Source organism: Cottoperca gobio, unplaced genomic scaffold (genome assembly GCF_900634415.1).
Source record: "Cottoperca gobio unplaced genomic scaffold, fCotGob3.1 fCotGob3_293arrow_ctg1, whole genome shotgun sequence".
Classification (NCBI taxonomy): domain Eukaryota; kingdom Metazoa; phylum Chordata; class Actinopteri; order Perciformes; family Bovichtidae; genus Cottoperca; species Cottoperca gobio.
This window is the reverse complement of record NW_021166902.1, coordinates 186,195-258,283: the sequence shown is the minus strand read 5'-3', so window position 1 is coordinate 258,283 and position 72,089 is coordinate 186,195. Positions and strand designations below refer to the sequence as shown.

The 72,089-nt window shown below is 40.7% G+C and overlaps 2 protein-coding genes across 4 annotated transcripts; both read right to left on the bottom strand.

Annotated features, from left to right (window-relative positions):
* Positions 1–943: 943 nt before the first annotated feature.
* Positions 944–9,979, bottom strand: ftcd (formimidoyltransferase cyclodeaminase). The gene is made up of 14 exons (XM_029427089.1): positions 9,926–9,979; positions 8,893–9,076; positions 8,344–8,472; positions 8,159–8,247; positions 6,786–6,965; positions 6,325–6,462; positions 6,053–6,184; positions 4,734–4,795; positions 4,491–4,617; positions 4,243–4,404; positions 3,952–3,995; positions 1,566–1,704; positions 1,278–1,373; positions 944–1,201 (listed from the first exon to the last, which is right to left on the bottom strand). Exons 1-14 carry the CDS (start codon positions 9,977–9,979, stop codon positions 1,118–1,120), a joined length of 1,620 nt encoding a protein of 539 aa, XP_029282949.1. The 3' UTR covers positions 944–1,117.
* Positions 9,980–18,727: 8,748 nt separating this feature from the next.
* On the bottom strand, positions 18,728–50,234 carry LOC115005363 (target of Nesh-SH3-like). 3 transcript variants are annotated; one of them, XM_029427143.1, is made up of 20 exons: positions 49,917–50,234; positions 39,672–39,851; positions 36,939–37,007; positions 36,629–36,761; positions 35,308–35,489; positions 35,005–35,057; positions 34,621–34,651; positions 34,368–34,430; positions 33,837–33,911; positions 31,575–31,652; positions 27,724–27,780; positions 27,521–27,646; positions 27,341–27,430; positions 26,708–26,917; positions 26,526–26,631; positions 23,927–24,006; positions 23,747–23,776; positions 23,491–23,649; positions 22,310–22,432; positions 18,728–20,550 (listed from the first exon to the last, which is right to left on the bottom strand). In XM_029427143.1, the coding sequence occupies exons 1-20, from the start codon at positions 49,993–49,995 to the stop codon at positions 20,435–20,437; spliced, it is 2,040 nt and encodes a 679-aa protein (XP_029283003.1). In that variant the 5' UTR covers positions 49,996–50,234; the 3' UTR covers positions 18,728–20,434. The 3 variants fall into 3 exon arrangements, with proteins under 3 accessions (XP_029283003.1, XP_029283005.1, XP_029283004.1); XM_029427145.1 differs by lacking the exon at positions 49,917–50,234 and adding an exon at positions 47,972–48,090; XM_029427144.1 differs by lacking the exon at positions 33,837–33,911.
* Between the last annotated feature and the right edge of the window lie 21,855 nt (positions 50,235–72,089).

Here is a 72,089-nt window from a genome sequence, read left to right as displayed (position 1 = left end):
AAAGGCTCATTCCCTACCCGGAGTAGGCAATCCACCGGTTTCCTGCTGAGAGCCATGGCCTCAGATTTTGAGGTGCTGATCCTCATCCCAACCGCTTCACACTCGGCTGCAAACCGATCCAGTGACTGTTGAAGGTCACAGACCGATGATGCCATAAGGACCACATCATCTGCAAAGAGCAGCGATGAGATCCTCACCGAACTGCAACCCCTCTCCTCCACGACTACGCCTCGATATCCTATCCATGAAAATCACGAACAGGATTGGTGATAAAGCGCAGCCCTGGCGGAGGCCAACATTCACTGAGAACGAGTCCGACTTACTGCCGAGTATCCGGACACAACTCTCGCTTTGGCCGTACAGGGATTGGATGGTCCTCAGAAGTGACCCCCTCACCCCATACTCCCGCAGCACCTCCCACAGTATCACCCAGGGGACGCGGTCATACGCCTTCTCCAGATGCACAAAACACATGTAGACCGGATGGGCGTACTCCCAAGCCCCCTCCAGGATCCTTGCGATAGTGAAGAGTTGGTCCGTTGGTCACGACCAGGACGGAATCCGCATTGTTCCTCTTCAATCAGAGGTTCGACTACTGGCCGAACCCTCCTTTCCAGTACCTTGGAGTAGACTTTACCAAGGTGATACCCCTGTAGTTGGCACACACTCTCTGGTCCTCCTTTTTAAATAGTGGAACCACCACCCCGGTCTGCCAACCCCTAGGCACTGTCCCAGACTTCCATGCAATGTTGACGAGGCGTGTCAACCAAGACAGCCCCTCAACACCCAAAGCCTTCAGCATTTCTGGACTTCTAGTCTTTCGGTACCCTGCAACTGTTTCCTCCCAGATAACAAAAAGACAATAAAATGAAATTGATTTATTATTGTTATAATGAACATTTTATTTCTTCAGTTATCAATCTATTAGTGTTGTTTGTATTGATTCATTAAATTCTTAAAGTAAATTAAAGTTTTCAATAAAGCTAAATAATTATACAAATATAAAGATATGTTTTATGTTTTAATCCAGTAAATAACATTTTGTGTCAAAACCGAAAGTTGATGATCACTCAGTCCCAGATTCTGAGGTTAAAAGTTGTAGAAGAAGAAGATAAATTCACTTCCTGTCGTCAGCAGCGAGCAGCACGGCGGCGGCGCTCTCTTTTGCTTCCTGCAGCAACACCGCCGCTCTCTTCTGAGTCTGTAGCACAACAAAATAAAAGATTACCAAACTTTATTTAAACAAGCGTCGCTTAAAGACCATGGGGGGCACTTACGGCCATCTTGAAGGCGTCATCGGTGATGTCTTTGAGGTTGATGGTGATGTTGTAATACGCACCAAAAACAGCTGTCTCCAAAGCTTTAGCTGCCACCTGAAGACACAAACTTCAAATTAAAGCTTTTATTTTGAAAACACAAACGTCATATTAAAGGTTTTATTTTCAGAACACAAACATTAAATAAAGGTTTAAGTTTGAAAATTTGGTAAATTCACTTATTTCATCTCATTTAATGAAGTAAAATTATTCTGATTTGTGATCAGGTGTTTCAGGTGGTTTTCTCACCTGAGCGTCTGATTTGCAGGCGATGTTTCCGTAGATGACCATTTCTTTAAGAGGCGCCCAGAGGACGCTGATCCTGTCAGCCAGAGCCAAGGGCACGCTCACCGCCCTCTGCAGACCCTCCTGCATCGCAGTCTCCCTCCTGATCAGATTATGACATATTACAGATTAAAGAATATATATTATAGATGACAGATTATAGAGTATATAGTATAGATTATAGAGAATAGATTATAGAAAATAGAGTATAGATTACAGATTATATATAATATAATATAGAGTATGGATTATAGAGTATAGATTATAGAGTATAGAGTATAGATAATAGAGTATAGAGTATGGATAATAGAGTATAGATTATAGAGTATATAGTATTTAGTATAGATAATAGAGTATAGATTATAGAATGTAGAGTGTAGAGTATAGATTATAGAGTATATATAATAGAGTATAGAGTATAGAGTATAGATAATAGAGTATAGAGTATAGATTATATAGTATAGATTATAAATAATAGAGTATAGAGTGTAGAGTATAGATTATAGATGATAGAGTATAGATTATGGATTATAGAGTATAGACTCTATTCTCTATAATCCATAATCTATACTGGATCATCTATAATCTATACTTCACCTTCTTCAGTAAACCCTGTGCTACCGGGAGAGGGGGTGATCTTGCTGTGCTCTATCGTGAGATCATTAAAGTCAATGCTATCACTGTACCCCATCATTCTTCTTTTGAATGCCTAGCTGTGAAACTCACTGGCTCTGCATCCATCATTATTGTTACCATCTACAGACCTCCTAAAACCTCTGCTGTTTTTCTCACTGAACTATCTTCTTCTAACTTTTAACATCTGTCTGTGTGATGTCCCCCACTGTCATCCTTTCACATCCATATCGACGACCCTTCCAGTGCTCATGCCAATGACTTCACTTCACTTCTTGAATGTCTTGGTATCACACAGCATGTCAACTTCCCAACGCATAACAAAGGTCACATACTGGATTTAATCTGCTGCACTGGTCTTACTCCCTCTAACCTCACTGTTGCAGAGTTCCCCATCTCTAACCCTAACCCTAACCCTTTCCTGGTTTTCATCTTATCTCTACAACAGACAACAATATGTGCAACTGAGCAACCACAGGTCCAGGTGTTGTTTCACGGGGTGTCCCCCAGGGGTCAGTACTGGGTCCACTATTGTTCATTATCTACCTCCTTCCCCTTGGCACAATCCTCCGCCACCACAATGTCCACTTTCACTGTTATGCCGATGACACTCAGGTCTACATTTCTACAAAACCCACCACTGCCCTCCCGCCCACATCCCTCACCACTGAAACTCAATGGCGACAAAACCGAGGCCCTTCTCATCGGCTCCAAAAGCACTTTATCCAAAACACAAACTTCCACTGCCCCAAACTTCATCATCGATGGCTTCTCCGTACCGTTCTTCAGTCAAGTCAAGAGCCTTGTTGTCACTCTGGACAGCACCCTCTCCTTTGTACCCCACATAAAGAACATCACCCACACTGCTTTTTTCCACCTGCGCAACATCTCCAGACTCCGCCCGTCCCTGTCCCAATCCAGTACAGAAGTCTTGGTCCACGCTTTTGTGACATCACGGATCGACTACTGTAATGCTGTTCTCTCTGGCCTTCCAACCAAACTGCTCAACCGACTTCAAATCATCCAAAACGTCGCTGCTCGGATCACGACCCGCACCAAATTCTCTGAACACATCACCCCCATACTCCTGAAACTTCACTGGCTCCCTGTTCAATCCCGGATCAACTACAAAAACATCCTGCTCACCTACAAAGCCCTTCACAAACTAGCCCCCACCTACCTAAGTGACCTCCTTCAGGAGTAGACCTCCTCCCGCTCCCTCCACTCATCCTCAGCTGGTACACTGACGATCCCCACATCACACCTCATCACCATGGGTGCCAGGGTCCCTCCCCACATCCGACAGTCCGAAACTGTTACAACATTCAAGTCCCAACTCAAAACTCACCTGTTCAAACTGGCCTACTCTCTATAGTATCAATCATCCTGTATCCTCCTCCCCTCCCCCCTTTTCTCTTTATTGCTTTCTTCCTGTGTCTCAACCATATCTCTGGTGTTGTTTGTTTGCTCTCCAATGTCCTGCTGTTTTTATCTCTTGTATTTTGTACGGTGTCCTTGGGTGTCTTGAAAGGCGCCTCCAAATAAAATATATTATTTTTATTATTAAAGATTATAGAGTATAGAGTATAGAGTATAGACTCTATACTCTATAATCTATACTCTATCATCTATAATCTATACTATAGAGTATAGAGTATAAAGTATAAACATTAAACTCTGTACTGATTATAAATGTTTTGCATATTAGTAGTTTCACTTTTTTATTTCCTCTGTGGTTTTCTTTGGCAACTTCAGCGCCGTCTGCAACAAAAGGAGATTTCAAAATAAAGTTGTGAATTTACCACAATAAATTGTGATATTTCAACAATAAGTCGTAAAGTTCAACAATAAATCTTAACATTTAAAACATTTTTTGTAACATTTCAACAGGAAATCGTGCTGTTTAATAATAAATTGTGGAGTTCAACAATAAGTCGTACAGTTCAACAATAAGTCGTACAGTTCACCAATAAATCGTACAGTTCACTGACGTACAAAGTGTTCTCACCATGTAGCTGTTGAAGGCAGACGAGTCGGCGTCCACCATGAGCAGCAGCTCGCTGACGGCCTGATGAAATGGAGGTATCAGCTGCCTCATCACGCCGTCCAGGTTCTCAAACTGTCTCTTCCCGTACGTCATCTGACCCACCATGGCACCCAACGCCGCCCCCTACAGCACACAGAGGCGGTGTTTATTTATATTTATAGAGATTAAACTTTGTATTTGTAGATATTAGACTTTATGTTTGTTGGTACCAGAGCAGCGATGGCGGCAGAAACTGATCCTCCTCCAGGCGCCGGCGTGCGGGCGGCGACACTGTAAACAAACTGTTGCAGAGACAGAGACACCAGACGGCTGTCCTCTGGTGACCTCACCATGTACCTGCACAGGTAACAACTTACACAATTACCTTCAATGTACCTGCACAGGTAACACACAGAGTTAACTATAAATACTCCTACTGTGTATTAATACTCTTACTGTGTATTAATACTCACTCTATGATTCTATCCTTTGGGTTGAACGGGCCGAGAGAGTCGAGGCCGAGTTTACTGATCACCTGAAGACATTGATATAATATAAAAGATAAATACATTTAATATTTAATATAATATATAAGAACATTTAATATATAATATAATATATAAGATAATTTAATGTAATATAATATATTATATATTATATAAGATTAATATACACTGATCAGCCATAACATTATGACCACCTGCCTAATATTGTGTAGGTCCACTTTTGTGGCCAAAACATCCCTGACCCGTCGAGGCATGGCCTCCACTAGCCCTCTGAAGGTGTGCTTTGGTATCTGGCACCAAGACATTAGCAGCAGAACCTTTAAGTCCTGTAAATTGCGAGGTGGGGCCTCCATGGATTGGACTTGTTCATCCAGCACATTTGAAGGCTAAGTAAACACCTTGAACTCGTTCCTCAAACCATTCCTGAAGCATTGTTGCAGTGTGTCAGGGTGAATTATCCTGCTGAAAGATGCCATTAGGGAATACCGTTTCCATGAAGGGGTGTACTTGGTCTGCAACAATGTTTAGGTAGGTGGTACGTGTCAAAGTAACATCCACATGAATGGCAGGACTCAAGGTTTCCCAGCAGATGCCCAAAGCATCACACCGCCTCCAACAGCTTGCCTTCTTCCCAGAGTGCATCCTAGTGCCATGTCTTCCCCAGGTAAGCGACGCACACGCACCGGGCCATCCACATGATGTAGAAGAAAACGTGATTCATCAGACCAGGCTTCCAGTTCTGATGCTCACGTGCCCATTGTAGGTGGGCAGCATGGGCAGCATGGGCACCCTGAGCGGTCTGCGGCTACGCAGCAAACGATGCGATGCACTGTGTGTTCTGACACCGTTCTAACAGAACCAGCTACAGTAGCTCTTCTATTGGATCGGACCACACGGGCCAGTCTTCGCTCCCCACGTGCGTCAATGAGCCTTGGCCTCATGACCCTGTCGCCGGTTCACCGGTTTTCCTTTTGGTGGGTACTGACCACTGCAGACTGGGAACACCCCACAAGAGCTGCAATTTTGGAGATGCTCTGACCTTCGTCTCGCCATCACAATCTGGCCCTTGTCAAAGTCGCTTACATCCTGGCACATTCCAACATTCCTTGCATGTGCTTCCAACACATCAACTGTGAGGACAAAGTGTTCACTTGCTGCCAAACATTTCCCCCCCGGGTGCCATTGTAACGAGATAATCAATGTTATTCACTTCACCTGTCAGTGGTCATAATGTTATGGCTCATCAGTGTATAATACAGTATAAGATAATTAAACATGTCCCTGACCAGCCGGACTTTGTGCTCCTCCTCCACGATGAACAGTCGCTCTTTGTGGATGAAGAAGTCGGCGGCGTCCAGAACAGCCTTCAGAGGAACCAGCCCGACCAGCTGGGATCCCACCACTGGCAGCTGCAGCGCCTGTACCCCCCCATTATAAGTCATTATTAACACACACACACCATTAAAACTATCATTATTAAACCTAACCCCTCATCACGAGGTGTCATACATTACATAATGTCTCATATGCATATTTAAACATAACATTTCAGAATGACCTCAGCGACACCGCAGACCTCCTGGTGCACGGCGTGGAGGGGTGTCAGCTCGTAGTCCAGGATGTTGGTGGACACCTGAGCAATATTGTCCTCCTCCAGGAACCAGCCCATCCCCTGCACCTTCTGCAGCCGGCCGGGCTGAGGAACACACAACGTCAGTGAAGGCGTTCATAAAGGTCTAAATGGCATGCACATGTTCATGAAGTTCATAACATCATGTACACGTTCATAAAGTTCGTAACGCTCGTAACACTTGTAACATTCATAATGTTTGTAACATTCAACTAAAATAGGTACGTTTCTTTGACTATAAAAATGTAAGAGTTGAACAAGACTAAAATGCTGCAACTTTAAGTCAACACTAGTACTAAATAAAACAAATATCCGACAGCATTATGATGTAGTAACGGTCCTAACCCTAACCCCCATTAAAATACAAGTTGAGAACTCCCAGCATGCACCTGGTCTTTTCCGCGGCCCTGCTCCCGGATGTCCAGCGCGATACGGTGCGCCTGCTCCTTGGTGGCGATCAGGTTCACGTTATAGGCGATGAGGAACTTGCGAGCACCGGTTACCGTGGCGCCCCACGATGGCACAAACACGGAGGGGCCGAAGTCAGGCAACCAATCAGGATGCTTCAACTGGAGGACAGAAAATATAAAAAAAGATATGACATCAAACTATTACGTTCCACGTGCGCTAGCGCAAGCATGAGACGTGCAGGACGCTCTCTAGTTGGCGTAGGAATTATGACGGGATTAAAGGAGGAAGTCAAGAGATGTAGTTTAAACTCACATACTTAACAAACATATTTTTAACAAAAACCACAGAACCTTCACCCAGGAGACTGAAACTCAACGTTGACTTATTTTAACTTACTTAGTTGGCTCATGTAAGTAACATAGTTAACGTTATCACTCGGGCTGTCGAATTAGTGCATTAATTTCGATTAATTAATTACAGAAAGAATAACGCGACAAAAACATTAACACAGATTAATCACGCTCTTAGATGCCCCCCCCCCCCTTGACTCTTTACTTCACCTCAACGTAAAGCACTTAGCAGCTAGCTCGGAGCTAGCTAGCGCCGCCGCTGATGCTAAAGTGAGCGACCCGTCTCGTCATCTCTCGATCAGGCGTTCAGACGCAGAATGAGTTGGTCTACACATTAACAACTCCATCAGAGATGTATTGCAACGGACTGCAGGTGGTGGAGGACAGGGGGCTAACGGAGGCTTCATACATAGTGTCAAAGACACAACTTTAAACATATTGTTTATTGTGCAATGAAAGATGTTATGACATATTTTAAATTACACTTTATGTCAAACTGTTGGTCTGTGTTGTCTAAGATAATTGTGACAAACAAGATATTGGAGAAATTAAATAAATGAAATAAAAGACATGTTAACAGTTTATAATGGTGCTCATTGATTCATCTTCTAAATGCATTTGAATATTTTGAAATGCTTCTCACAGCAAATATTGATATATGCAATTAATTTCGATTAATTTTGATTAATTTCGATTAATTAATCACAAAACTTGTAATTAATTAGATACAATTTTGTAATCTCTTGACAGCCCTAGTTATTACCTAACTTAAATTACGTAAATAAGTTTGTATTTTAAAAAAGACAGGAGTAGTTAACATTCTTACTTACTTAATTTAAGATACGTCGTTAATCATATATTGCCCTGCGTTTTCTAGTACTTTTACCGATTTTAACTCAACCTGCTTTACTTCTAGAGCAGTTCCTCGTCTCCTACACTTCCCACAATGCCTCGTTTTAGATCACTAATCGATAGAAAAAGGAACAGGAAGTAGGTCTCACCTTGTCAGGTAAAGCTTCGTACTCTCCGGCTCGGACAGACGGAAGACTTCTCCTCGTTTCTCTTTGTGCAGCTTCTCCATAAAGATACACTGTGATGACATAAAGTACTAATTAGCCCCCGTGCTAATGTAGCTGTATGGATATTATTATTATTATTATTATTGTTCTTAATAATAACTATTAACCGGGGATGTTCAGCATCTCTGCCAGCTTCTCTCCGAAGACCTCGGCGCAGTGTACGCAGTCATCCATGGAGACGTTCTGGACGGGGATGAAGGGACACACGTCTAGCGCTCCAGTGCGAGGATGCTCACCTGCACAGGTAACACACGTCAGCTGCTTGTAATCCTTCCTGTTGTCAAACACTTCCCGTTGTCTAAGACTTCCCATTGTGCAGTACTTCCCGCTGTGCAGTACTTCCCGCTGTGCAGTACTTTCTGTTGTCTAACACTTCCTGCTGTGCAGCACTTCCTGTTGTGTAGTACTTCCTACTGTGCAGTACTTCCTGCTGTGTAGTACTTCCTCTTGTCTAACACTTCCTGTTGTGCAGTACTTCCTGCTGTCTAACACTTCCTGCTGTGCAGTACTTCCTGTTGTCTAACACTTCCTGCTGTGCAGCACTTCCTGTTGTGTATTACTTCCTACTGTGCAGTACTTCCTGCTGTGTAGTACTTCCTCTTGTCTAACACTTCCTGTTGTGCAGTACTTCCTGCTGTGCAGTATTTCCTGCTCACCTGAGTGTTTGCTCATGTCAATGAGGCTGAAGGCCTGCCGCGCGGCGTTCAGCGCCCCCTGCACCACGGCCTCCGGCGACCCCACAAATGTGTACACGGTGCGGTGGGTGGAAACGCCGGCGTCGACGTCCAGCATGCTGCAGCCCGTCGTGCCGGAGATCGCTGCAGAGATCGCATCGATCACCTAATATAATGCAAAAGAAGAGAGCAGCCTTGACATCTTAGAATGTAAACAAGCTAGTTTGTCTCAGCTGGCTGAGGGAGAAGTGAGAGGTGTTGAGAGGCCGATGGGTCCGTTAAGTTTCACTACATGTTGATAAATGAAACTGTTATGTTGCCATAGGAGACTTTTGCTTGGTTTTGTTCTACAAGAGATTGTTTATTGTACAATGAAAGACGTTAGGCTATTTTGTGGCAAACAAGATATTGGATATTGGTATTGAAATAAAAGACATGTTGACCAGTATATAATGCCTACTCATTGATTCACTCATCTTACAACTAACCCCTCCCCCCCCCGCCCCGTCGCACGGAGCTCCGAGAGCAAATATTGATATATGCAATTAATCGCGATGAATTAAATCACAAAGCTTGTAATTAATTAGATAAATCTTTTCTTGACAGCCCTAATAATAATAATAATAATAATAATAATAATAGTTGGTTTTGGTGCACAACATCAACACAATAGGAGAAAATGTAATTAAAACTAAAAGCAAGTTTTGCAAAAATATATCTATAATATAATATCTACAATATATCCAAATTAAATGAAAGCTCTGCTGCTTGTAGAGGGGGTTTGTGCAGCTTTGTGCAAAACTGAATGTTATGCAATGTTAAGAGGACAAAATCCACTCATGGGAAGGTTTCCTGAAGTACAGTTCTATCTTTCCTGCTGGAGAATATTTCTATAACATTTATAATATTCTATAATATTTATAATAATCTAAAACATTTATAATATTTATAATATTTATAATAATCTATAACATTTCTACATTGTCCTCAGAAACAACGTTTAAATGAAACAAACCTGTTTGTCCCGACCCTCCGAGAAGTTCGGAACGCACTCTACCAGCTGAGCCATGATGCAGACTAAGAGCTACCCCCTCGCTATGACACACACACATCGCTCTGGCACACACACATACCCCCCCCCCCCCCCCACCCCCACCCCCCTCGCTCAGGGTTCATAGTCCAAAACTACAACAAACACAAATCTGATTATTTCTTAAAGTAATGCTTGAGTGGTTTAAATGTCTCTCGGGGGGGTGGGGTCAGGGTCCCACAGATAAACTCAGAGTTCATTTTAAAGTTGAAATCTGCCTTGAGAGGATTAAAGCTGCTGTTTGAATATAAGTATAAGTATATAGTACATAGTATGAGTATATAGTACAAGTATATATAGGTATATATTATATAGTATAAGTATATATAGTACATAGTATGAGTATATAGTACAAGTATATATTAGTATATACTTATACTTATATAAGTATAAGTATATACAGTACATAGTATAGAAAAAAGTTTGAGCTTGCGGTGCAGCGACACGGACTGCAGGTTAATATTTGAGAGGTTTCATCACATGAAGCCAAACTGCAGCTCTTCCTGGTGTACATATATTATATATATATATATATATATATATATATATATATATATATATATATATATAATATGTGTATATATAATATATAACATATACATAAATATATATAATATATGTATTCATGTTATATATTATATATAATATATGTATGTATGTTATATACATATATTATTATATATATATAATATATGTATATATGATATATTACATAAATATATATAATATATGTATGTTATATATTATACATATATTATACAAATATATGTATATTATATGTATAATATATAAAATATACATACATATGTATAATATATTTATGTATATGTTATATATTATACGTACATATAATATATGTATTAGAAATGTTTAAACCAGTTTAAAGTGGAGCCACTGAGCCACTGGGGGGCGTCCAAACTCCAGAAACACTGTTTCAACATCCAGCAGAGAAAGTTAATAAAGATGAACTGTGTCCAATAACGATGTTTAAAACTCAAACTGTTTAAATGTTTGTCAGAAACTAGTGAAACATGTTTTGTCCAAAGAGTTTACTGAGAAAACAGAACCATCCATGTGTGTTGGTTAACATTTGCATTACAGCGTTGTTGATTAACTTCCTGCAGAGCGACGGGAAACATCCTGTTAATGAGACCAAGAGTTAACAAATGCTGAAAACAAGAAAATGGTGGAATTGGACTTTAACTGGCTGCAGCTGTGAAAGATCAATAATCCTGTTTCCAACATGAGCAGGACAAATAAAGAGAGTGTTCTCAGTCTGTCACATCTTCTTCAACAGATTACATTACAGGTAATTCAGCAGACTCTTATCCAGACTCACAGTGAACTCACTACAGACAGTCTTTCTGAGCAGCTCAGGGTGAAGGTGCTCAGGGGCTCAATGGTGCAGCTCTGGTGTTGAACTCACAACCTTCTGGTGTTCTGTTAGGAAGCCGTACCACTAGACCACTAATGATGTTCATTCAGTAGCTTTTGATCCTATCAGAATAAAATAGATGATGAAGCTTCAACTTTAACTCACAGTTTGTGTTTTCACTTCATCAAAGTTAATTGATGGCAAGGGCCAAAAAATAAGATGGCAACTGGCAAAGCAAGATTGATGAAGGCCAAAACAAGATGCCGAAGTACAAAAACCAAGACCAAGGCTTCAAACCGTAGTCCACAAAGTGTAGGGTGACGTCCCAGTGAGCACGTCCATTGATCACATACAGACCGTGAACCTGCTGCTGAACATACAGACTGTGAACCTGCTGCTGAAGTGACTGACAGGAACTCCGATGTCTCTCCGATGTCTCTCAGATCTCACTCCGATCTCTCTCTGATCTCTCTTTGATCTCACTCCGATCTCTCTCCGATCTCTCTCTGATGCCTCTCCGATCTCTCTCTGATCCCTCTCCGATCTCTCTCCCCGATCCCTCTCCGATCTCACTCTGATCTCTCTCCGATCTCTCTAATCCCTCTCCGATCTCTCTGATCCCTCTCTGATCTCTCATCTCTCTCTCCGATCCCTCTCCGATCTCACTCTGATCTCTCGCCGATCTCACTCTAAATATTCAGCCCTGATAATCTTTGAGGCACGAAACACTGAACACCAGAAACTGTGACTTCAGCGTCTCCCACAGACCTTCAGAGAACGTAGATGAAGGATGCTGCAGTGCTCTCTTTCAATACTGGACCTACTTTAAAAACTGCTCCCCATTAATCAGTTCCATACAAAAACATGGGAAAATACCAATGTTTCCCTTCAATGGAGCCAGTTCATGACTCATGTTAGCTGGGAGTTCCTCCCTGGTGGGAAATAATCACATCTGAACACTTCAATCAAGTAAGAGCCAGAATACAGAGTTAGTTATTGAGATACAATTACACTCTGTAACTGTATAACTCTTTAACTCTTAAGGTTTAATATCCTTCCTAACTGACTCGCTGTCCCACAGTATGACAGGAAGTGATGGATTCTGTGAAGCTGCAGCTGCGTCACACCAGCTTCTACAACTAATGACATTTAATCAGCAGCACAAACTTGACTTGTATTATTTTAAAGACGCAGCGCGGTGGTGAGCTGAGGTCATCCTGCTAAAAACAGAAACTTGGCTTAAACTGTGTTTTGTCTCTAACGAGGAAAAAGCTGCTTGTTATGTCGAGTCAGGAAACAGTAGAGAGAGATTCCCCGTCACAAATCATCCGGCAGGAAAACACGCCGTTACTGCAGCAACGCAAATAATGCTGACAGCCAGAAAAGAAGAAGAGCAAAGTACGGAGGCCTGGGCTCTCAGGAGGGATGAGAATCAGAGGAAATACTAAATGTTCTTTACTTTGTAACTCTATCTATAGATGTTATTGACATAAAAACACACCATTCAAAAGATTAGGAAATAAATTGTTGTGTTTTTATTTAAATATGTTCTTTGCTTTAATGCTCAGAGCTCATGTCAGGAAGTTAAACAGCTCATAATTCATCTCATTTCTATTTTATATTTCTGTGAAAACATCTTCAAACATCTGGATTCATTAAAGTTTACAAGATGACATTGAACACATCACGATAATGTTATAATTTACCTTCCCTCAGACTACAGCGTGTAAAACTTCACCTACAGTCCTGCACCAGGTTCATTTCTGTTTGAGTCTCTGTTCAGAGAATTTAAACAACATGTTGTCTTTGAAGCGTTTGTTCTACTGTGAGGTGTAATGTTTACATATAAAACTCTTTATTGTTGTTATGTAACTCATTATTATTCTGTATAAATGTCCACCTGACAGAACATACTGAACTCTGCTGCTGGAGGTTTGTTTCCTCCGCGGGGGTGAGGAAGCGGGGCGGTTGGGGACAGCATGTGGAGTCTGGAGCAGATTAAGAGCTCTGACGGAAAGCAGATGTGGAGTTAGAGGGGGGGGGGTTCCTCCACAATGTCCTGAGGCTGCAGCAACATGTCACATGTTCAGATCTCAAACATTAAAACTGTTTCTGAATGAAGACATGTTGTTTTCAGCCGTCTCACATTTCTTTACCGTCTTTCTCCTCTAGGGGCTAATTTCCCAGCATGCAACAGTATTTAGTTGGAGCTTCAAACCTGAAACACAAACATCGAGAATTAAGTCGTAACATTTCAACAATAAGTCTGAAATAATTTTATCTAAATGTATTTCAGGACATTTATTCTGGATGGACATCAGAAACAAAGTCACGCTGAGTGAAATCAATACGAGTTTCAAGTTTTACTGATTTATGACTATGTTTTGATGCTGAAAATTCACTTCCTGATAAAGCAGCAGACGTTGGAGGTCGAAGAGTTCTCAGGGAGGATCTGCTGGAGGAGGACCTGCTGGAGGAGGATCTGCTGGAGGAGGATTTGCTGGAAGAGGATCTGCTGGAGGAGGCCCTGCTGGAAGAGGATCTGCTGGAGGAGGATTTGCTGGAGGAGGACCTGCTGGAGGAGGATCTGCTGGAGGAGGACCTGTTGGAGGAGGACCGGCTGATCTGCTGGAGGAGGATCTGCTGGAGAAGGATCTGCTGGAGAAGGATCTGCTGATCTGCTGGAGGAGGATCTACTGGAGGAGGATCTGCTGGAGGAGGACCTGCTGGAGGAGGACCTGCTGATCTACTGGAGGAGGACCTGCTGGAGGAGGACCTGCTGGAGGAGGATCTGCTGATCTGCTGGAGGAGGACCTGCTGGAGGAGGACCTGCTGATCTGCTGGAGGAGGACCTGCTGGAGGAGGATCTGCTGATCTGCTGGAGGAGGACCTGCTGATCTGCTGGAGGAGGACCTGCTGATCTACTGGAAGAGGACCTGCTGGAGGAGGATCTGCTGGAGGAGGACATGCTGATCTGCTGGAGGAGGACCTGCTGATCTACTGGAGGAGGACCTGCTGCAGGAGGATCTGCTGGAGGAGGACCTGCTGATCTGCTGGAGGAGGACCTGCTGGAGGAGGATCTGCTCTGCGATATTTCCTCACCCCAGCTGCCTGTTTACACTAATTAATGTGTTTGTTTGTTGGTGAGCAGAATCTTCCTGCATGTTCCCGTGTGTCCCGACTCTGAACTTAGCCAATCAGCTCTGCGGCTCAGAGCTGCCACAACCAATCAGTGGCGGCGTTCTCCAGCAGGCAGTGCGGTGGCGGTTTGGATGAGGCCTCGCTCGTCAAAGGCCCCCCTGGCTGCAGAAAGTTCTGAGCCGCAATCTAATTTACTCTTTAATGACGGCGATGAGAGCAGTAAATTTGAAACATGTGCAGAGCCGAGTGATGAAAAGAGGAACTGTCCCTGAAAATAAAGAGACAACAACACGTCTCCGAGTCCAGATTACAGAACCTACCGGGCCCAGACCAGAACCTGTCTGAACCCTGCTAACGCTTACTGTCGGACAAACAGACAAAGAATATCCACGAGACACAAAACTGTGGCAGAGAGACGAATCTCCTTGAGTCTGTGTCTCTTGTATACTTCAGGTACTTTCACTTCTCTACACCTCAGAGCAAACACTTCAGTGTTTCCACGACGATAAGAGATATTTACTGAATCTGCCGCTCGGTGCCTTCAGGGGCACGAAATTGCGTCAGCAGAACTTTTGCATTTAGCTTCTAAAGGCCAGAGATTTAGAGATTAAGTGTCTCTGAATAAGATCTGATGTTTGCATTAAGGTTTGGATCTGGATTGTTGGAAAAACTCGACCAATTCTTCTTAAATTTGCACAATAATATTTCTGGGTTTTGCATTTTCGGACACATATTTTGGTGGAGCACCTGCACTGTTTTCAGGAAAATTACCTGAAATCTTTGAATTTATATTTAAATGTTACCGTTAATATTCCTCTAAAGAAAGATGAAAAACATCTACTGAGCGATGTTTTCAGTGCTGGAGTCTGAGCGTGTTTTTATATTCGGACGTGTCATTATAGTCGGGATTTCTTTTGGGATCTTTTTGATGGCCGAAGGATATTTTGACGCCATGTTTTCAATCTGTACCTTGTTTTATCTGCGGAGCGTGTTTTTACGTGGTACTGTTTGTTGATTAAATGTGTAGCATATAGTCTAGTTTTGTTCAATAAAATTGGTGCTTTTGTAAATCGGTGGAACTTTTTTATTTTTAAACCAGTTTAAAAATCGGTTGTGCACTTCATTAACCTAATTGGTGTTAAAAAATGTTTTAAATCAGAACATGTTATTTTTTTCAATGGAGTGTGTTTTAACCATCGCATTTAGGTTTTTGCATTTTATTGGTAGTGCATTTTGTTATCAGTGAAGTATTTCTTAATAGCCGAGCATTGCATTTTGTTGTAGAACCTAAGATCTGTCTTCTCACCAACAGGCCACCACCTCGTTTGTCTTTGTCTCTCAAACTGAAACACATGTTTTAGACTCTTGAAGCCGGTTGGCCGGCGGCTGACATGTGACCAATGACAGCGTGGCCTTGAATTAAGTCTTTGTTTCACCTGTTTACACTCAGAGTCCTTACAGCTGATTGGTCCTCACAAAGATCCAGTTTCAGGCTGCCAGCCGATGTCAGGAAGTCACAGAAAGTTTCTCAACATCAAAGACTCTGGTAAATGTAGTTTGTCTTCATGACAATGTCTCAAAGTTTGGTCTTTATTTCATCTGTTTTACAGGACGAAGATCTCTCTGGCTCTGTTTATGTTCCTAAAACGTCTGTTTTATACATGGACCCTGGTGTACAAGGTTGTTTACACTTCACATACATGTTCAAATTCAACTGTCAGTCATGGAAGTGTTCAGATACTACACAGTAAAATACTGTTACAGTAAAAGTACTGATACTATACAGTAAAATACTGCTTTACTTGTAACATATAAAAACATGTTTATATGATGAAGTACTTTAATCTACCCAATAGTGAACAAAATAAAAACTCAATATTCTGCAGAAAGAGTACTTTTCCTTTTGGTAATTAATTTTGATGATACAATTAGTTGTATCTTTACTCAGATAAAGTAGTAGAAGAACAATAAAGCAGCAAAAGAAGAACGTGTTACATAACTCTGCAGGTTTAGCTGCTAAGTGATAGCAGAGCCGGCTCTTTAACTGTGGTATTAAAACACAGCGGGCTCACGTGAGGCCCCCGGGGGCCCGCAGGGACCCACAATTATATTTAAAAAGAGCTTTTTGAACAAATTCTCCGGCCCGTAAAGATTCTCTGCTCGGAGATGTTTGTGTCGTCAGATCTTTACGGGCCGGAGCCGCAGGCAGCAACATAATTACAGCCAGAGAAACGACAGTCAGACCTCCTCTGGTGCTGGTTCTGCTCTGTCATCACGGGTCGGGGGGCTGATGAAGTGACGGCTCAGGTTCAGGTTTGAAACTCAGAGGCAAATCTCCACAAGAGAGTCGTGGGGCAGACACAGTCACTATGGGGATTTGAGAGGGTGACTGCCCGGAAAAAAGCACAGAGAAGTGTGTAAGACTGCAACTCTTTGTCCTGGTCTCAACTCTGGGTTGTCATGGATTAGGTCCACTAATAAACTTTGTAATATTATTGGATATGAGATCTGCTCCAGCCAAAGTAGGATGTATACCAGGTCTTCCCCAGAAAGTCCGCCAATTGTCTACGAAGCCCACATTATTATCTGGACACCACCGTGAGAGCCAGCGACGGAATGCGACGGAATGATGACATGCGGCTAAACATGTCATCGTTCAAAAGATTTGGCAGAGGACCAGAGAAAACTACGGAGTCCGACATTGTTTTTGCAAATGTACACACCGACTCCACATTAACTTTAGTACACTCCGATTGACGCAATCGCGTGTCATTACCGCCGACGTGAATAACAATCTTACTGTATTTACGTTTAGCCTTAGCCAGCAGTTTCAAATGTGCTTCTATGTCGCCCGCTCTGGCACCAGGAATGCACGTGACTGTCGTCGCTGGTGTCTCAAAATGAACGTATCTCAAAATTGAGCTACCGATAACCAGAGTTGGCTTCTCAGCTGGTGTGTCACTGAGTGGGGAGAACCTGTTAGAAACAGCAAGCGGTTGGTGGTGAATCGTGGGCTTCTGATAACACTTCTTTCGGACAGTCACCCAGTCTCCTGGCTGCTCGGGCCCCGCCGGGGGACAGGCTAACAGGTGATACCACTGGTCGGCCCGCACCGACTATAGGGGGCTTGCTAACAGCTACATTTGCTAACCGCTGACTAGCCATGGTGCGGAGCCGCTCATTATTAGCCGATGTGATTAAGAATATAACAACATTAACTGGGTCAAGCTAGAGCTGCCGAAGTATGTTACCAGCAACACAGAAACATTAACAACCGGAAATGACGCGCTTACCGTAACAGCGTGATCAGCCCCTACCGTATATATATATATATATATATATATAGAGAGAGAGAGAGAGAGAGAGAGAGAGATTATACCATTATAAACTTCCAGATCAAACACCAGGCTTCAACTTTGAAGGACTTACAAGTGTTTATGTCTGGGACTGGTCTGTGCATGTGACAACAAAGCTGGCCTTTATGGCAGGGTGGCAAGAAAGAAGCCTTTTCTGAAAAGGTGCCACACTCAGTCTCGTTTGTGCAAAAACACACCTGGAAGACTCTGTTGCCAAGTGGAAAAGGTTCTATGGTCAGATGAGACTAAGGTGAACTTTTTGGACTGAACTCCAAACGCTATGTTTGGTGAAAACCGAACACAGCACCCAAAACACAGCACACCTACTGTGAAGCATGATGGTCCAACACGACAACGATCCTAAACACATCGCCAAAAGAACAACACAGCGGCTTAAGGACAGGAAGGTGAATGTCCTTGAGTGGCCAAGTCAGAGCCCTGACTCTAATCTGATAGAACATCTGTGGATGGACCTGAAGAGAGCCGTCCATCGCCGCTCACCACAGAATTTAACTGAACTCGAACAATTCTGCAAGAAAGAATGTGCAAATACTCCCCGATCTAGGTGAACAGAGCTAGTAGAGACACATCCAAATAGATTGATGGCTGTAATTGCAGCAAAAGGTGTCTCTACAAAGTATTACATCAGGGGACTGATTTGATGAATTAGTTTGATGTTGCAAGGCTACATTTGTCTTGTTTTTTTAATGGGTTTTGATTTCAGGTTGTATGACAAATAAAGTAACTATGTCAAAGGGATATGATGACTTTCTATAAGCACTGATATATATATATATATATATATATATATATATATATATATACATGGAGGTTAAATAAAGACATTTCTTTTTTTTTAAACGGATCACTTTATTGTTGAAAATCAAAATGTATAAAAACATCAACAGCATCACGGTAACATACAATCTTTACAGAGCACTGTTCTGTTTTATAATAACGGAAAGTTAAAGGCACAGTTCACTGCGTTATGTTCAGCAAACACAAGATGCCCCGCCACAATAAAACCTTTCTGCTGTGGCAGGACGGGAAATTAACGGCAACCATAGACAATAAAGCACAATTAGCTTGTAGCTCTAATCAGTGCATTTCCTAACATTTAATTAATTTGTATTTTCAAAAATTCCTCGCTAACATGCTTTAAAATGCAACAATTATGCTCCCAGCCCTCAAATAAGAATAATTTTGATAATATTAAGATATTTTACATATTATGAGCCATTGTACCACATAGCTCGCTTTCCATCCTGGAAACACAGAATACTTTATAATTTAAAAAACTTTATGGTGTACTGTTTTCTACCGTAAAGTTGCAGCGTGATCAATTTTGTGTAACATAGTTTGGCGGCTAGTTAGCCAGATAGCAATGGAACCAACAAACCATTAGTCCGTGCTAACGCAGCTTTAGTTGTGCGGGAAATATATAAACAATGTACATTGTTTTCTTCTTCCATAAATTCGATTTGTACGACAGCGGCCATTGTAAGTAAAACTTTCTTTTTTTTTTAAGTGGAGCCAGGGAATATTTAAATTGTTAATTTAAAAGAAAAAACTTGGATATTCTCCGAATTTAAAGTGAGAAAAAACAGGAGAAAATTTATATATCCTAAATTTACGACTTTTATCTCAGGGAAAATCAGACATTTGTATATTACACCGCTCCACCAGCTTTGGAACTTATTTCAGGGTGGTGATAGCCTAGTGGTTTGGCTTCCACACAGAACACCAGAAGGTTGTGAGTTCAACACCAGAGCTGCACCATTGAGTCCCTGACTACCTTCACCCTGAGCTGCTGCAGGTCTGTCCCCGTAGTGAGTTAACTGAGAGTCTGGATAAGAGCGTCTGCTAAATTACCTGTAATGTAATTTCTAGGTTTGGTCGATAAAATAGAGAAAGTTTAAAAGATGTTTAAAGTCCTAGCCACCGTTAGCTTCCCGCTGCTTTAGCGTGAGGCAACAGGAAGAGGAACATTATAGTTCAGTAGAAGAAGAAAGTGGAGATACATCTGCAGAAATTAAAACGTTCTATCCATAAACACAAAGTATAAAAACATTTCTGATGTGCAAACTGCAGAAGCCTCCGGACACGATTGTTACACTAATGTAAAGTTACACATTAAACATTGTGCAGAGAATAACAAAGTATCTCCTGCTAAAGCTAACGTTAGCTTGGAGCGTTTTCAGTCTGAATCTAAGAAATGTACTTTTTTACACTTTGTTGTCAGCGGCTAGGCTAATGTACGACAAAATACTTACGTAGGAAGACGATAATATTCAGAGAAAAATCTCAGAATCTCAGAGATTAAAGTCGAAAATCTGCGAGAAAAAAAACTTTTGATAAATAAGTTATGAAAATAGTATTCCAGGGAGCCAGCTTCCCATTCATTTACACAAAATAAAATATATCTGCAGAGTATCCTCCTCAGGTTTGATATATTCAAAGATGGCCTCTCGGTACAGTTTCCCTGACATCCTGTAGTGTTTCTGCAGCTCCGGTGGGGAAGAACCCGGCGCCGCTCTTCTTCTGCGACAAACTTGGGTCTGTTCACCATTTCCCGGGGATCGGCGTCCCGCATTCGTACCATGAGACGTAGTTAACGTGGGAGTGTCCGCCAATCTGTCCGAAGTGCACGGGCTCCTGACGCACAGCTCGGTAGAAACCTGGAGAAACAACATGTGAGGATGTTACGACCCGGCTCGTGAAGGGAAAAGAGAATAAAATAAAACCAGATGGTGATGGTTAACAAACATATTTATTAATATTATTTGGAACAATTGACAAACACTATGCGTTAAAGAAATCAATAGAACAAAAGGAGGGCTCTTAACAAGAGAGCAATAAGGCATCACAGCCAAATGAAAATAAACCCCAACCTAAACAACACTCAAACAATCTCAGGGAGAAAAGTTGATACACACAAAACACATAAAACGTATAAACAGCACAGGAGCACCTAGCGCGCCTAACAAAGAACTCTGAACAGCTTGTTCAGCAAATACCATTTGATCTGGCCCTCGAGCTAATTCATAAACACACGCAAAAAAATCCACTAGAAAAAAATAAAATAAAATCTAGACAGCAATAGACGGGCGATTGATTGTTTTTCCTGTTTTTCCTGTTCAGGGTCCTTGAACACAACACGAGTGGAACATGTCATCACGTGGTCAAAAAACTTCAATATTAAACGAGACATTGGCGTCAGCGAACGCATCATGGCGAGTGTAAACAAGAGAAAGGTGGATGCGGAATGTCGTACTTTCCAGGAGAAATGGACGAACGATTATTTCTTTGTGGAAGTAAAAGGCCAGTGTGTCTAGTTTGTGCGGACGCGCTTACGGTGAAATACGAAACATGTCAAACTGCACGAGCTGAAAGGATGAGTGCGTTTGGATAAAGTTAATGCTCTTCGGCGGAATTTGGCCCAACAAGCAGCTCTCTCCAGAGCGTACGGGTTAGGGTTAAAAACATGGAGAGATAGAGAGGTAGATCACCACACCAAGAACAGACTATTCCACCACTGCTGTGCAGTTATCACTGCCATGTGCAATGTTCACTTTATTTATATCACTTGGTACTTATATAATTTTTTATTCTATTTAATTATTGTGTACTGCCTTTTTACTTCATATATTCTTTTGCTGTGACAAGATACATTTCCCGTTGTGGGACTAATAAAGGATTGTTTTCTGATAAAACAGAAAGATACATGGATAAAAAAGTTGCTTTTTTCAACAGCATGAAAGAAAAGTGAAATGAATGGGCTGTGTCTTAAAAAAAATTGCAGAGGTTATGAGTTCAATAATTAGTATGGCCCTCGAAGGATGTTGTAAAAAATAAAATGGCCCTTGTTAGGAAAAAGGTTCCCCACCACTGCTCTAAGGGTTTTGAATAACTAGTACAAGATACATGTGCAATATACAATATGCAATATGCAATTTGCAATATGTTCGAGTCTCAGAAGCAAACACAAGGGTACATGGGTGGCTGACAACACCAGCCTCAACTGTCGAGCTGGCCAGGCAGTTGTAGCTTCTGGCCCCCACGGTGCGCCTCGGATTAGAGAACCGGAACAGGTTCCCTCCAATCAACATCCCTGTCTTCGCCAGGTGGGAGTAGGTGAACAGCGCTGCGGCCAATCAGGGACCGGGGACCACACATCCTAATTACCATAAATAATAGGGAAACAAAGGGGCATGCATACACAGAATACCCCCCTAATGAGGCAGACGGCATTGACCGTGGCCGTAACAGAGGAAAACTTTATATCGATGGTTTCAAAAGGTTGTACGAAATAAAGGTTTTACTGGAGGGAAACCGGACCAGGGGAAAAGGTTTTTAAAGATTGGTCAAATTATATGTAAAAAATGTCTAAAAATTGATATTTAAAAAGTATCTGAAAAATATAAAATAAGGTTTTACCAGATCTGGAGAGGAGCTGGTCCGCTCGCAGCTGCCGGCCCGTTCTTCCATCCAGGAAAGAATCTACGAACTGACAGTGATCCTCCCCGAAGCCAGTCTGATCCCCGATGTTGTAAAATTTACCTGAAACAGGTAAATGTTTCAGGTAAATGTTTCTCAGGTAAATGTTTCTCAGGTAAATATTTCAGGTAAATGTTTCAGGTAGATTTTTCTCAGGTAAATGTTTCTCAGGTAAATGTTTCAGGTAAATGTTTCTCAGGTAGATGTTTCTCAGATAAATATTTCACAGGTAAATGTTTCAGGTAAATGTTTCTCAGGTAAATGTTTCAGGTAGATTTTTCTCAGGTAAATGTTTCTCAGGTAAATGTTTCTCAGGTAGATGTTTCTCAGATAAATATTTCACAGGTAAATGTTTCAGGTAAATGTTTGTCAGGTAAATGTTTCAGGTAAATGTTTCTCAGGTAAATGTTTCTCAGGTAAATATTTCAGGTAAATGTTTCAGGTAGATTTTTCTCAGGTAAATGTTTCTCAGGTAAATGTTTCAGGTAAATGTTTCTCAGGTAGATGTTTCTCAGATAAATATTTCTCAGGTAAATGTTTCAGGTAAATGTTTCTCAGGTAGATGTTTCTCAGATAAATATTTCACAGGTAAATGTTTCAGGTAAATGTTTCTCAGGTAAATGTTTCTCAGGTAAATGTTTCAGGTAAATGTTTCTCAGGTAAATGTTTCAGGTAAATGTTTCTCAGGTAAATGTTTCAGGTAAATGTTTCTCAGTTAGATGTTTCAGGTAAATCTTTCTCAGGTAAATCTTTCATTACATTATTACATTACAGTTCATTTAGCTGACGCTTTTGTCCAAAGTGACGTACAAAAGGTGCAAACAATCATGGAGATACAACTCCGAACAGCAAGAATCTTGTAAGTACAATATCTTCAAATAGGTACAATCGTATAAGTGAACACTGTCTTCAAATAGCCAGTTTGAAGTGCAACAACAGGTAGATGTTGCTCAGGCAAATCTTTCTCAGGTACATTTTTCAGGTAAATGTTTCTCAGGTAAATGTTTCTCAGGTAAATGTTTCAGGTAGATGTTTCTCAGGTAAATGTTTCAGGTAAATGTTTCAGGTAAATATTTCAGGTAAATGTTTCAGGTAGATGTTTCTCAGGTAGAGTTCCTCACCATTGAGCGAGTCGCTCAGGTAGATCTTGTACCTGAGCGAGTTGCACAGCTGGACCCCGACGAACTTGCGGTACCACGTCCTCTTCACGTATTGTTTCCCATGACAGTCGGAGTACGAGTCCGTCTTGAAGGGGAACTGAGTCCAGATTGCATCTTTCCCTACATTATTAAATGATCGGGATCATGTAGAGATCTGAGGTTATTTATTATTATTAATATCAATATTATATGTAAATGTATTATTATTTAATCATACCTGAGACGTTCTCGCTCACTCGAGGGTCGGCTGATGAAGCAAACAAAGGAAACAATCTTGAAACTACTTTGTTAAAAGATTATAATTAAATATTAATAGTAGGATTTCTTTCTACAATTAGACTGTAGCTGCTTCGTTTGAGCTTTAATTACTTTATCTTTTAGTTAAAAGTTCCTGTACCCGACTCAGTGTTGAAGGACACGGGTTCACTGGGAGGACCGGCACCGAGCTCGTTCTTCGGCTTCACCTTAAACTCGTATCTATTTAACAAACGCACAGAGAAGTTATTTCACTGAAACAGAGCTTTCTTTGATATATTTACAGCAGCTTTAAAAGAGAAGAAGTGATGAGACGCAGCAGTGTTGTGTTCAAGGTCACTGCTCTACAATCAGACAGTACAAGACTACTCATCTTGTACCGTTGACACTGTGTTAACCTACTAAACTACTCAATACATATTGCAAACACCAAAAACCTGAAAACCCCCCCACAAAAAACGTGCTATAAAAAGAGATTGTTGAAACACGTAATAGACACACGTTATAGGCACATGCTATAGAAACACGTTATAGGCACATGCTATAGAAACACGTTATAGGCACATGCTATAGAAACACGTTATAGACACACGCTATAGAAACACGAATAGAAACACGTTATAGACACATGCTATAGAAACACGTTATAGAAACACGTTATAGGCACATGCTATAGAAACACGTTATAGACACACGCTATAGAAACACGTTATAGACACACGCTATAGAAACACGTTATAGACACACGCTATAGAAACACGTTATAGACACACGCTATAGAAACACGAATAGAAACACGTTATAGACACATGCTATAGAAACACGTTATAGAAACACGTTATAGGCACATGCTATAGAAACACGTTATAGACACACGCTATAGAAACACGTTATAGACACATGCTATAGAAACACGTTATAGAAACACGTTATAGGCACATGCTATAGAAACACGTTATAGACACACGCTATAGAAACACGAATAGAAACACGTTATAGACACATGCTATAGAAACACGTTATAGGCACACGCTATAGAAACACGCTATAGAAACACGTTATAGGCCAGGGGTGGCCAACCCGCGGCTCTCGGGCATGTGCAACATTGGTTGAAACCCTGCACAAAAACTTTGCATGATCTACAGCTGAAAAGGTCACAGATTACGTTCCTCGTCGACCCTTTTAATGCTGAGACGGACTGTTTGAAAGCCCCGCTAGTCACGGACGAGGCGGTGGCCGAGTTGGAGATGATTGAACTTTCTGAGGAAGACCGACTGAAAGCTGTTTTGAGGGAAGGGACCCTTGAGTTCTGGAAAACTGTGCCAATGGAAAAATATCCCAATGTCAAACGGGCTGCGCTCAAGCTACTAATGTTTGGGTCAACATACGTCTGTGAGTCGGTGTTTTCTACCCTGAAACACGTGAAATCAAAGTATTGATCTGTTCTGACTGACACACATGTGAAAGAATTGCTTGGAGTGACCACAACGGAATACAAGCCAGATTTGAGGAGGATTGTTCAACGCAAGGAATGTCAGAAGTCCCACTAATGTAAAGAAGCAGCATGCATAAGAAGATAAAACACTTTTAAAAAATGTTTTACTGAGAGTTTGTGTGTGAGAGTGCACACAATGTTCATTGTTTATAATAACTGGCCTCTGAATACTGGTAGGAGAGGTTTCATTACATTTATGTCAATATTATGGTATGTGACATTTACAATAAATCTGTCTGAGCAGAGCTGTGTGTGTCTGTCTGTGTAAGGGTGTGTGTGTCTTTGGGAGGGAGGGTCTTTGTGTGTGTGTGAGAAGTTTTAGATTTTAATTTTTGTCTGTGTGAGAGAGAGGGGAGGAAGAGAGTGAGGGAGCACAGAGAAAGGCTGAGAACAAAAGAGAGAATGAGAGAGGGGAGTGCGCATCTGTGACTATGTGTATGATGTGGCTCTTTGCAGTAACATCGTAACATTTTTGGCTCTTAACCTCTGACTGGTTGGCCACCCCTGTTATAGACACACGCTATAGAAACACATATAGAAACAAGTTATAGAAACAAGTTATAGAAACACGTAATAGGCACATGCTATAGAAACACATATAGAAACACGTTATAGAAACACGCTAAAGAAACACGTTACAGAAACACGTTATAGAAACAAGTTATAGAAACAAGTTATAGAAACACGTTATAGAAACACGTTATAGAAACAAGTTATAGAAACATGTTATAGAAACAAGTTATAGAAACACGTTATAGAAACACGTTATAGAAACACGCTAAAGAAACACGTTACAGAAACACGTTATAGAAACACGTTACAGAAACACGTTATAGAAACAAGTTATAGAAACACGTTATAGAAACACGTTATAGAAACACGTTATAGAAACACGTTATAGAAACACGCTAAAGAAACACGTTACAGAAACACGTTATAGAAACACGTTACAGAAACACGTTATAGAAACAAGTTATAGAAACAAGTTATAGAAACACGTTATAGAAACACGTTATAGAAACAAGTTATAGAAACATGTTATAGAAACAAGTTATAGAAACACGTTATAGAAACACGTTATAGAAACACGTATAGAAACAAGTTATAGAAACATGTTATAGAAACAAGTTATAGAAACATGTTATAGAAACAAGTTATAGAAACACGTTATAGAAACACGTTATAGAAACACTTTATAGAAAAAATGTAAAGAAGCACGTTATTGAAACACGCTAAGCAAGCGTACCTGCTCTCAGGCTTGAGGTTCTCTATGGTGGTGTGGGTCTGGTTGGTGGTCAGGATGGAGACCTGCTCACCATCGGGTCCTTTGGCGGTGGAGATGACTTCATACTCTGAAGGATCATCAGAAACAGGGATTCGGATACAGACAAAAAGCTAGTTAACCTGAAACATCGTATTTCTTCGTACCCGTGGTGTCGTTGTCGGTCTTCTCCCAGTCCAGGATGACGAAAGACGGGCATCCCTCCACCGTTACCACGGTAAGGTTGGAAGGCGGAGACCTCGGGGGGGCCGTCACGTTCGCGTCGCCAGGTTCGTCTACGGGGAAGAAGTTGAGGGAGGAGGTGATGGAGCACGGCTCCTCTGGCTTCTTCCCTGTCTGGTAGACCACATGTGGCGCTTCGGGAGAACATATTTATAAACACATATAAACATTTATAACATATTTATAAACACATTCCACTCACTTAAATTTTAAATATGGAGATTACACTCTCTGTGTCTCCGGGTGACTTTACACTTCCCAAAGTCAGAAAGCTTTTCATGTTTTACCTTGAGAGAAAAGTTGCACTACGTTTTCTGCACCTGCTGCACGGAATATTCTACAGACTGACCATTAAACATGGAAACCTGAGCGAGTTTAAAGATACGGAGAAATCTTCGTTGTAAACAAATCTAAGTTGTATTTAATTGTTGAGCGGCTGCTTTTCTTGGTGTCTCTTGTAAAATAGATTTTTGATCTCAAACCTGGTCGAATAAAAGCAAAATAAAAAGGCTAACAATGAGTCGTTGGAGTTCAGGTCTCTCTCGCCTGAAACATACCGACGTAGCGTTTCTTCCCCAGGGCGTCGAGGTCGGAGGCCGGCTGAGGTTGAAACAGCTCCGAGTCCTCCCAGGTTTCCTGTCGGCCGGCTAAACAAACAGATATAGATGTTAGAAGACCAACTTTTTAATTTGACACGTGTTAGCCACTATGCTAACGTGGAAGTAAAATCCTCCCACCGGACGTGGTCGGCGCGCCCGTTGTGCTCTGTTTCCACTCCGGTTTGGTCGGCTTGGCAGTCGCTGGCGGGACTTTAAGTTTCAGGATCGGCAACTTGTCCGTCAGCTTAAAGTTGTTCAACTTGTCTGAAGAAAAACATGTCAAATAAACGCGTTGAGAAGACAGAAATATGCTGACGGCTCGTCTCGTCTTCAGCTCTCACCTGCTCCTCCAGGTTTCCCCACCTGGTTGGTTTTCTTGTTGATCGGGACGGACGAGCCTGGAACAAATAATAACAAACATTCAGTAAACATGAACAACAGTAAACATGAACAACAGTTAACACGAACAACAGTAAACATGAACAACAGTAAACATGAACAGTAAACATAAACAGTAAACATGAACAGTAAACATGAACAACAGTAAACATGAACAGTAAACATGAACAGTACACATGAACAACAGTTAACACGAACAACAGTAAACATGAACAGCAAACATGAACAACAGTACACATGAACAACAGTAAACATGAACAGTAAACATAAACAACAGTAAACATAAACAACAGCAAACATGAACAGTAAACATGAACAACAGTAAACATAAACAACAGTAAACACAAACAACAGTCAACATAAACAACAGTAAACAGGAACAGTAAACATAAACAACAGTAAACATAAATAACAGTAAACAAGAACAACAGTAAACATAAACAACAGTAAACATAAACAACAGTAAACACGAACAACAGTAAACATGAACAGTAAACATAAACAACAGTAAACAACAGTAAACAACAGTAAACAGGAACAGTAAACATAAACAACAGTAAACATAAACAACAGTAAACATAAACAGTACACATGAACAACAGTTAACACGAACAACAGTAAACATGAACAGCAAACATGAACAACAGTACACATGAACAACAGTAAACATGAACAGTAAACATAAACAACAGTAAACATAAACAACAGCAAACATGAACAGTAAACATGAACAACAGTAAACATAAACAACAGTAAACACAAACAACAGTCAACATAAACAACAGTAAACAGGAACAGTAAACATAAACAACAGTAAACATAAATAACAGTAAACAAGAACAACAGTAAACATAAACAACAGTAAACATAAACAACAGTAAACACGAACAACAGTAAACATGAACAACAGTAAACATGAACAGTAAACATAAACAACAGTAAACAACAGTAAACAACAGTAAACAGGAACAGTAAACATAAACAACAGTAAACATAAACAACAGTAAACATAAACAACAGTAAACATGAACAACAGTAAACATGAACAGGGTGGAGACACGTGGAGCTGCAGACGCTGCTGAAGAGGAAACTTAAAGACGGACAAGCTCTCTCTAACGAGTCAAGGTCCCGAGGGGTACGGACACCTTACGTCTCCTCCGGGCGGGACACGCCCCGGAGAGGCTGCCCGTTTACTGCGAAGAGAAGATGTGTGAGGAAGGGAAGGAGCCGAGTCCCAGCTTTAAAGGAAACATTCCTCTTTACGAGTCTCTTAAAAAACAGCACGAGGAGACGAAACATGTTTCTGAGGATCTTCCATGGGACACTGGGCCGTGTTAATGCACAAGGCAAACATTTGGGAAATGTGTGTTTTATTTTTATATTAAAGTGTGTCGTCAAAATACACATTTCTTTGACATTTTGCACATATCTTTCTGAAAATTGTCACATATTTTCTTTTTATTATTTACATAATTTGCGGACATTTATTTATTTTTATTTAAAAGGGAGTTTAAAACATATGTCAACATTTGACCAGATTTAGCTTCACATGTTAATGTGTGTTAATACATTTGACATAAATGTTGCTGAGAGTGTGATTTAGTTTAACACGATAATACATCTACAGGTGCATCTCAACAGTGGTGGGCCGTCAGGACCAGCAAGGCCTTCTCTGCTGGCCTAAACAGCATCAGAATATATATTTAATTTTGATGTATCTTTTCCACAAATATGTATTAAATTATTCCCCAGAGTCTATTCTCTTTATTGCATAGCTTTCCTCTTGGTTGCGCTGCTTCCATCCTCAGATCGAGATTTGGAGGTCTGGCCTTTATGTTAGAGCTTTTATCCAATCATATTTCAGCCATAATGTGTTGCCAGGGTCCAAGAGATCTGTCCTGAGACCTTCAGAATCAACAGTGCGGGTGCCTGTCGCTTAAAGTGAACGGAGACAAAACTGTGGCGTTAACCAATTAGATTTCGAGTTGGTGACAGCAGGGCCAGCTAGCAGGCGTACGATAACGTCAGCACGTCCACGTCTTTTGATTGGATACGCACTATTGAGAGGCAGAGCTATGCAGAGCTAGCAAACTTTGAACGAGCTAATTTGTGTAGATTTCTACAAGCTGTTTGTTTTCAACTCACAATGGCTGAAGGAGGAGAAGAGATCGATTTGGTCGCAGATATAATTACAACGCCATTTTCAAGACAAACCTTTCAAGAAAAGATAGACATCGTGAGAAGAGAACGGCCAACCCCGACGCTAGCGAGCCTATCACAGGCGGGAAACGGGTTTGTCCGCCACTTTCAAATCCCTGACTACGAGCGGTACCCCCGGCTCACAGCCTCAGAGAGGGGTTATGTTTTTTAATAATAATTAAATTTAATTAACTATCTTTTTTACAAAACATTATGGACCTGAACCTGAAATTTCTTAAGAAAAGAAGGTGCAATTTCAACACTATTGTGCCTCAGTTTATAATTTACACATGTGTGTTACAACTTATAGATCATAGTGTATCTACAAAGGCACAAAACATTTTGTCACAGGTATCTGGAACAGTCGTTTACTTTATGATCAAAACAACTAATTTTTACACTTTGCAAAGTCATCCCGTGGGTCGGATTGGACCCTCTGGCTGGCCTTTTTTGGCCCCTGGGCCGCATGTTTGACACCCCTGATTTAAAGGCTCAGGAAACCTTTGCAGGTGTTTTGAGTTCATTAGCTGATTAGAATGTGATATTGAAATTTTCTGAGATTCTGATTTTTGTGTTTTCATTAGCTGTAAGCCGTAATCATCAAGATTAAAACAAATAAAGGATTAAAATATTTAACTTTGTGTGCAATGAATCCATATAATATATGAGTTTCACTTTTTGAATTGAATTAGTGAAATTAATTTCCAAGATATTCTAATTTATTGAGATGTACCTATATAATAAACAAGTGTTTACGCAGGGAAAGACAAAGAAAACTGAAGCCGAGTCCTGAAGGAAATATTCATCTCACAGACTCGACATATTTTGTACATTTTTCACCCTTAAAATCCTTATTATTTAACTTTCTGTATCCAATCAGCTGATTTAAGGATTCAAAATGACGCAATTTGGTGGTGAATTAAATGTATTAAGTAACTTTTCTTAAACTAAATGTTTCACATACAACTACATGTCAGCGGGAATTAAGACTACATGTTTTTCTTGTTGGAAATTATTAAAGAATGACTCGTATATAAAGGGTTCCTGTATATTAATGAGCTTTGAGGGCACAAATTCAAAGGTTTTCATCACTAACGTGATGACCTGAAACAGGAATTTAGAGAGAAGAACCAGGAAGAAGGAGGATTACTGCCGAGTTTCACCGCAGTCGGGGCCGAGTGACTGGGTCTAGAGGAGGAGGGTCGGAGGCCGTTAGTGAGGGGAAAGAGGGGGTTTCTGAATATAATGTCATGAATTCTCTGAGACTAAAGTCGTACATTTTTTAATATTACACTTTCCCGTGGCTTGGCACTAAAACGGCTTGGGATCTTGCAAAACTACAGTCATTACAATTCAAGCCGCTGATGAATTTCGATGAGTTTTCATGAATTTGATGAGTTTTCATGTTTTTATGAGTTTTGATGATCGTGTGCCGCATGCAGACACAGGTGGCCATGTTGGATGAAATGTGTTAAAATGGTGAAACTCCTGCAGCGAGCAGCCAAACCCTGTGGACAAAAACAAAATGGTGGCAGACTGACAGCGTACAGAAAGAGCTAGGCTGACAGGAAGCGTTTCATGAGGTGATTCTTACCCCAATTTTTAGTTTTGGCTCTCTCATTGGCCAGAGCGGATCTCAGCAGCGAGGATCCGGCCTGTGATTGGTCAAAAGCTGTGTGGGAAAGAGAGGGTTAAACGCAAAGATGGTCCACAACCTGTAGAGTTAAGATTTAAGTTAGAAATAATAAAAGTTCATCATAAAAAGAGTTGAAAACACAAACAGAACTCAAACTGTTTGCAGACGACGCTCCTATTTACATGGAGGTCGTACAGGAAGTTAATTGTTTCTTATTTTCATTGAACTTGAAAAAAATCATAATTTTTTCTCTCAGAGGTACAAACAGAAGGCATAATGGGAAATTGAGGCATAAAGGGTTTTCAATCTAATTTTAACCGTTTGCAGACGACACTCGAGAAATGTATTCTAACCAAAACAACTACTTGTGATTAAATTGTGTACGGTAAAAAAAAAAAAAAGGCTAAAGCGAAACACATTATTATTACCTACCACTAACAACTTTCCAAGGTAATGTTTGGCATTTTAAGAAAACATCTTTTTATGTAACCTCTAAAATATAAAACACTCATTAGACTTAAAGATTCAAAGACAAAGATTTGTCCTTTATAATTTACCTAAAAGCAACAACTGGTTTTAATTTAAATTAAAACTTTACAGATAATGAAGGGTTTCCCAAAAGGAAAGTTTGGATTTTTATCAAATGTAAAACAAAAGTTCAATCGATCGAAGATGACACTCTTATTTACGCAGGTCATAAAGAGGGATACAGTAGATTAATTTAAATATTAAGGCAATTATTATTTACTGTCTTTATATTCAGGAAGTCGCTCCGCTGGGCGGTCGGTGTCGTTTCTAATAGTTTCTCTCCTCTGCGGTGAGAGAGGAGAGAGGAACCGGGATCATAGGAGTCTGATGACACCATGTTGGTTTTGGGTTAATTAAAGGTGGATATATATACTTTATTTAATATATTAAATTCAACAGACGTGCATTTTGTTTCATGTCATCGTCTCCAGGAGAAACGACAGTTACCAGATACACGTCTTTAAAAAGTATTTTAGATCCTCCATTTAGCAAACGGGAGGATTATGTTTTCATCCCACAATCTTGTACCTCAGGGAAATACAGAAAAATGCAGAAGACATTTCACTGAAGACAGTTTGAGGAGTTTGCAGAACGACTTGCGTTGGCGGGAAAATTAAAACACGTCTGTGTGCAGACTGGAGAGGACGAAACAAAGACGTTGAACTCTTTACAACTAATGTTCACTTAAAAGGTAAACTTTCCTTCATAATAAGTTATTTAGTCCAAAAATATTCCATTAACCTCCTAAACACTGCTGGAGCAATCACCGGCTGAACGTTGATTCAACGACATTTCAAATTGTGTTGGAGAGCACAAACAGTCCAGAGATGGTTGGTGTTGAAAACATGAGCTTTATTGTGAAAATCAAACATTTAGAGGTTAAAACTATCAAAACATTGAACTAGAAACCAATTTATTTACAATTTTATATAACTAAAGTCATAATTTTGAAGCATATCTTGTTCAGATGTTTATATTTTAATACAACTCGCCAGACATACTCACTTTTTTCTTCACAATTAATTTTTTGATTGCGACCAAAACCAGGTTGTAATTTGAGACTTAATGACGTATTAAAAAGGAAATAATGTGCTAATAGTTGGCTGTTTGAGTGACTGTAAGATGACTGAACATTTTTTGTAAAAGACGCTGTTTAGATGGACATGAAAAATAAAAAGATTTAAATGTGTCCTTATATTTTGGAAAACTGTCCTTTTATATCCGAATTTTTTTAATCCTTAGAGTCCTTTTAACACTTGAAAAAAGCTTATACTAACAAATTTAGTATGTTTTTAAATAAAACAAATTCTTGTTATTATATCTTTGCTTTTATTCTGAAATTCTATGTTTTCAGCTGCAGGTTAATTAGTTTTTAATGGATTCCTAATCTGTGAAGAGAAGAAAAGGTGAAAGAAGAACAGCAGAAGAAGAAAGCAAATGAAGCGCATTGAAGCAGCGTAGGTCTTCAACATCTCACCATGGTTCAGGGTGGGCAGGGCAAAGTGAACTTACTCGTACATCTGGCGACTTCGCCCCCGCGCCTCGTACCGACTTTCTAACCCGGGCTCAAGGCATGCTCGCATGCAGCCAATCACAACAGCAGCACACCCCCCAGGCCCCGCCCCCTCCCAGGGGCTCAGCCGAAGCAGGAAGAGACAGGATGGCTAACAAAATAAAATACTTTGTTGTTACCGAGTGACAAACGGGGCCAGTTAGGCTCCGCGGAGCCGGCCGGAGCTAAAGTCTCCTGGCGGCTCTCCGGCAGCACTGCAGGAAGTAAGAATGTCAAAAATAAAAGTGGTGAAAGTATAGAAATGTGAAATAATAGATTTGACCCGTCTGGTTTTCATGACGTTGAACAAACTTAATTTTTCATAACAAACTGAGAAAAAATATTCAGTTTCTTTTTTTAAATAAACAAGATTGTAAAAGTAAAAATCGAACTATTAATTACGTTAATTAGCTACAGCCACTCCGCCTCTGCTACCTTTGCTATTTTACCTTGTAAAAGAAGTTTGTCATACTTTGCTAATAAATAAAGGTAATGAGAGCTAAAAGACTCAATGCTTAAAAATGTTAAAAGCTGATCTTTGATCAACGCATCAGTTTGTCATGAACGTTAATTTTGATCGCATAAACCAGTCGAACCCGACAGGAAGTGAAGAGTCTCTGCGGAGCTGGAAATCAGAAGTGTGTGTGCAGGAGACAGGAAGTGATAATCACCAAAGGAAGTGCGAGGAGCGCCGGGGAAAGCTGAGTTTTTGAGTCGAGTCCTGTTGTGTAGAGCTGCGACACAAATGACATTATTATTATTACTGATAATATTATTAATATAATATTTGATTAAATTACAGGCACGTTTTAGTTTGTGTGTTTAAAGTTTAATCCTGCGTCACAATATTAATATAATATATTTATATTAGATATTAGATATTAAACAGATTCCTTTGTTATTATAATATAATTATAATCTTACCGGGACGAGGAGGGAAGAGAGCGTGAGGTTTCTGAAAAACATAAAATATTCACTTTTATTTAAACATTTAAAAACTTGGATAGTTTGTGTCTGTTGAATATAGATTAATGGAGAAAAAGTTAGAAAATAATAAATAGGAAGTCAAATAAAATACTGTAATAACAGTAAGAAAATATGAATAGAAATCTAAATAAAAAGAAACATTATAGTTTTATTAATTAAAAGTAAACTTTGAAAAGTGAAATAAGTTTAGGGTTAGATGAATAAAAGCACAACATTTATATGTATTTGTTTAGAGTTATTGACTAAGAGGATCCTGTATATATACAATATATTCTATAATTTAATATAGAATATATATTCACAGTTTATATCGTTACGTACCAGCGGCTTGGCCAGAGGATTACGCAGTTTGTACGCTTTCTGTGCGTTTCTATCTGAGAAATACAGAAAATATAGTATAAGTAAGAAACACTTATTTATTTTATTATTCACTTCTATTTAACCAGGACTGTCATCTGTAGAAATGGTCAGATGCAATAAAATAAAATAATTATAATATTAATAATTAATGCAATTTAAAATGAATCAATAACATTTATATTTAATTAAAATAATAAGTGAATTAAAAATGAATGATTGAAAATTAAATACATATAAAACATAATTGAAAAATGGCGTCCTTACTGCCCATGTTGGTGTTGTGGATCATCGGTTTGCTCCACATCCCGCTGCGGTCTTCTTTGTTGGACCGGACGCCAAACTCGTACGGCGTGTTGGGCTTTAGGTTGTCGACCACTGTGTCGCTGGTCGGGCACGTCTGATAGATCCACTTCCTGTTCCTCTCCCGGTAGCGGATGGTGTAGAACCTGAAGGGAACATCGCAGTTATTATTAATAAGTGAATATCAAAAGTCTGCATTAATTGATCTTTTTTGGCCACTTGAACAAACTAAAAACATCCGTTACTACTTGAGGTGTTCCTCAGGGTTTGTCTCTTGGTCATACCTGTCAACATTGGAATTTCAGAATAAGGGAATTTTTTTGCTGGACTCCGCCCATACTTTAACAGCTCTCAGCCACCAATGTAAACGTAAACACATAAGGGACGGGTATATACATTCAGGAAATACATGTTTATTTAAAGTATGTATTACTTGTACAGGCATGTTTATAAGATTTATGTATTTTATTTATTAGTTATTATCATCAATTTATTTGATGATGGATGAGTTGTGTGTCTTTTGTTTCCCCGACGAGGACTTCCTTGCGATGGCAGAGTCGGGAAACATGTCGCCACACTGCGACTGAAATCATCGCAGAAGCTGAAGGCTACATTATTTTTAGCACAAAGCATCGACATCTTTCCCTCAGCTCTGGTCTCTCGGTCTGCCTCCGACACAGTTCTTGTCACACATGAAGTCATTGACAGTGTATGTTTTTGTGCCTCTTGCCGTGCTTGGACGATTGTTCTTGCTGGCGACCATCTCTTATTCCGCCGTGTGCGATGCTAACATCTGAATGGCACACTTTACAGCATGAATTTGCCCGACTCTGCTTTTAATAAATAAGCGAAGGTCTCCTCTCATTTGTCAGGTACTTGCATACAGTTTTAACTTGTTTAGCAGGTACAACTTCGTCTCCATCTACCTCCCGTTCACTGTGACTCTCATCATGTTTCGTCTTCTTCTGTTTTCTTCTTCTGTGTGACTACAGACTACTGACAGATAACGTTTTTCAGCTCATGTTAAACATAATGCTGCCACCTGCTCTACCGGAGGCCACTTTACCACTGGACACTTTTTTTAATGCTTAAAAATACGGGATAATCCCGGGAAAAACGGGAGGGTTGACAGGTATGCTCTGGGTCCTTTAAAGTTTTAGTTTAAAATCGAGCCAGTTGTTTTTCTGTAATCCTGCTGACAAACTGAATGATGAATATAAGAATAATTATTATTATTATCATTAATATTCTTATCATTATATTATATTTATATTAATCCTCCCACCCGTCCTCCAGACACTCGTTCATGATGTTCCCCTCGTACAGCGTCTTCAGGTCATTCCTCCAGGACAGCAGCACCGCCGTCGGTCTGACGGAGCCGATCACCAGGTGGAGCGGCTTCTCCAGGTTCACCTGTCCTGTAAAGACAGACAGGTCAGACACACAGGTGAGACGGACAGGTGAGACGGACATTTGGGGACAGAGAGGTGAGGACACACAGGTGGGACAGACAGGTAGTATACATGAAGTAAACATGAAGTGTGTGGTAAGTAAACAGGAAGTAGATGGTAAGTAAACACGAAGTGGGTGGTTACCTGTGCAGTGCTTCTTCACGTCATTGGCTGGGATTGGCTGGACGGCCACCAGGTACTTTGACTCTGCATCTGCAACACAATAAATTAAATGAAGTAAATCTTTATATTGACTTTGGTAGATTGAACCTCAGACATGGAGGTCTGTGTTTGTTTAAATAAAATGTCTTGTTTTATTATCACGTAGGTTAAAAAGAAAATCACCTAGCCGGTAGAGGGGCGAGAAGAAAATCTGAAAAAAGATAGAACTGAAAACCTTCATGTAATTTGTCTGAAAGCTGCACGTCAGCCACTAAATGGACCTTCAGATTGTTTTTCTTGATAATTATAGTTTCATTAAAACTATATTTTTGTTTACAGTTTTTCCCGTCCACACCAGACTTCATTCTAAATTATAGGATTTTAAGACTGAGCTGTTTTCCCTAAAAACAAAGTTTCACAGCTTCGTACTCTGACAGGTGGAAACACGCCGCTGACCATCAATCACCTGTAATCACCTGGGACTCAGGTAATCACGGACGCCCGGCTGGGAAATTAATTAGCTGCTTTTGTCCTGAAGGTCAGGATGTTCAACACTGTTTATATTTGAATTTGTTCTTTCTATCTGAGCTTTAGGAGATATTATTTAAAGCATGTAAGACAAATAAACATGAATTCCATGAATTGAATTTAGAGGTTGAATTATTATAATATTTCTTTCTTTTTGATGTTTTTAAAATCTTATCGGGCTTTATGTCTCTTCTGAGGAAAGAGGCGAGACATATTTAAAAATGGTGAAGTTTTGGCTACAGTTTGGTGGACAGATGAACAACAACCCAAACGTCTTTTATCCTGAAAATTTAAATGTGGGATTTTCATCCCACATTTCATGTGGTGTATTCAAGTTCTGCTTTGGGATATATGACTTTTCCTTTGGTACTTTTGATCTTTTTTTTAAACATTCTTTAATTCCTCAACATGATCTTTCTCTTAAAGCACAAACGCACATAGTGTGAGAATGCACTCTGAACTATTGAGTGGGGATTTAAAGCGTCAACAGGCTGCTCTCTGAGCTGCTGACGGATGGATCCGTACCGAGGGATTTTATCCAGGAAGGTAAACACAGAAGCCCCGCCCACACACTTTGATTGACAGATGACCTCCGGGCACGAAGAGCCACAATGAGGGACGAAAAACGGAAACTAAATGTCTCCTGAAACTGTTAGTGAAACATATCTTCACCCACAGAAAGTAAACACAACATGGAACACCAGGATTTTTCCAGCAGCACTTGAACACACCATATGCAAAGCAACAAAACGATGGAAAATCCACATTTAAGTTATTAAAAGCTTCAGCAGACGTTTGGGCTATTTCTGAGTATCATATATATACACATATATATATATATATATACTTTAAATAGATCCATGTCCATCACACTTTGATCACTTCATCAGAAAAAATGTATATGTCCTTTCACAGTTCACAACTCAAAGAAAAACATGTTTCTAAAGGTTTGAAAGGACATCCCTCATCATTCAGCTCAAAATACCAAAGCATGCTGCAATAATTCCCCCACAGTGCAAACAGAATGAGCCTCCAGAGAAACACGGTGTTGAAGGACGACTTTCAGCAGGTTTTCTGTTAACCCCCAATGATACGCTCCCTAAAACACGTCACGTGTCATAACCTTTCGTGGTTTTCTGTCCTGACGGGATAAAGCTTGTTGGCCGAGCTTCAGAAAAGGATCAGAACCACCAGCTGCTGCAGTATTTCTGCAGAAAGTCTGAAGGTTCACACAGAACCAGCCCAACAACAACTCTTTAAACATGTTTCATTAAATCTGCCGTTCATCTACTTGAGCGTAAAATACAGAAAACATCTGTTCCCAACACCCCGAACACGAAACCCTGACCCCAACATGTTTTGGATGTTTCCAGTGGTGGAATGTAACTAAAGCCTAAAGGTGGCCTGTCCACCAAACTCCAGCCAGATTTGAGGGCGTTTTGCATCTGGGGTAAAGTACTGTGGCTCAGTATCTCCAACTTCATCAGAAATAATTCAAATGTCTGTCACCAAACTCAAGACGAACTTCGGATGTTTTCAAACATATAACAAGGTCGTCAGAAAGAAGCGCTCGGAAAACATCCAAACGTTGGTGAGTGTCCGCCGAACGTCTTGACTTTTAATCACCCGGAGAGGAAACTGGAGGTTAAAGTCTCTCAACCTTCATAAAAAGAATCAAATCAAAGCTTCTCACAGTTTCACAGATTTTTGTTAAAACAATAAACACTTTGTGTTGTATGGAAGCCCAGAGAGGACATTTTGGAAAGCTTTCTTTAAACAAGAAAATAATAAAGAATAGCAGATTTAATAAGATATAGTAATATATAGGATATATAATATTTAATAAGATATATAGAAAAGCTTATTGGGGTAATATTGAGAAGTCTAATATACGGTTACTCGATTTCTGAGATTAAAGTCCTAAATGTACGAAAAAAGTTTGATTATAAATCATACGTATAAAAAAACAGACATTTATTATGTTTTTCTTTGTAAATGTATGAATTTAATCTCGGAGAATATGTCTATTGTAAATATATACATTTTATCTCAGAATATTTCCCCCCCGGCTCCGAAATGTATTTATTTTCTTTACCTACAATGTCCCGAATACGCTGTAGTATGAAATAAGATTAAAACAAACACAAATGTTAATATTAATGTTATTATTAATATTCCTGGTCTTACCCATCTCGGCTTCGTACGGCTCTCCGTTCTCGGGCAGCTGGATGAACTGTTTGGAGAACATGTTGCGGCCGTAGCCAAGAATATAACCTTCCAGCTTCACGTCTGCACTCGGACGCACAAACTTCATCACGATGGTGTCGCCCGTCGCGTTGATCCGGACCCTCAGGCTCTGATGCCGCGCTGAGGAGAAGAAGATGTAGAGAGGGTGTGTAGTATAGTGTTTCTGTGTGTACTTTAGTGTGTAGTATAGTGTTTCTGAGTACTTTAGTGTGTAGTATAGTGTTTCTGAGTACTTTAGTGTGTACTACAGTGTTTCTGTGTGTACTTTAGTGTGTAGTATAGTGTTTCTGAGTACTTTAATGTGTAGTACAGTGTTTCTGAGTACTTTAGTGTGTAGAATAGTGTTTCTGAGTACTTTAGTGTGTACTAGTGTTTCTGAGTACTTTAGTGTGTAGTACAGTGTTTCTGAGTACTTTAGTGTGTAGTACAGTGTTTCTGAGTACTTTAGTGTGTAGTATAGTGTTTCTGAGTACTTTTTGTTGTGTAGTACAGTGTTTCTGAGTACTTTAATGTGTAGTATAGTGTTTCTGAGTACTTTAGTGTGTAGTACAGTGTTTCTGAGTATTTTAGTGTGTACTACAGTGTTCCTGAGTACTTTAGTGTGTACTACAGTGTTTCTGAGTACTTTAGTGTGTAGTACAGTGTTTCTGAGTATTTTAGTGTGTACTACAGTGTTTCTCTGAGTACTTTAGTGTGTAGTATAGTGTTTCTGAGTACTTTAGTGTGTAGTATAGTTTTTCTGAGTACTTTAGTGTGTACTACAGTGTTTTCTGAGTACTTTAGTGTGTACTACAGTGTTTCTGAGTACTTTACTGTATAGTATAGTGTTTCTGAGTACTTTAGTGTGTACTACAGTGTTTCTGAGTACTTTAATGTGTAATACAGTGTTTCTGAGTACTTTAGTGTGTAGTACAGTGTTTCTGAGTACTTTAGTGTGTAGTACAGTGTTTCTGAGTACTTTAGTGTGTAGTACAGTGTTTCTCTGAGCACTTTAGTGTGTAGTAGTGTTTCTGAGTACTTTAGTGTGTAGTACAGTGTTTCAGAGTACTTTAGTGTGTAGAATAGTGTTTCTGAGTACTTTAGTGCGTAGTACAGTGTTTCTGAGTACTTTAGTGTGTACTACAGTGTTTCTGAGTACTTTAATGTGTAATACAGTGTTTCTGAGTACTTTAGTGTGTAGTACCGTGTTTCTGAGTACTTTAGTGTGTAGTACAGTGTTTCTGAGTACTTTAGTGTGTACTACAGTGTTTCTGAGTACTTTAGTGTGTAGTACAGTGTTTCTGAGTACTTTAGTGTGTACTACAGTGTTTCTCTGAGCACTTTAGTGTGTAGTAGTGTTTCTGAGTACTTTAGTGTGTAGTACAGTGTTTCAGAGTACTTTAGTGTGTAGAATAGTGTTTCTGAGTACTTTAGTGCGTAGTACAGTGTTTCTGAGTACTTTAGTGTGTACTACAGTGTTTCTGAGTACTTTAATGTGTAATACAGTGTTTCTGAGTACTTTAGTGTGTAGTACAGTGTTTCTGAGTACTTTAGTGTGTAGTACAGTGTTTCTGAGTACTTTAGTGTGTACTACAGTGTTTCTGAGTACTTTAGTGTGTACTACAGTGTTTCTGACTACTTTAGTGTGTAGTACAGTGTTTCTGAGTACTTTAGTGTGTAGTACAGTGTTCCTGAGTACTTTAGTGTGTACTACAGTGTTTCTGAGTACTTTTGTGTGTACTACAGTGTTTCTGAGTACTTTAGTGTGTACTACAGTGTTTCTGAGTACTTTAGTGTGTACTACAGTGTTTCTGAGTACTTTAGTGTGTAGTACAGTGTTTCTGAGTATTTTAGTGTGTAGTACAGTGTTTCTGAGTACTTTAGTGTGTAGTACAGTGTTTCTGAGTATTTTAGTGTGTAGTACAGTGTTTCTGAGTACTTTAGTGTGTAGTACAGTGTTTCTGAGTACTTTAGTGTGTAGTACAGTGTTTCTGAGTACTTTAGTGTGTACTACAGTGTTTCTGAGTACTTTAGTGTGTACTACAGTGTTTCTGACTACTTTAGTGTGTAGTACAGTGTTTCTGAGTACTTTAGTGTGTAGTACAGTGTTCCTGAGTACTTTAGTGTGTACTACAGTGTTTCTGAGTACTTTTGTGTGTACTACAGTGTTTCTGAGTACTTTAGTGTGTACTACAGTGTTTCTGAGTACTTTAGTGTGTACTACAGTGTTTCTGAGTACTTTAGTGTGTAGTACAGTGTTTCTGAGTATTTTAGTGTGTAGTACAGTGTTTCTGAGTACTTTAGTGTGTAGTACAGTGTTTCTGAGTATTTTAGTGTGTAGTACAGTGTTTCTGAGTACTTTAGTGTGTAGTACAGTGTTCCTGAGTACTTTAGTGTGTACTACAGTGTTCTGAGTACTTGTGTACTACAGTGTTTCTGAGTACTTTGTGTGTACTACAGTGTTTCTGAGTACTTTAGTGTGTACTACAGTGTTTCTGAGTACTTTAGTGTGTACTACAGTGTTTCTGAGTACTTTAGTGTGTAGTACAGTGTTTCTGAGTATTTTAGTGTGTAGTACAGTGTTTCTGAGTACTTTAGTGTGTAGTACAGTGTTTCTGAGTATTTTAGTGTGTAGTACAGTGTTTCTGAGTACTTTAGTGTGTAGTACAGTGTTTCTGAGTACTTTAGTGTGTAGTACAGTGTTTCTGAGTACTTTAGTGTGTAGTACAGTGTTTCTGAGTACTTTAGTGTGTAGTATAGTGTTTCTGAGTACTTTAGTGTGTACTACAGTGTTTCTGAGTACTTTAGTGTGTACTACAGTGTTTCTGAGTACTTTACTGTATAGTATAGTGTTTCTGAGTACTTTAGTGTGTACTACAGTGTTTCTGAGTACTTTAATGTGTAATACAGTGTTTCTGAGTACTTTAGTGTGTACTACAGTGTTTCTGAGTACTTTAGTGTGTACTACAGTGTTTCTGACTACTTTAGTGTGTAGTACAGTGTTTCTGAGTACTTTAGTGTGTAGTACAGTGTTTCTGAGTACTTTAGTGTGTAGTACAGTGTTTCTGAGTACTTTAGTGTGTAGTACAGTGTGTTTCTGAGTACTTTAGTGTGTAGTACAGTGTTTCTGAGTACTTTAGTGTGTACTCCAGTGTTTCTGAGTACTTTACTGTATAGTATAGTGTTTCTGAGTACTTTAGTGTGTACTACAGTGTTTCTGAGTACTTTAGTGTGTACTACAGTGTTTCTGAGTACTTTAGTGTGTACTACAGTGTTTCTGAGTACTTTAGTGTATAGTAAAGTGTTTCTGAGTACTTTAGTGTGTACTACAGTGTTTCTGAGTACTTTAATGTGTAGTATAGTGTTTCTGAGTACTTTAGTGTGTAGCACAGTGTTTCTGAGTATTTTAGTGTGTACTACAGTGTTTTCTGAGTACTTTAGTGTGTAGTATAGTGTTTCTGAGTACTTTAGTGTGTAGTACAGTGTTTCTCTGAGTACTTTAGTGTGTAGTACAGTGTTTTCTGAGTACTTTAGTGTGTAGTACAGTGTTTCTGAGTACTTTAGTGTGTAGTACAGTGTTTTCTGAGTACTTTAGTGTGTAGTACAGTGTTTCTGAGTACTTTAGTGTGTAGTACAGTGTTTCTGAGTACTTTAGTGTGTAGTACAGTGTTTCTGAGTACTTTAGTGTGTAGTACAGTGTTTCTGAGTACTTTAGTGTGTACTAGTGTTTCTGAGTACTTTAGTGTGTAGTACAGTGTTTCTGAGTACTTTAGTGTGTAGTACAGTGTTTCTGAGTACTTTAGTGTGTACTACAGTGTTTCTGAGTACTTTAGTGTGTAGTACAGTGTTTCTGAGTACTTTAGTGTGTAGTACAGTGTTTCTGAGCACTTTAGTGTGTACTACAGTGTTTCTCTGAGTACTTTAGTGTGTAGTACAGTGTTTCTGAGTACTTTAGTGTGTACTACAGTGTTTTCTGAGTACTTTAGTGTGTAGTATAGTGTTTCTGAGTACTTTAGTGTGTACTACAGTGTTTCTGAGTACTTTAGTGTGTACTACAGTGTTTCTGAGTACATTACTGTATAGTATAGTGTTTCTGAGTACTTTAGTGTGTACTACAGTGTTTCTGAGTACTTTAATGTGTAATACAGTGTTTCTGAGTACTTTAGTGTGTAGTACAGTGTTTCTGAGTACTTTAGTGTGTACTACAGTGTTTCTGAGTACTTTAGTGTGTAGTACAGTGTTTCTGAGTACTTTAGTGTGTAGTACAGTGTTTCTGAGTACTTTAGTGTGTAGTACAGTGTTTCTGAGTACTTTAGTGTGTACTACAGTGTTTTCTGAGTACTTTAGTGTGTAGTATAGTGTTTCTGAGTACTTTAGTGTGTAGTACGGTGTTTCTCTGAGTACTTTAGTGTGTAGTACAGTGTTTTATGAGTACTTTAGTGTGTAGTACAGTGTTTCTCTGAGCACTTTAGTGTGTAGTAGTGTTTCTGAGTACTTTAGTGTGTAGTACAGTGTTTCAGAGTACTTTAGTGTGTAGAATAGTGTTTCTGAGTACTTTAGTGCGTAGTACAGTGTTTCTGAGTACTTTAGTGTGTACTACAGTGTTTCTGAGTACTTTAATGTGTAATACAGTGTTTCTGAGTACTTTAGTGTGTAGTACAGTGTTTCTGAGTACTTTAGTGTGTAGTACAGTGTTTCTGAGTACTTTAGTGTGTACTACAGTGTTTCTGAGTACTTTAGTGTGTAGTACAGTGTTTCTGAGTACTTTAGTGTGTACTACAGTGTTTCTCTGAGCACTTTAGTGTGTAGTAGTGTTTCTGAGTACTTTAGTGTGTAGTACAGTGTTTCAGAGTACTTTAGTGTGTAGAATAGTGTTTCTGAGTACTTTAGTGCGTAGTACAGTGTTTCTGAGTACTTTAGTGTGTACTACAGTGTTTCTGAGTACTTTAATGTGTAATACAGTGTTTCTGAGTACTTTAGTGTGTAGTACAGTGTTTCTGAGTACTTTAGTGTGTAGTACAGTGTTTCTGAGTACTTTAGTGTGTACTACAGTGTTTCTGAGTACTTTAGTGTGTACTACAGTGTTTCTGACTACTTTAGTGTGTAGTACAGTGTTTCTGAGTACTTTAGTGTGTAGTACAGTGTTCCTGAGTACTTTAGTGTGTACTACAGTGTTTCTGAGTACTTTTGTGTGTACTACAGTGTTTCTGAGTACTTTAGTGTGTACTACAGTGTTTCTGAGTACTTTAGTGTGTATTACAGTGTTTCTGAGTACTTTAGTGTGTAGTACAGTGTTTCTGAGTATTTTAGTGTGTAGTACAGTGTTTCTGAGTACTTTAGTGTGTAGTACAGTGTTTCTGAGTACTTTAGTGTGTAGTACAGTGTTTCTGAGTACTTTAGTGTGTAGTACAGTGTTTCTGAGTACTTTAGTGTGTAGTATAGTGTTTCTGAGTACTTTAGTGTGTACTACAGTGTTTCTGAGTACTTTAGTGTGTACTACAGTGTTTCTGAGTACTTTACTGTATAGTATAGTGTTTCTGAGTACTTTAGTGTGTACTACAGTGTTTCTGAGTACTTTAATGTGTAATACAGTGTTTCTGAGTACTTTAGTGTGTACTACAGTGTTTCTGAGTACTTTAGTGTGTACTACAGTGTTTCTGACTACTTTAGTGTGTAGTACAGTGTTTCTGAGTACTTTAGTGTGTAGTACAGTGTTTCTGAGTACTTTAGTGTGTAGTACAGTGTTTCTGAGTACTTTAGTGTGTAGTACAGTGTGTTTCTGAGTACTTTAGTGTGTAGTACAGTGTTTCTGAGTACTTTAGTGTGTACTCCAGTGTTTCTGAGTACTTTACTGTATAGTATAGTGTTTCTGAGTACTTTAGTGTGTACTACAGTGTTTCTGAGTACTTTAGTGTGTACTACAGTGTTTCTGAGTACTTTAGTGTGTACTACAGTGTTTCTGAGTACTTTAGTGTATAGTAAAGTGTTTCTGAGTACTTTAGTGTGTACTACAGTGTTTCTGAGTACTTTAATGTGTAGTATAGTGTTTCTGAGTACTTTAGTGTGTAGCACAGTGTTTCTGAGTATTTTAGTGTGTACTACAGTGTTTTCTGAGTACTTTAGTGTGTAGTATAGTGTTTCTGAGTACTTTAGTGTGTAGTACAGTGTTTCTCTGAGTACTTTAGTGTGTAGTACAGTGTTTTCTGAGTACTTTAGTGTGTAGTACAGTGTTTCTGAGTACTTTAGTGTGTAGTACAGTGTTTTCTGAGTACTTTAGTGTGTAGTACAGTGTTTCTGAGTACTTTAGTGTGTAGTACAGTGTTTCTGAGTACTTTAGTGTGTAGTACAGTGTTTCTGAGTACTTTAGTGTGTAGTACAGTGTTTCTGAGTACTTTAGTGTGTACTAGTGTTTCTGAGTACTTTAGTGTGTAGTACAGTGTTTCTGAGTACTTTAGTGTGTAGTACAGTGTTTCTGAGTACTTTAGTGTGTACTACAGTGTTTCTGAGTACTTTAGTGTGTAGTACAGTGTTTCTGAGTACTTTAGTGTGTAGTACAGTGTTTCTGAGCACTTTAGTGTGTACTACAGTGTTTCTCTGAGTACTTTAGTGTGTAGTACAGTGTTTCTGAGTACTTTAGTGTGTACTACAGTGTTTTCTGAGTACTTTAGTGTGTAGTATAGTGTTTCTGAGTACTTTAGTGTGTACTACAGTGTTTCTGAGTACTTTAGTGTGTACTACAGTGTTTCTGAGTACATTACTGTATAGTATAGTGTTTCTGAGTACTTTAGTGTGTACTACAGTGTTTCTGAGTACTTTAATGTGTAATACAGTGTTTCTGAGTACTTTAGTGTGTAGTACAGTGTTTCTGAGTACTTTAGTGTGTACTACAGTGTTTCTGACTACTTTAGTGTGTAGTACAGTGTTTCTGAGTACTTTAGTGTGTAGTACAGTGTTTCTGAGTACTTTAGTGTGTAGTACAGTGTTTCTGAGTACTTTAGTGTGTACTACAGTGTTTTCTGAGTACTTTAGTGTGTAGTATAGTGTTTCTGAGTACTTTAGTGTGTAGTACGGTGTTTCTCTGAGTACTTTAGTGTGTAGTACAGTGTTTTATGAGTACTTTAGTGTGTAGTACAGTGTTTCTGAGTACTTTAGTGTGTAGTACAGTGTGTTTCTGAGTACTTTAGTGTGTAGTACAGTGTTTCTGAGTACTTTAGTGTGTACTCCAGTGTTTCTGAGTACTTTACTGTATAGTATAGTGTTTCTGAGTACTTTAGTGTATACTACAGTGTTTCTGAGTACTTTAGTGTGTACTACAGTGTTTCTGAGTACTTTAGTGTGTACTACAGTGTTTCTGAGTACTTTAGTGTATAGTATAGTGTTTCTGAGTACTTTAGTGTGTACTACAGTGTTTCTGAGTACTTTAATGTGTAGTATAGTGTTTCTGAGTACTTTAGTGTGTAGCACAGTGTTTCTGAGTATTTTAGTGTGTACTACAGTGTTTTCTGAGTACTTTAGTGTGTAGTATAGTGTTTCTGAGTACTTTAGTGTGTAGTACAGTGTTTCTCTGAGTACTTTAGTGTGTAGTACAGTGTTTTATGAGTACTTTAGTGTGTAGTACAGTGTTTCTGAGTACTTTAGTGTGTAGTACAGTGTTTTCTGAGTACTTTAGTGTGTAGTACAGTGTTTCTGAGTACTTTAGTGTGTACTACAGTGTTTCTGAGTACTTTAGTGTGTAGTACAGTGTTTCTGAGTACTTTAGTGTGTACTACAGTGTTTCTCTGAGTACTTTAGTGTGTAGTAGTGTTTCTGAGTACTTTAGTGTGTAGTACAGTGTTTCTGAGTACTTTAGTGTGTAGAATAGTGTTTCTGAGTACTTTAGTGCGTAGTACAGTGTTTCTGAGTACTTTAGTGTGTAGTATAGTGTTTCTGAGTACTTTTTGTTGTGTAGTACAGTGTTTCTGAGTACTTTAGTGTGTAGTATAGTGGTTCTGAGTACTTTAGTGTGTACTACAGTGTTTCTGAGTACTTTAGTGTGTACTACAGTTTTAGTGTGTACTACAGTGTTTCTGAGTACTTTAGTGTGTACTACAGTGTTTCTGAGTACTTTAGTGTGTACTACAGTGTTTCTGAGTACTTTAGTGTGTACTACAGTGTTTCTGAGTACTTTAGTTTGTAGTACAGTGTTTCTGAGTACTTTAGTGTGTAGTACAGTGTTTCTGAGTACTTTAGTGTGTAGTACAGTGTGTACTTTATTCTCGTACTCTTGTTTTCTGGTATTTTCCTGCTCTGACTGAACGTCGGAAGCTGTCGTCTTGAACCAACACAGAGATTATTTTGTATTTTCTTTCACGACTTTTCTTTGCTCCGTCAGCAGGAAGTCCGTCGACAGTCTCCAGGAATGAGCTGCGTGATTAAACACGTCTGCTGGATGGCGTTGTAACGCCGGAGCCTCGTGTGTAATCACAGCTGATGGCTTCACGCTGACACCGTGCAGAAACAAGTTCATTCATTAGCTTTAAAAGGGACAGGACACTTCATTTAAGTGTTTGTGAAGAAATCTTCAGAATGTGATTATTCTTTTTGTGTCTTCACAATGTTTGACCTGCAGCAGAACATCGAAATTAAGTTTATAACTACAGTCCCCATGATGCTTTGAGGGAGTAACCAGGAAGTGTAATGGTGTTGTGGATTCAGTGAGTGAGCTGGGGTGTTGTTCGACTTTATTACTTTATATGTATTCATATTTTATATTAAAAGTGGGCAGACTGAACTGAGATCAGCTGCAGACTCTGCATTACCTGATAAATGGATTTATGACACAAAACGGCAGAAAGTTAATATATTAAATAATATGTTTGTATTAAATAATATGTTTATATATATCTAATAATTTGTTAATATATTAAATATTGTTTTATATATCAAATAATAAGTTAATATACAAAATAATAAGTTAATATATTAATGAATATGTTTATATTAAATAATAACTTAATATATTAATTAATATGTTTATATTAAATAATAAGTTAATATATTAAATAATATGTTTATATATCAAATGAAACTATAGCACTCTTTCTTTGTGTTTTTCTGGTGAGCTGTGTTGATGGACTCCCAGAGAAGATAAATAAAGATGTATTCAGAGACTTTGCTGCTCCACAGTCTCAGTAAAGTCTTTTATTTAGTGCTTCACCAGCTGGACGAGTGAGTCCTGCAGGAATATCGTCTCTTTAATAGCTCAACAACTTTCCCTTGTAGCTAAAACGAGTTTGGTTGAAGGTCAAATCATTTTGCACAAAACTTGTTCTTCACTTTTGAATCTTGAATCAGTGCTTTAAAGTCTTTTATGAGTAGTTAAATATTTCTGCTCACTCTGTAGTTTTGTCTCTTGTAAACTTCCGTACAGAGAAACTCTGTTGTTCTTGGCGCTGTCGCCCGCTGAGGTAACCCTCTGCAGGAGTTTATCCTCTTACATAACTTTACGTTTTCTGCAGCTCCAACATGCACACGGAGCTGCTCGTCACTCGTGTACGGAGGATCATAGACGGCACAAATCATCACGAGTCATAACGTCCACTGCAGCGTGCAGCAAACACACACCGAAACGCAGACAACATGCAGAAGTCACATTTCTGCAGCTTCAACATGCAACAGCTGCACACTTCAGCAAACAGGACAGAAAGCCTCGGTGTTAACACGAAGAGTCTTCTCAACACAAAGATCTCCTGCAGCAAACAGAAACACACAGAAAGTCCCTTTCTCTCACTTTTCTGCAGCTTCCACACACAGCAGCGAACATGAAACATAATATAATAATACTAATACATTTTACTTGTATAGCGCTTTTCTAGAAACTCCTTTATATATATATAATATCTTTTAATGTTTACACAGAATCGCCTGAACATATGAAGAAGTTCTGAAAAAAACGTTTTCCTGCAATGTTTTAAACTTGCCGAGTCAAAGAAGCATTTAGTGTCTTTTGTTATATAAATTATGTTTTTTATTCCCAACATTCTGTCCTGTTAGTTATCTCACCAACATTTACTTTAGATGATTAATAAACTTTATTTTATTTTCTGTGTCCAGCTGTGCACTTGTCTGTCTTTATTGCTCTGATTATTATATTTATGAATTATTATTATTGTCTGTCTGCACGATGTGCATGTTGCTCTGATTATTAATAAGAATTTCTCCACTTGCCTGTGAGACTGAGAGCAGGGCGCAGCATGCTCGTGCCGCCGAGCAGCAGCAGCAGCAGCAGAGCGATAGCCGCCATCATTAAGACGCAGAAGAAGAAGAGGAGTCGGTCAGTGTGAAGCTCGGAGTGAGAGGAGCGAGGAGCGCTCCATTTATAGACTCTGTGGGAGGGGGCGGGGGCAGGGCTTCCAGACAGGAAGTATAAAACACAACACAAAGTGAAAATACTCCTTAATCACAACAAACATCAGACTGTTGAGGAATGAAAGGAATGTCACACACTCACACGTGCGTCTCCTCCTTCTTCTTCTTCTTCTCCTTCTTCTTGTTCTTGTCCTTCTTCTTGCCCTCCTCTTCTTCTCCTTCTTCTTCTTCTTCTTCTTCTTCTTCTTCTTCTTGTTCTTGTCCTTCTTCTTGCCCTCCTCTTCTTCTCCTTCTTCTTCTCTTCTTTCTCCTCCTTCCTCTTCTCTTCTTCTTCTTCCCTTATTTTTGTTGTTGTTGTTGTTCTTCTTCTTGTTCTTCTTGTTCTCCTTCTTCTTCTTCTCCTTCCTTCTCCTTCTTCTTCTTCTCGCTCTCCTCTTTCTTCTCCTTATTCTTCTCGTTCTTCTCGTTCTTTTCCTTCTTGCCCTCCTTCTTCTTCTTCTCCTCTTCTTCTCCTTCTTCTTCTCCTGCTTCTTCTCCTTCTTTCTCCTTCTTCTCCTTCTTCTTCTTCTCCTTCTCTCCTTCTTCTTCTTCTGTTCTCCTCTTTCTTCTCCTTTCTTCTTCTTCTCTCTTTTTTCTCCTCCTTCTTCTCCTTCTTCTTCTTCTCCTTCTTCTACTTGTCCTTCTTCTTCTTCTCCTTCTTCTCCTCCTTGTTCTCCTTCTTCTTCTTCTTGTCCTTCTTCTTTTCCTTTTTCTCCTCCTTCTTCTTCTCCTCCTTCTTCTTCTTCTCCTTCTCTTCTTCTCTTCTTCTTCTTATTCTTCTTCTTCTTCTTCTTCTTCTTCTTCTTCAACAGTCAAGTACTAATTACTATTAAATGAAAGTGTGTAACTCGGATTATACTGTAAAAAATATCGTCTTTTTATTTTAGAAAAACGTGACGGTGCCCGCGCGCACTTACACATCAGAGTCTTATTTCTAACAGCTTAGAAAACACAAAACAAAGAAGACGAAGGTGATTGACCTGCTGCGTGAGACATTATAGAAGAATGTTTTTATCTTGAGTGGGGGGGGGGCTAATAAACAAACATCAACAACAAACATCAGCTGCAGTCTAACGGACAAAACTCGAGTTTCAGCAGAAAACGAAGAAATTAAAATAATTAAAAACACATTTTTATTGGCCTGAGGGAAGTTTTGTATTTATTTAGTTTTAGCTTCAAACCAAAGTCCTGAAAGTTTTTCTATTATTTTGATCTCACAACATATTATCCTGTGCGGAAAAGTAAGATAACTCGCAAACAAGATATCCTGCAATATTATGTTTTATTAAGATATCTTGCACAAAACAAGTAATTTTTGCAACAACGTAATCTTTTGGCGTATAAAAGATAACTTGTAAACAAGATATTTTGCATTCAAAAAGTAATTTGTAAATAAGGTAATCACTTTTTTTCCCGAAAAATATAAAAACTTAACAAGATAACTTGTATGAACAACATAATATTTTGCACACACAAGTACGATGACTTTCATAACAAAGATAACTTGTGAGAACAATATTATGTTTCGCGCAAATAAAATAACTATTTGCATAACAACTTTTATTGCGGCCAAAAAGATAATAACTTAACAATATAACTTGCATGAACAACATTAACTTTCGCGTAATTAAGATAACTTGTTAACAAGATATTTTGCACCAAAGAAATAATACCTTGCACCAACAAGATCATTTGCGTAAACAAGATAATAACTTGAGAGAACAACATTATGTTTTGTGCAAACAAGATAATATCTTGTGCGAACAATATTATGTTGTGCAAAAAAACAACTTGTAAATAGGATATTTTGCGCCAAAAAATATAACTTGTGTGTTGTACGAATGTCGTTGTTATGGTGGGTTGAAAACTGCCGACTTTTCTCTGGTTGTTGAAACTGGAAGTTTCTTTGGAACGAAACACGATGATTCGTCCGTAAGACTTCTTATACAAAGACACTGACAGGCTACACGTGATCTAACATCCGTCAACACTGATGAAATGTAAACATTCGCGTTTGTTAAGCAGCCGATTGGCTGATAATGATCCGAGTTTTAATGATATAAACTGACAGGAAGTCAAGGGCTCTGAGCGTCTACGCATCGAATCCCAGAGAAGCCAACAGAGCGGTGAAGGCACTGACGGGAGCAGCGGCGAGCGAGAAGAAGCTAACGTATTTCTCCGATGACCGACGCTCAGCGACAAACCTCCACGACGTGAAAATAGGAAACAGAAGCCCTCGAAGTGAAGCTGAAGATTTAAAAGAATAAAAGCGTAAGACAGAGCAGTGAAAGTGTTGGGAAGCGGTGAACAGTGACTGAAGGGTTAAAAACAAACATAGTATTTACAGGAAGTGACAGGGTCAGAGTTCAGGTCTAGAAAGTGTCCTTTCAAAATAAATTCTCAAAGCGTTTCAGCGCTGCGTCATCTCCAGCCGAGTCGATCAGAAGACGAACTTCCACGAATCAATACGAAGGCAGCTTTCTGCGGAGACACACAAACACGGGAACTCAGAAATAATAATAATAATAATAATAATAATAATGGAAACTTTCACGACATTTACAGGAAGTTGTTCAATAACTTTTACATAAAACTTTCAATACATTTTTAAGGACAGTTTTGGAAGAGTTCCAGTAGAATAAGGTCTTCTGGAATGTTTCTGTCTGCGGAGGATCACTACGTTTCTGCTCGGCTCAACTAGTGAACTTATTTTGGTGGAAATAAACATAAAATCTGACACGGAGAGGATAGGTAGACCTACGTCTTTTATTTTGGAAGTATTTGTTATTAAAAGGTTTGTTTCTATCTCCATATGACGTGTTAATTCAGCCCGTTGTTTACATTTTATTCACGTTATTACTTGTTATTTCCAATGCAAAGTTTCCACAAAGAACAAAACATCTTTTTAAATTTTCTTAAGACTTGACCATGTTTTCCATGTCGGCTGAATCCTTTATGTTCAACTGTTTCCTAAAACACATGACAAAAACATGTACGAGCGCGTATACACCAAAGTAAGAGCGCGTATACACCAAAGTAAGAGCGCGTACATACCAAAGAAAGAGTGCGTATATACCAAAGAAAGAGAGTGTACATACCAAAGAAAGAGTGCGTATATACCAAAGAAAGAGAGTGTACATACCAAAGTAAGAGAGCGTACACACCAAAGAAAGAGAGCGTACATACCAAAGTAAGAGAGTGTACATACCAAAGAAAGAGTGCGTATATACCAAAGAAAGAGAGTGTACATACCAAAGAAAGAGTGCGTATATACCAAAGAAAGAGAGTGTACATACCAAAGTAAGAGAGTGTACATACCAAAGAAAGAGTGCGTATATACCAAAGAAAGAGAGTGTACATACCAAAGTAAGAGAGCGTACACACCAAAGAAAGAGAGCGTACATACCAAAGTAAGAGCGCGTATACACCAAAGTAAGAGCGCGTATACACCAAAGTAAGAGCGCGTATACACCAAAGTAAGAGCCTGTATATACCAAAGTAAGATCGCGTATATATAAAAGTAAGAGCACACATATACCAAACTAAGAGCGCATATATACCAAAGAGCGCGTATACACCAAAGTAAGAGCGTGTATATACCAAAGTAAGATCGCGTATATACAAAAGTACGAGCACACATATACCAAACTAAGAGCGCATATATACCAAAGAGCGCGTATACACCAAAGTAAAAGTGTCTATATACCAAAATAAAAGCGTGTATTTACCAAAGTAAAAGCACGTATATACCAAAGTTAGAGCAAGTATATACCAAAGTAAGAGCATGTAAATACAAAGTACTGGTAAGAGCGTGTATATACCAAAGTAAGAGCAAATACATACCTAAGAAAGAGCGCACATATACCAAAGTAAGAGCGCGTATTTACCAAATAAAAGCGTGTATATATTAAACTAAAAGCGTGTATATACCAAAGTAAAAGCGTGTATATCTGGTACCTGGAGGTCTCGGCTCGCTATGTGGTCGAGCTTCCTCTCCTCTCCAATCTGCTCCACAACACAAACACGAAAATAGGCCGAGTCCAAACCACAAAACATTAAATGTTAAAGAAGCTGCACCTAAACAGGAAGCAGGATTACTGCGAGTTTCTACATGTTGGAAGTTTGTTTGACTTTCTATTTTTAAACGTTTGAACATGAGAAGGAGAAAAGAAAGATCTTCAGCTTTCAGTCACTCGTAGTGATCATGAAGGTTTTTCGGTGAATAATTGAGGCCTCTGAGATTATTTTAAACTGTAGCCTTATATTTGTAGATTTAAACAAGATACTTTTATATTGACCACACATTTTGAATTGTGGTGAAAAGATTTAACGAGATTATTTAAATTTAGATCAAATTATTCCCATGTGTAATTTTTCCCATGTGAATAAACTCAGACTAAACTGAGAATTAAAACATGTGTAAACATTTCTTCACTTTGAGTCTCTGTTCACACCTGGCTTTACGTCAGCTTTACATTAAAACACTCACACTTGAGTTTGTCGCACAAAGTCTGCAAAGTGTTGATCTCTGGCACACAACTCGATTATCCTCAGACGCTCCTGGATCTCCTGCAAATACAAATACACGGAAAACATCTTACTAAACACTTCCTGTGGTTTCACAAACCGAAGCCTAATTAAACATTTAAAAAGCCTTTCTATTAAAAAATTGTAATATTATAATTCAGAGTTTAAACATTAAATTAACTAAAATAAAATCTTCAACTAATGTCTTCCAGAGTGTTATGATGGTTTTTGTTAGCATCTTTTGGCATCGCAACTTGTACCGTGTCGTATTTTGTAGGTAAACATGGAAATAGTTCTGAAAATCTTGACACGTGTTTCACAGATTACGAGTCAGATCTCACTGTAACAGAAAGTAAGGTTCATCGGACAGTTTTTGTACCTCCTTGGTGAGCGTGCTGTTCTGGCAGATTTGTCGTATCTTGTCGCTGTTGAGGTCTTTAGAGATGTCGGCGCCGGTGGAGCAGTTGTACTGCGGCACGTTGTCGTTATAGCGGCGGTAGTACTGGGCGGTGACTGGATCGCTCTCCAAAATGGGGTTGAACTTGGCGCCGTGCTCCAACGTCTGCACACTGTCGCCCCACCTGGAGGGAAACATGTTGAGGTTAACTCAAAAACATGTTGAGGTTAACTCAAAAACTTTTTAAGCGGCCAGCTAGTCGTCGCCCACCGTAGCGGGTCCTCGGTGTCCTCCCTGTCGTATTGCTCTCGCAGCGACCTCGCCAGGAAGAAGATGATGCTGGCCGCCACGATGAGGAAGCCGGCCACCGCGGCGATGGCAATACCCACCACCAGCGTCTCGGAGACGAACTCCTCACAGTGCTCGCCGCGATACCACCAGTTCTCCCCAACCCGACACCTGCAGGGAAGTTCACAGGTTAAATTCCCAGAGGTACCACCAAGAATATATATATATATATATATATATATATATATATATATATATATATATATGTACACAACACTATTGTTGATTGTTCTGGCTATTTATTTATTTATTATTATTTATTTTTAACGTACAGATCAGAATAACATTCAAAATAAAGTAGGTGTTCACAGTTGATCCTTTATCTTGTGCAGTTACATCTCACTGGGTATTGAAAGTAACTCAAAACAATCTATCATCATCTACAATCTTGGTTTTACTACGTCTTAAATTCGACGTTCACTTATTTGATGGAGATTTCTCTGTAATGCAGAAAATATTATTATATTATTAAACTTTGACATTAACAAAATGATAATTGATGCCTGGTTTTAAAGGAGAAATAAAGACTTTTTTTTTTTTAAGTCTTGTGTTTGGTGTGTTTGAGGACATCGGACAAGGAGAACGGAGAAAAGGAAACAAACATTTGATGTTCTTGCATCCGAAACTCAAATATACTGAGATGTTGCACAAGAAACTCAACAAGAATGTAAAGAAATGTTGAATAAATAAAAGTCACCCGAAGTGACTATTTCATGTTTAAAAATACGCTTTTTCAAATATATTTCAAAAATAAGAAGTCATTAAAAAAAATATAGAAACATCCAAAAAAAAAATTCAGATGTTAAATGTAAATCTTTAAATATTAAGAAATGTTAAACTGAATAAATTAAAAAAGTCACCAGTAAGGTTCTTTAAGTGATAAAGAAATCTGATATTCTAAGAGTGTAAAACCTCCTCCAACCTGCAGATGGCGCCCTTGCCGGGAATGACGTCACATTTGCCGTCGTTGAGGCAGAAGTCTGCCGTCACCTCACAAACGCTCTGACACGGCAGCCCGTCCACGCTCAGGTAGCCAGCGTTGCACACGCACTCGGCCTCGCCCGACCAGCGGTTCACCAGACACCTCGAGAACTCGTTACACGCCTGGAACTTACACGGGTCAGCCCGATCGCCTGCGGAGGAAAGAATAGCAGAAGAAGAGAGAATCTATCTCAGTTAAAGCGTTCTTCCTAAAACCGGTCGTTAATCCTACGAACATCATTTTATTAATTGTTCTAATTCAGCCAGAGTCAGAACAAATATTTATCGCCTCGTGGCCGTAGCTATTAACTCATTATTTCCTGAACAGGGTATATTTTGGCAGAATTTTTTTAACTTTAATGTCAGAGAAAATTCCAGAAGAGATGAAGTCTTTGGAAAACCTGCAACAACGTTTCCTGCTTTACGTTCTCTGCAGGACTCGGTGACCGTGTCCAGCAGCCTTCAGGGCGCCGTGAGGAGATTATCAAGTGACTGCGGGAGATTATCAGCAGCTCCTCTGATTGGCTCAGACAGATTAACGAGCAACTCAGGAGAGCGGAAGTGACATAAACCTCTCGTTACCGTCTGCAAGAATCATCCAACAGTACTGCACACAATACACCAGCAGCGTGTAAATATATGAGAGGATAGTCTGGGGAATATAGTTATAATGTACTATTAAATACAATACACATGCACAATCCTACCTGCAGAACTACATTGAAAGAAGTCTGTTTTTAGTGATAAGGAAATTGTTGTCCTGTTATGTTTATGTTTATATTTATTTTTAATTTTGCCCGTCCGTAGTTTTTAGATCAATCAGAACAAATAAATATAATCTTTGGGCACAAACGGGTTAAATTTAATGAAATAATGTGATTATTCTCAGCCTTTATAATCTATAACAGTCTCCCGTCCTACCCGACTCCACGTCCAGCGAGTACTTGTCGATGGCCAGGTTCATGGTCTGGTAGGCGGCGTTGGCGAAGTCTTCCAGCACGAGGTGCACCACGTTGGTGACACCACGGGGGACGGGCTTCCCGAACCTCATCCTGCTGTTCACCACGATGCTGCCGTTCCTGAAGTTCAGGATCTCCAGGTTCTTAAAGTTGTTCAGGTTAGACTGCAGGTGCGGGACGAGCTGCAGGACGGAGACATAATCATCTCGAGTCAACGCTTTATATAAACATACGTTCTTATACACCAGAGCATATATATAATGTGCATTTATATTGCACATTAATTATATTTGCAACGTGTCCTAAATGCTAAAGTTCATTTGTTTGCAGATGATACAATTTTATTTGATTTTATAAAGAGTTTGAGCAGCTTCTGGAGACAGTGGATGGAAAACTTATCAACGTTGGTTTGATTGTAACAAGTTGTGATTCAATTTAAATAAAACTACATTTATAATATTTGGAATTCCTCTCTGGGAACCATCACCTTATCGTGGTGGAGAGGTTTGTGTGTCCCTATGAACCTGAGAGCTGTATTGTCTGGAGCCTAGTGCTCCTGGTAGGGTCTACCAAGGCAAATTGGTCTCAGGCGAGGGGCCAGACTAAGAATGGTTCAAAAACGACCTCATGATAGAGAGGGAAAGGAAAGGAGAGACCAGAGTCTGGAGCCAGTCCCAGAGTGAGGGCCCGACAGCGAGGACCTGGTGGCCGGGTTTGCCACGGAGCCCGGTCGGCCACAGCCCGAAGAAGCTACGTGGTACTTCCCATCCATCTATCCTGTGGGCCCACCAGTCATGAGAAAAACAGCTGGGGTCGGGTGCGCTGCCACACGGGTGGCAGTGATGGTCAGGGACCTCGACGGACCAGACCCAGGCAGCAGAGGCTGGCTCTGGGGACGTAGAGCATCACCTCTCTGTGGGGGAAGGAGCCAGAACTAGTGCGGGAGGTGGAGCGCTACCAGTTGGATCTGGTGGGGCTTACTACGCCAAGGGCCAGAGGTCAATGATCAATTTTGTAATCGTATTAACTGATACGATCTGAGGCCGCATGTTTTGGACACTCGGGTGAAGAGAGGGGCAGAGCTGTCAACTGATCACTATCTGGTGGTGATCAAGGGGTGGGGGAAGACTCTGGAAAGACCTTGTAAGCCCAAACAGGTAGTGTGGGTGAACTGGGAACGTCTGGAGGAAGCCCCTGTCCTGGAGATCTTCAACTCACACCTCCGGCTGAGTTTTTCAGACATCCCTGTGGAGGTTGAACCTGAGTGGGCGATGTTCAAAACCTCTATTGCTGAAGCTGTGGTGATGAGCTGTGGTCTCAAGGTCTTAGGTGCCTCAAGGGGCGGTAACCCTTAAACACCGTGGTGGACCCCGGTCAGGGAAGCCGTCCGACTGAAGAAGGAGTCCTTCCGGGTTATGTTATCCGGCCATGGCAGAGGCAAAGCAGCGGGAGAAGGGTGGGACCCTGCTGACTTTGACTGAGAAGGTTATCGGGCGGTGGAAGGAGCACTTTGAGGAACTTCTGAATCCGACTAACATGCCCTCTATGGTAGAGGCAGAGCTGGAAGCTAATGGGGGATCATCGTCAATTTCGCTGACGGAAGTCACTGAGGTAGTCAAACAACTCCACAGTGGCAAAGCCGCAGGGGTTGATGAGATCCGTCCAGAAATGCTGAAGGCTTTGGGTGTTGAGGGGCTGTCTTGGTTGACACGCCTCGTCAACATTGCGTGGAAGTCTGGGACAGTGCCCAGGGGGTGGCAGACCGGGGTGGTGGTTCCCTTATTCAAAAAGGGGGACAAGAGAGTGTGTGCCAACTACATCACACTTCTCAGCCTCCCTGGTACAGTCTACTCCAAAGTACTGGAAAGGAGGGTTCGTCCGGTAGTCGAACCTCTGATTGAAGAGGAACAATGCGGATTCCGTCCTGGTCTTGGAACAACGGACCAACTCTTCACTCTCGTAAGGATCCTGGAGGGAGCCTGGGAGTATGCCCATCCGGTCTACATGTGTTTTGTGGATCTGGAGAAGGCGTATGAGCGGGTCCCCCGGGTGATACTGTGGGAGGTGCTATCGGAGTATGGGGTGAGGGCGTCACTTCTGAGGGCCATCCAATCCCTGTACGCCCAAAGCGAGAGTTGTGTCCGGATACTCGGCAGTAAGTCGGACTCGTTCCCAGTGAATGTTGGCCTCTGCCAGGGCTGTGCTTTATCACCAATCCTGTTTGTAATTTTCATGGACAGGATATCAAGGCCTAGTCGTGGAGGAGAGGGGTTGCAGTTCAGTGGCTTGAGGATCTCTTTGCAGATGATGTGGTCCTGATGGCGTCATCGGTCTGTGACCTTCAGCAGTCACTGGATCGGTTCGCAGCCGAGTGTGAAGCGGTTGGTATGAGGATCAGCACCTCAAAATCTGAGGCCTAGGCTCTCAGCAGGAAACCGGTGGATTGCCTACTCCGGGTAGGGAATGAGCCCTTACTCCAAGTGAAGGAGTTCAAGTACCTCGGGGTCTTGTTCCCGAGTGAGGGGACGATGGAGCGAGAGATTGGCCGGAGAATCGGAGCAGCGGAGGCGGTACTGCATTCGCTTTACCGCACCGTTGTGAGCCAGAAGGCAAAGCTCTCAATCTACCTGTCGATCTTCGTTCCTACCCTCATCTGTGGTCATGAAGTCTGGGTCATGACCGAAAGAACGAGATCACGGGTACAAACGGGTGGCTGGCGTCTCTCTTAGAGATAGGGTGAGAAGCTCAGCCATCCGTGAGAGACTCGGAGTAGAGCCGCTGCTCCTTTACGTTGAAAGGAGCCAGTTGAAGTGGTTTGGGCATCTTGTAAGGATGCCACCTGGGCGCCTCCCTATGGAGGTGTTCCAGGCACGTCCAGCTGGGAGGAGACCCCGGGGAAGACCCAGGACTCGGTGGAGAGATTATATCTCCTCACTGGTCTAGGAACGCCTCGGGATCCCCCAGTCGGAGCTGGCGGATGTGGCCCGGAGAAGGGAAGTTTGGGGTTCCTTACTGGAGCTGCTGCTCCCGCGACCCGACCCCGGATAAGCGGTAGACGATGGATGGATGGATGGAAAATTAAAAATCCATAGAATTTGTGACAGATCGACATTTTTGAAGTTGTTAAAGAATATAAACTCTGGTTTAAGTCCAATTGTTATATTACAGAAAAGAGCAATAAGAATGGAATTTATGAAATTATTAAAACAAAAATAAACGTTATAGGTTTGAATCTAAGAAGTAAAGACTTATTATTGTAACAATAATATTTAAAGTTCTCACGAGTTGCAGGAAGCGCTGCTCAAGGCTTCTGTACTCCATGGAGCTCTTGTTGAACAGGTCCATAGAGAACGCCATGTTGGTGACCCGCAGGCTGAAGAATACGGTCAGCGCTTGTCCGGGCCCCGGCAGGGAGGGCCCGTCCGGCTCCGCCCCCTGCGCCCCGCTGGAGAAGCCGCTGCTGTCGCCTTCCGCCACCGCGCTGCCGTACTGTAACACGTCGAAGCTGACACCGATGCTCGGCACGTCAGAGAAGTCCGACTCGATGGGCTGCAGCTCGGCAGTGGGGGGGTCGATGTCCACTTCCTGTAGCGAGGAGGTTGTAGCTGTTGTTGGGGGGGTTTCAAACGTGTTCCTCAGGGAGGTTAGCAACGTTTCGGATTGGTTCACTTGTGCCAGCGAAGGCGTCAGATGAAGAACACCTACAAGTCGAAAGTAAAATTAGACTTTGTCTCAAACATAAACAACTTTATTTTAAGAAAATCTGTGAAGCATCACAACTTGATAAAACTTCTAAAAGTTTCTTTGTGTAAAAAGAGTTGATGCTGAATAGAAACTTTGAAAGTTTACAAACATTTAGGTCACATGATCAGCTGTTTCTGCTGATTTACTTTCTTACTGTCAACACAAGTTTATTCACCTCAAACCAGCTGATGGAATTAATCATAATCAACTTATGTTTTAAAATGTCCAAAAAGTACATTAGAAAAGTACAGAAAATGTTTATAAAATAAATGAAAAATGTCCAAAATATCTGTAAAAATTTGGCCATTACGGCCAACTTGTGGAATGGAGACATGACTGAATTTCCCTAGAAGAAAAGCTAAACAAACAAACCTGAAGACAAATCGCTCGTTGGAGCTTCTTCTTCGTGGTGTTGGTGCTCGTGGTGAAGCAGTTCCTCATCCTCTGGCGCCGAATCCGACACTCGAGTGAACGGCGAGTCCTTCTCCGGCGAGAGTGCGAAGCTGCTCACGGAGGATGTGAAGAGCGGCGCTGCGGTCGTTGCAGGGACGACCATCACTTCATCCACGACCAGATCCTCATCCTGGATGCCAACCGCCGCCGCTGGCGTTAATGCAGGTTCCGTGCCGCCGATGTGTTGCTCCTCTAAAATCTCGACCCCACCGTGGCGGTCGGTTTCTGGCAGCAGCAGTTCGGGTTCTTCCCTGAAAATCTGGAGTTCGGTGATTGTACTGAAGCTGGGTTCTTCTTCTACGAAGGTCGGTGACTCTTCGGTTTCAGGGATTTCAACCTCGTCCTCCTCCGGTACTTCTTCTGATGTAGACCTGACGGTAGAAACCGGGAGCTTTACTGCTGTTTCAATTATTTCTTCGGTGGTTTCTGGAAGTTTGACCACCGTCGGTCCTGAAAAGACCAGAGCCTCCCGAGTCCGAGCTTCAGGTTCAGCAGGATCTGTGACTGCAGGTCCGGTCGAGGAGTAGTCGTCGTAGATGCCGGACGCCTCCACGGCCTTCACTGCCAGCTCGACGGCCTTCACGGGAGCCTCGGTGGTGGTCGTGTACCGCGGGTCGGTGCTGATATGCGGCGTTACCAGAACCAGGTCCAGGAACGGTTCCTGGAGGCCTCCGTCCAGCACCGACTCCTCAAAGGCAGGAGCGGTGGTTGTCTTCAAGGGAGGAGGATCGGTGAACTTGACTTGTATGGCAGTGACGCCGTCTATCTCCTCATCCTCGTCCACGTCCTCCAGGTCTGGCGGCGGCATCACCTCCAGGCTGCCGTCCCCACCCTTGTAGAAGGAGTCGGAGTTTGGCTGCCAGGACCAAAGATCGGCGCCCGGACCGTCTCCGGAGGACCCAGACGCGGATCCTTCGTCATGAGGTTTCAGCGGCAGCGGTAAGGAGCCTCCAGGAGCGGCGTGGTCCCCTCGGGTGCCGTGGTCAGGAGAGTTACTGAGGAGGAATCCCTCATCTTCTATATTTCCATCATCTGGAAATCAGAGTAGCATAGAAAAAGGTTTTACCTTCAAAATAAAATAATTATAAAGATCCAGACAAACTCATTTATTAAGATTATAGTTTTAAAGGTCAGCTGTGTTCTTGAGATGGAGTCGACTATTAAACATTATTTTTTTATAAAATATTAGGTGAAGAACGTAAAAAAAATTTTTCTGAAAATGTACAAAAGAATCTCCGAAACATATTTGAAAAATATTCTTTTAAAGTCCTTTCTGCAGTTTGTGCCTCTACACTTTCTGAGCTCACGGTCTTTCTGCAGGCCGGCAGGCGTCTCTCCGACTGGGGGAGGACTCGTGCTCTCGTCGAACATGAACACGTCGTTCTCGCTCGCCGCGTCATTTGGAGCGCCTTTCCATGGGTCGATGGGGAACAGGAAGTCATCTTTGTGAAAGACGTCGCCGCCGTCGGCCTCATGGCTCGGAGCGTCGGGAGGTTTCTCTGCAGCGAGGACGTTATCCTGAGAGCAGAGCTACGTCTTTATCTTTGTTTGATGTCCAGTAATATTAATTATTATTAATATATATAAATAACAATGTTAATAATATAATAATATATTAATAATAATATTTATATTATTAATATTGTTCATAATAATAATGTTTATATTAATACGAATATATTATTTATATTTAAAACAAATATTATATGTATATTAATAATAATAATAATAATATATTATATTTATATTAAATATATTATATGTATAATTATAATTATTATAATAATAATAATAATAATAATAATAATAATAATAATAATAATTACAATTATTATTATTATTATTATTATAATAATTATAATGATAATTATAATAATAATATTATTATTATTATTATTATTAACTCGCCATGTTGTCCAAGGTTTCCTCCGGCCAGCTCGTAGGTTTCACAGCCGGTAACAAGTTCTCTGCTGCAGAGAAGAGACACAATTAACAATAATGTATCACATTATTACAGAAATACATTATACATTTGTAGTAATTTAAAAATCTATTCTGTGCACCAAAATAAAAATAAATACATTAAATAATTTCCTTGAACATTTTCTGGAAATAAATCTGTGATCTGGTCCGAAAGAAAAATGAGAATTTCCTTAAAATAACTGCTATTATTTTATTATTAATTGATGTTGTTTCATATATGTTAAACTACATTTTCAGGACCTTTCTAGATAATAATTATAAAATGTGTAGCGTTGACAAACCTGTAAAACTGTCAGAACATAAAAACATAATTTTGGTGTTTAAGAAGTGAGTAATGAAGGACATGAAGCCGCACCGCTGTCAGGCGCTGCCTCCAGGCTGCTGTTACTCATGAAGCTGTCTTTGTGCAGCGCTTCCGTGATGTAGTTGCGGAAATCAGTGATGGTGTAGATGACGGTGGGCTGCTCGGCGGCGCCGGGGTAATTCTTCTCCACCAGGTTGTTCTGCAGAGAGATGAAGTCCAGCGTGTCGTTGGAGATGCCGCTGCTGCCGTCCACCTGCAGAGTGATGGTGTACAGCACCAGCACCACCAAACCCCTGAGAGGAAAACACAGATTTAACTCTCAGCACCACCAGCGACGAGCCTGTCGTAACCCTTTAAGAATTTAGTAGTGGGGGGTGGGGTAAATACAGACTTAAGAGACACTAAGAGAAATTTACAGGACTTTAAGTTGGAAGGGGTTATTTACTGTGACGAGGGGGGGGGGGGGGGGTGACAAGGGGGGGAGTGGCGAGTCGCTTCCCTTTGTTGGATCGAAACAAGTTTTTATCTCAGAAAAATGAAATATTCCGCTGCACCCCCGACTCAGAAGTAAATAAATTGTTAAACCTACAAAGTGTTCCAGATGTTTAGTTAGTTAGAAAAAACTGAGAACAATAATTACGTGAAGTGAGAAAAGTTGGTCAAACTTACCGCTGCAGGTCCTTCTGCGGCCTGAGAATAGAGATAATAATAATAATAATAATAATAATAATAATAATAATAATAATAATAATAAATATATAAATATATATAATATACATATATAATATATATTATTAAATATAAACTTAAAACTAACTGAACCTGAATTCAACGACGTAAACGTTCTTGAAGCCCGGCAGCCTCTCGAAGGCGTCTTCGATCTAAAGAGAGGAAACAAGTTTTAATCTTTATTTTTGCCTTTTCAGGTGTATTTCTGCAAAGACGACAGAGAGACTCAAAGAGACACAAAATACAAAGTGGTGCAGAAAGACTGAGGCTGTATTAAAGTTGATGTTATTGAAGGAGAGAACAATAAAACAGCTGACCCGACATGTAAAGGAGGAGACGTAAAACTACAACATAAAGAGTCGAAACTACAACATAAAGAGTCAAAACTACAACATAAAGAAGCGAAACTACAACATAAAGAGGCAAAACTACAACATAAAGAGGCAAAACTACAACATAAAGAGGAAAAACTACAACAAAGAGACACAAAATGACAACATAAAGAGGCAAAACTACAACATAAAGAGGCAAAACCACAACGTAAAGAGGCAAAACTACTTCAAAAAGATGCAAAACTACAAAAACATTGTATTAAATAATAAAGACGTTACCCTGCGTGTGAAGTGTTTGGCCAGCTGCTGGTATTGGACGCTGCTCGGGTCTCTCAGAGCGTCATTGAAGGTTTCTCCTTTCAGTTTGATGCTCAGCTCCACCACTTGCTCCTTCAGGGGCCTTGGGGACCACAGTAAGGTGCCGTCTATCTCGTTACCAATCTGAAAGTGCAGTAACATGTATTAGCTGGCATTAGTTGTATGGGAACGTATTCTTTAGGAGACAGGGTTACGTGTTGTCGTCGAAAACCAATTCTATAACTAATCCATATTTGCTCACCGAGTTCTCGTCCTCCAACCCGAAGTCGTTGTTTCCAAGTGCGTTGCCATTTAAGTCAAAAGGCCCCTCTGTTAGATCGGGGAAGTTGCCGTTGTTGTATTCCACCACGTACTTGGTGGTGGCCTCCACAGCAGGGCCTTGCAACTTCTCTGCAGGGACTTCCACAACAGCTTCTGGGGTGATTTCAGCAACACCCTCAGATGGAATCTCTGCATCTTCTGTTGTAATATCTGGTACAACCTCAAGGTCAGACTCATCAGGAAACTCCAGGTTGACCTCTTTAGCTTCAGAGGTTCCTCCTCTTGTTGGAGTCCCTGGATGGGTCACAACTACTCGAGATATTTCACTTTGAGCCTCTTGGACAACTTTCTTCTCCGGGAAAGATTGGGACTCCGGTACTTCCCTTGCAGGTGGTGCTACTTTTACCTCATGGTCTCCTGGAAGCGGTTCCTCCGATATCTCCTCCGAGGCCTCATAAGTTGCTTCTTCTCCATCCTCCAATGGTTCCCCTCCAGATGTTAAATCCGTTTTATCCTCATCAGTTACTACTTCAGGTTCTTCTTCTTGTGCAGTTTCTCCTGTAGGTTCCTTATTTTCTGCACCTTCTTCTACAAGTTCCACTTCTTGTGTTGGTTCTTTTGCAGGTACTGCTTCTTCTCCAGTTTGCGTTATATCTACTCCTTCTTTCTCTACAGGTTCCTCAGGTGTTCCTTCTTCTTCAGTAGTCTCATCGAATGTCTTTACTGACCGTTCTTCAGTAATTGTTTCTATTGCATCTTCAACCGGTTCTTGTAGCGGAGCTTCTACTGTATCCTCTACGGTAACTGTTGCCTCGTCTGTTTCCTCAGGTAGTTTTTCATCTTCAATAGCTAAAGCTTCTTCATGTTTGAATTCCTCTGTGGCCTCCATCTGGCCTATTGTAATATTTGGAGGCACCACCTCGGTGTCTTCATCCTGGTCTTCTTGTAAGATCATGACGGCCGGCTCAGAAGTAACCTCGGCCATTTGTTTGTCTTCTGGCGCTTTACTAACTTCTACTGCTGCATTGTCTGGAGTCGTCTGAAGAGAGGCCTGGGAAGGAACCTCTGTTTCTGGAGTCACATTTATGAATATTTCGGCTCCTTCTTCTTCTGTTATCAGGAATACAGTAGGAGTTACATCGATCACAGCCTCTGAAGGATGTTTTTCAAGAACTGATGCCTCGGCTAATTCAGGCGCAACTGGTGGATTCTCCCCAACCCCATATGTCAAGGCTACGTCTGGAGTGATATCCAAAGAATTGTCTGGAGTTTCAACTTCTGGGGCCAGGACGACCTTAATAGTTGTCTCTGGTGTGTGCTCGTTAAGGACTTCTGACGGAGCCTCAGCGGAAGGTACCGGGGTTACTTCCTGCCGTAAATCTTCCAGTGTGACAGCTCCTATAGTAGGAACCGTAGTGGGCTTTGTAAGAACCACGATAGTAGCTTCTGTGAGGACGTCTTCAGACATGACTTCTGAGGGTGACTCCTCAACTTCTGAGGAAACCTCTATAATCACCTCAGAGTCAGGTACACCTTCCACCACAGTCTTGTCTTCAGGTGTAGTTTTGTAATTTTCCACAGTGTCCTCTGCAACTTCTTCAGACTCCAGGGGAGCCTCGGTGTCAGGGACGACCAAAGGTGGACTTTCTGAAGTCTCCTGGACGTCTTCGGTCCAAGCAAAGTCCGGTGGAGGAACATCTTCAGCTGAGATTATCTCCGATCTGGTCATGTTGGCGTCTTCTTCTGTAAAAACGATCACATGACATAATTAGATTCAAGATTCGAAAAGTAGATTCAAGGATTTGTGTTTGCAATTGTCCTGTATCTAGAAAAGACAGACAGATAAACGTGCTGCTCACAGACAGACAGACGTACTGCTCACAGACAGACAGACGTGCTGCTTACAGACAGACATATATGCTGCTCACAGACACACAGATGTACTGCTCACAGACAGACAGACGTGCTGCTCACAGACAGACAGACATGCTGCTCACAGACAGACAGACATGCTGCTCACAGACAAACAGACGTACTGCTCACAGACAGACAGACGTGCTGCTCACAGACAGACAGACGTGCTGCTCACAGACAGACAGACGTGCTGCTCGCAGACAAACAGACGTGCTGCTCACAGACAGACGTGCTACTCACAGACAGACAGACGTGCTGCTCACAGACCGACAGACGTGCTGCTCACAGACAGATGTACTGCTCAGACAGACAGACGTGCTGCTCACAGACAGACGTGCTGCTCACAGACAGACGTGCTGCTCACAGACAGACAGACGTGCTGCTCGCAGACAGACGTGCTGCTCACAGACAGACAAACAGAAGTACTGCTCACAGACAGACAGACGTGCTGCTCACAGACAGACAGACGTACTGCTCAGACGTGCAGCTCACAGACAGACGCTCACAGACAGACGTGCTGCTTACAGACAGACGTGCTGCTCGCAGACAGACGTGCTGCTCACAGACAGACAGACGTACTGCTCACAGACAGACAGACGGACTGCTCACAGACAGACGTGCTGCTCACAGACAGATGAGTTGCTCGCAGACAAACACACATGCTGCTCAGAGACAGACAGACAGACATACTGCTCACAGACAGACAGACATACTGCTCACAGACAAACAGACATACTGCTCACAGACAGACGTGCTGCTCACAGACAGAGAGACGTACTGCTCACAGACAGACATACTGCTCACAGACAGACAGACATACTGCTCACAGACAAACAGACATACTGCTCACAGACAGACGTGCTGCTCACAGACAGAGAGACCTACTGCTCACAGACAGACGTGCTGCTCACAGACAAACAGACGTACTTGCTCACAGACAGACAGACACTCACAGACAGACGTGCTGCTCAGACGTGCTGCTCACAGACAGACGCTCACAGACAGACGTGCTGCTTACAGACAGACGTGCTGCTCGCAGACAGACGTGCTGCTCACAGACAGACAGACGTACTGCTCACAGACAGACAGACGGACTGCTCACAGACAGACGTGCTGCTCACAGACAGATGAGTTGCTCGCAGACAAACACACATGCTGCTCAGAGACAGACAGACAGACATACTGCTCACAGACAGACAGACATACTGCTCACAGACAAACAGACATACTGCTCACAGACAGACGTGCTGCTCACAGACAGAGAGACGTACTGCTCACAGACAGACGTGCTACTCATAGACAGACAGACGTGCTGCTCACAGACAGACAGACGTGCTGCTCACAGACAGACAGACATGCTGCTCACAGACAGACAGACGGACTGCTCACAGACAGACGTGCTGCTCACAGACAGACAGACATGCTGCTCACAGACAGACAGACGTGCCGCTCACAGACAGACAGACGTGCCGCTCACAGACAGACAGACGTACTGCTCACAGACAGACAGACAGACTGCTCACAGACAGACGTGCTGCTCACAGACAGACAGACATACTGCTCACAGACAGACAGACGGACTGCTCACAGACAGACGTGCTGCTTACAGACAGACAGACGGACTGCTCACAGACAGACGTACTGCTCACAGACAGACGTGCTGCTCACAGACAGACAGACGTGCTGCTCACAGACAGATGAGCTGCTCGCAGGCAAACAGACGTGCTGCTCACAGACAGACAGACGTACTGCTCACAGACAGACAGACGGACTGCTCACAGACAGACGTGCTGCTTACAGACAGACAGACATGCTGCTCACAGACAGACAGACGTACTGCTCACAGACAGACAGACGTGCTGCTCACAGACAGACGTGCTGCTCACAGACAGACAGACAGACAGACGTGCTGCTCACAGACAGACAGACATACTGCTCACAGACAAACAGACATACTGCTCACAGACAGACGTGCTGCTCACAGACAGACAGACGCTCACAGACAAACGTGCTGCTCACAGACAGACAGACGCTCACAGACAGACGTGCTGTTCACAGACAGACAGACGCTCACAGACAGACGTGCTGCTCACAGACAGACAGACGCTCACAGACAGACGTGCTGTTCACAGACAGACAGACGCTCACAGACAGACATGCTCAGCGTGTCCTGCAGACGGTAAATAAAGAGCTTAGCAAGTTATTCTGAGAGCGAGCATGTGGCGAGCTGTAAGCTGACGGCAGACTGGAAACTGGACAAACGCTGTTTTTCAGGATCTGGTTCACTACCCTTCACAGGGTCAGCGGAGACTTTCACAGGGTCAGCTGTATTAACCCCCGGCTGTCACATATGCCCCCCCGCTGCCTCAGGTTTAACTTTCACACTCTCATCTAACCTCCTCAACTCTTTTATTATCTGTAAAAACTCATAACTGTTGGTAACACTTTATATTTCATAATTAAATCTTTGTTCCATCTTTTTTTGCATTTCTGGTATTAAAGGTTCGATACAGTAAAATACATAATGTTTTTTATCATTGTTATGTGTCTGGATATACTGGTATTAAATAAAACCATGATGTTAAATTTGAAATAATGTTAATAATGCAAATAATGCATATTATAATGTATAAATAATCTATTTCCATTTCCTTTTTTTGTAGCTTTTGCCAAAAAAGAGACAAAACGCAGAATAAACAAAGTTCACAGCATTATCATTATTATTTTTCTATAGACAGATAATATCATTATAGTCAGAGCCCTAATGATTAGTTATTAGTTGTAGTAATAGTTGTATTATGTAAAATGAGATAGGTTTGTTGTGCTTTTATTTTGAAGGATTCTGAAGGAGAGTTTTACCTGCTGACTGTCCTCTCTGCACGCTGCCGGCTTCAGAGCTGCAGGACACACGGAGACAGAAAACGTTTAGAAAACAACTTTAAAGAAGCATTTTTAGAATATTTCACAAAAACAGGAATAAATATGATTTCACCCAAAACTGCAGAAATATTATGATGTTCAGAGAAAACGCGTCTCGATGTAAAACGTTTTCACTTTGAGTCGTTAAATGAAGATTAATCACGATTCATCGCTTTTATAACATATATATGTTAATTATATATACATATATATATTAATTACATATATATAATTAATTCACAGTCCCTGGATCGGTTCGCAGCCGAGTGTGCAGCGGTTTGGATGAGGATCAGCATCTCCAAATCTGAGGCCATGGCTCTCAGCAGGAAACCGGTGGATTGCCTACTCCGGGTAGGGAATGAGCCATTACCCCAAGTGAAGGAGTTCAAGTACCTCGGGGTCTTGTTCGCGAGTGAGGGGACGATGGAGCGAGAGATTGGCCGGAGAATCGGAGCAGCGGGGGCGGTATTACAGTCACTTTACCGCACCGTTGTGACGAAAAGAGAGCTGAGCCAGAAGGTGAAGCTCTCAATATACCGGTCGATCTTCGTTCCTACCCTCACCTATGGTCATGAAGGCTGGGTCATGACCGAAAGAACGAGATCACGGGTACAAGCAGCCGAAATGGGTTTTCTCAGACGGGTGGCTAGCGTCTCCCTTAGAGATAGGGTGAGAAGCTCAGCCATCCGTTAGAGACTCGGAGTAGAGCCGCTGCTCCTTTACGTTGAAAGGAGCCAGTTGAGGTGGTTCGGGCATCTAGTAAGGATGCCACCTGGGCGCCTCCCTAGGGAGGTGTTCCAGGCACGTCCAGCTGGGAGGAGACCCCGGGGAAGACCCAGGACTCGGTGGAGAGATTATATCTCCTCACTGGGAACGCCTCAGGATCCCCCAGTCGGAGCTGGAGGATGTGGCCCGGAGAAGGGAAGATTGGGGTTCCTTACTGGAGCTGCTGCCCCCGCGACCCGATCCCGGATAAGCGGTAGACGATGGATGGATGGATGGATAATTAATTCACATATATTCTATTTTCCATTCCATCTTTTTGTTTTTCTTGGTGACCTGACCTGATATATCAGCTCTCTCTATATATATATATATATATATATGTACATACATGTACACACATATATATATTTATATGTATGTACATATATATATCTGTGTATGTACATATATATATGTGTGTATGTATGTATATGTGCCTACCTGCATGGAGGAGGGCCTGAGGTGAGAGACACACTGCAGCAAGTGATGAAACACAGGATGTCAAAACATAACCAGTCTGTACCTTTCATTTAAATATTTATGTATTTATATATTTACTGTCACAACACTTATGTAAAGATGATTTCATTTTCAAGTTCACATTATCGTAAACAATAACAACACAAAGAACGTTAAAGGTTTTAGAGACTTTGCACAGATGTCGGCCCTCTGGCACAATGTTTTCACACATTGACACATAAATAAATGATGTGGAATCTAAATATCTTTAAATAAACTCAGTACCTGTTGCTCGCTGCAGACATGGCGAGTCTCTGAAAGACAGAAACACATCATCAGCAAAGAAAAGTCTCGGCGCACGGCGATGAGACTGCCATAAAAAAATTATCTTTTAGAGAAAAATAAAATAATTGTTGAAATATAAGAACAAAAGAAGAAGAAACAGGTAAATACAAATATGTGTAAAATATAAAGAGAACTAAATAAAACAACAAATAAATGTGGAAATACAATGCCAAATAAAAGAAGAATTAGAAGCATTTATTCAGGCATAGATTTGATAATGTTTTTAAAATATAAAGATTTACTTATTTTTAGCAT

What these genes read in the sequence shown, in the direction of transcription:
- LOC115005363 (XM_029427143.1), bottom strand. Translation starts at nt 49,995, where the DNA reads ATGATGGCGGCTATCGCTCTGCTGCTGCTGCTGCTGCTCGGCGGCACG. An exon ending in CCCTGCTCTCAGTCTCACAG is followed by an intron (nt 39,852 to 49,916) that starts GCAAGTGGAGAA and finishes TCTTCTCCTCAG; the next exon opens with CGCGGCATCAGAGCCTGAGG. An exon ending in GTCCTTCAACACTGAGTCGG is followed by an intron (nt 23,777 to 23,926) that starts GTACAGGAACTT and finishes TTGCTTCATCAG; the next exon opens with CCGACCCTCGAGTGAGCGAG.
- ftcd (XM_029427089.1), bottom strand. Translation starts at nt 9,979, where the DNA reads ATGGCTCAGCTGGTAGAGTGCGTTCCGAACTTCTCGGAGGGTCGGGAC. An exon ending in CGGAGGGTCGGGACAAACAG is followed by an intron (nt 9,077 to 9,925) that starts GTTTGTTTCATT and finishes GCATTATATTAG; the next exon opens with GTGATCGATGCGATCTCTGC. An exon ending in CCTGCAAATCAGACGCTCAG is followed by an intron (nt 1,374 to 1,565) that starts GTGAGAAAACCA and finishes TTGTGTCTTCAG; the next exon opens with GTGGCAGCTAAAGCTTTGGA.